The sequence below is a fragment of the Gymnoscopelus microlampas genome (assembly GCF_963454915.1).
Source record: "Gymnoscopelus microlampas genome assembly, chromosome: 12".
NCBI classification, from domain to species: Eukaryota; Metazoa; Chordata; class Actinopteri; order Myctophiformes; family Myctophidae; genus Gymnoscopelus; species Gymnoscopelus microlampas.
Window position 1 is genome coordinate 44,841,140 of NC_139949.1, and position 60,948 is coordinate 44,902,087.

Below are 60,948 nucleotides of genomic sequence, written 5' to 3' on the forward strand. Positions count from 1 at the left end.
TCCTTTTCAGGCAAACATGTCCAGAGTAAGACGAACATTTTAAAGTATGAATGAGGTTACTAGGCGTAAGTATGTAGTTGTAAGCCTGCCTTTAAATGTCCATTGCCGCATCGACAATGAATGGGGCGCTTAAAGTTAAATATCTCCAAAACTACAAATGATTTCATAAGAAAAAATCTCAAGCATGCATGTCCACAGTAAGGTGGAATTTTTGAACTGTGAATGGAGTTTCTAGGTGAACGTGTTTTTTTGAGGTCCCTATACCCTAACCCTTACCTTCCATCCGCCTCCATTCTAAATCTCTGAACTTTTAAAGGAGTACAATTCTAAAACTATGCAACATTTCAAAGATTCCTTTTCAGGCAAACATGTCCAGAGTAAGACGAACATTTTAAAGTATTAATGAGGTTACTAGGCGTAAGTATGTAGTTGTAAGCCTGCCTTTAAATGTCCATTGCCGCATCGACAATGAATGGAGCGCTTAAAGTTAAATATCTCCAAAACTACAAATGATTTCATAAGAAAAAATCTCAAGCATGCATGTCCACAGTAAGGTGGAATTTTTGAACTGTGAATGGAGTTTCTAGGTGAACGTGTTTTTTTGAGGTCCCTATACCCTAACCCTTACCTTCCATCCGCCTCCATTCTAAATCTCTGAACTTTTAAAGGAGTACAATTCTAAAACTATGCAACATTTCAAAGATTCCTTTTCAGGCAAACATGTCCAGAGTAAGATGAACATTTTAAAGTATGAATGAGGTTACTAGGCGTAAGTATGTAGTTGTAAGCCTGCCTTTAAATGTCCATTGCCGCATCAACAATGAATGGGGCGCTTAAAGTTAAATATCTCCAAAACTACAAATGATTTCAAAAGAAAAGATCTCAAGCATGCATGTCCACAGTAAGGTGGAATTTTTGAACTGTGAATGGAGTTTCTAGGTGAAAGTGTTTTTTTGAGGTCCCAAATTCGTCCATCGACCTCCATTATAAATCTCTGAACTTTTAAAGGAGTACAATTCTAAAACTATTAAACATTTCAAAGATTCCCTTTCAGGCAAACATGTCCACAGTAAGATGAACATTTTAAAGTTTTAATGGGGTTTCTATTCTATATATGACATTTTGAATCATTACAGTCAGTTCACCTTCTTTTGGGTCTTGAGTCGAACCAATTACTCCCGCGGAGACATCAAATTTCTCTTTTGGGCTTTGAGTCTTGGGAATCAAGGCCCAACAGAGAAATTTGATGTCTCCGCGGGAGTAATTGGTTCGACTCAAGTCTCTTTTGGGTCTTGAGTCTTGGGAAAGAAAAAAAAAGTGTGCCAGTTGGATTTGAACCAGGAATCTTCTGGTTGCAAGTCCTGTATCTAAACCACTGTACCACAGAGGTCCTTACATGTTCTGTAGACTTGCGTGGAATTTGTGTGAAAGATTATATAAAGGTAAAAGCCCCAGGTAAAAGTTAGAAAGATGTCCTTGCGAGATTTGAACTCAGGACCTTCAGTGTGTAAGGCCTGAATCTTAACCACTGCTCCATCATGGTACATACTTTCTATGGTGTCTTACACGCTCTTCACTGAAAGATCAGATAAAGGTGCAAGAGTCAGGTTTTTGTTGGAAACCTGTCCTGGTTGGATTTGAACCGGTAACCTTCTGGTTGCAGGTCCTGTATCTAAACCACTGCACCACAGAGGTTCTGACTTGTTCTGTTAACTTAGCCTTGTAAACTTTGTACCCTTTTCCCTTTAAATATCCATTGCCATTGACAATGCATTAGGCGCTTAAAGTTAAATATTCCAAAAACTACAAATCTTTAAAAGGTAAAACATCTCAAGGATGCATGTCGGTCAGGGGATCTTAGTATAATCGCACATTTCAGTCCAATTCACTTTTTAGAAAAATATTTTACTGATTTTCCTTTCATACCCCAAATTAGATATTGCGCCATTTTCAAATATTCACTTCCAATTTGAAGCTCAGATTATACTAAAATCCCATAAGCCAGTGAAGGAATCTTAGTATAATCTGAGATTCAATTCGAATTCACTTCTCAAGTCTATTTTACTGATTTTCGTTTCAGAACCTAGATAAAACATTGCTTCATTTTTTCAATTTTCTATCCCACCAAAAAATCAGGAAAATGCTCCATTTTTCTGATATTCTGCTTAGTATTTTGTCTTGTTTTGATTTGGGACTGACACTGAGAAAAGCTCAAAATAGTTTTTTTTTCAAATCTTTCATCCCAGAATAAAAATCAAAGAATGTCTTCATTTTTCCAATTTTCTAGCCTACCCAAAATTCAGGAAAATGCTCCATTTTTCTGATATTCTGCTTAGTATTTTGGCTTCTTTTGATTTGGGACTGACACTGAAAAAATCTCTTAAAAACGGCTTTTGCCATTTTTTCATCCCAGAACAAAAATCAAAGAATGGCTTCAATTTTCCAAATTTCTAGCCTACCCAAAAATCAGGAAAATGCTCCATTTTTCTGATATTCTGATTAGTCTTTTGGCATCTTTTGATTTGGGACTGACACTGAAAAAAGCTCTTAAAAACGGGTTTTGACATTTTTTTTATCCCAGAACAAAAATCAAAGAATGGCTTCATTTTTCCAAATTTGTCGCCTACCCAAAAATCAGGAAAATGCTCCATTTTTCTAATATTCTGATTAGTATTTTGGCGTATTTTGATTTGGGACTGACAAAGGAAAACATGCTTTTTTGTCTTTGTTTTTCAAAATGTCAGTCATCTTTAAATCTACATTTTTCATCAAAACAAAGAAGTCACGTGACTATGTGTTAAATCACATGGTCTTTGTCCTTCAAAGTAAAAGTTGTAGTCTAACATGTAAGCAATAGGATCTACAGACAGTCATTAACACCACATGTAATGACTGTACGATGTTGTTTTTAATGCCTTTTCTTTTTATTTTATTTTTAGATCAAAGCTACGGCTCACAAAAGTATGTTGCAAGACTATCAAACCTTTGTGGGACATAAAACCGTAAACCCCTTAGAATTATATACTTGTGGTGAGGAAGCTCCACCAGCAGGGGTCATTCATTTTCCCCTTGTGCCTCCCAACTTCACAGCACCTTCATAGTTTTACTGAGGTGCTGTCAACCAAACAATCTTTTTGTTCTTCTATACTAATATTTTTCTTTCACATCAGGATTGACGAGTTCACCAATTTTCAACCTGTCTTCATCTTACTATATATACTATATAATTGACAAAAGCTCCGAAAGTTTGTGCGGGGTAAGCAAGCACAGGATCACTCCATTTGCCCCGAGATTTGCCACAGACTGTTGATCAGAGCTATGGCTATGTTTTAGGCAACTTACCCTACCTCGATCTATGATTGGACTCTCGGTTTGATTGATTATCTGATTTGCCTATCAGACCCTCAGCCTGATCTGGCAGGTTGCCATAGCAACCAGATACAGGAAGTCTGACCTCTTTATAACATGACCGAGGTTGGGAGGTTGGGAGGATGTGACTAGAGGCTATGGCCGCAAAGCAAATCGGGGAGGGAGGAGAGGGGAGGAGAGGAGCCGGGAGGAGAGGGGAGGCCAGAGAAGCCGGACTTCGCATGACGTGTGTGCAGACCTGGCCTATATATTAGGCCTATGATGATTGTATCAGACTGTTAGCCACACCATTGAAGGTTGAGGAGGAAATTGACTATTTAGAAGGGATGACAGAGGAAATGTTTGGAGAGTTTGAAGCGGCCCTGACATCTGATGAGTTTTGGACCTCGGATCTAGGGGGTCATAGGCCATATAGGCCAGGTCTGACGTGTGTGCAGACATGGCTAGAGGTTAGGGCCGCAAAGCAAAGCAAAGCGGGGAGACGGACTTCGCATGACGTGTGTGCAGAGCTATAATTAGCCGTCAATTTCCACATGTCAAGCTAACATTGGTCAAGCCTCACGTGACACGTGACAATACGGTGAAATAGTGTGATCTGATTGGCTAGTGACGTATAGCGGCCTATAAATACATGTGTCACTTTGAAAGAGTCTTAGCCTCTTTCAAAGTGAGGTAAGACAGGAATAATCACGAAATGGCGGATACTGTAACAATTGGATAGGACACTTACACAGACAGGACAGATAGGACACTTATACAGACAGGACGGATAAGACACTTATACAGACAGGACACTTACACAGACAGGACGGATAGAACACTTACATAGACAGGACGGATAGGACACTTATACAGACAGGACGGATAGGACACTTATACAGACAGGACACTTATACAGACAGGACGGATAGGACAGTTATACAGACGGATAGGACACTTGTGTCATGTTACTTTGACACAGTAACATGTTCTATTTTTTTGAAAGAATTAGAACATAAGAATTAGAACATTCCCAACATTCCCAACACAAGTCTGCTGGCGGAGACTTGTGCTCCGAGGAGCACTTTTTCTAGTTATTATTACTCTCCGCCAGGAGAGTATTGTTATCACTGCGTTTTCACTTTCTAAACATGACACACCGATTGGTCAAGCCTCACGTGACACGTGAAATACTGTGATCTGATTGGCTAGTGACGCCACCGGGCCTATATATACATGGACACTGTCAGAGTGAGGTAAGACGGGAACCATGAAATGGCTGCATGGCTGATACATAATTGGCAGATAGGACAGATAGGACATTTATATAGACAGGAGGGATATGACATAGGACACTTATACAGACAGGAGGGATAGGACACTCACACAGACAGAACGGAAGAGGACACTTACCCAGACAGGTTGGATAGGACACTTACATATACAAGAGGGATAGCGACCTATAAATACATGTGTCACTGTGATAAGCCAGATTCCAATACCGAAAATCCGGCCACTAGCTCACTCCCAGACCTTCGAACCGGAAGTAGTCAAGTAGTCGCGGTCCAATTGTTCCTATCTGTCTTATTGGACAGATAGGACAGATAGGACACTTATATAGACAGGAGGGATATGACACTTACATAGACAGGACGGATAGGACAGGAGGGATAGGACACTTACACAGAATGAACGGAAGAGGACACTTACCCAGACAGGATGGATAGGACACTTACATATAGAGGGATAGCGACCTTCGCGACCTTCGAACCAACACAAGTCTTCTGGCGGAGAGTTGTGCTCCGGGGAGCACTTTTTCTAGTTATTATTATTTTGTTTCGTAATGGTGTGTTTTTGGGGCGGTGTAACCGCCCCCTATAAGTGAGGTTTGGACACTGACCAATCCTGCACCGTGATTGGCCAATAGTCTACAATGCAGTCTACAACCCTAACCCTTCCACAGTCAATGCAAATCAATACTTTTGCAAAGTTAGCCAATCACATTACATCTTGTGTCATCACCACTAGCTGTAATGTGTTTGGCTGACTTTGCAAATTCAGGACTGTGATTGGATAGCGAAACACATGACGCATGTGCAGCCCTATGAATAGCAGTATGGACTTAAAAAAAACACTTTTATGTTTTTTTTTAAGTGAATCACTTCCATCACTGTGATGACCACTGTGACCACACCGCCCACTTCACACTGGGTGTGATTTTTTATTTGTTAAACTAGATGTGAGGGCCGCAAAGCGGCCCTGACATCTAAGTTATTTAAACAACAGACAAATTGTGCAATGAAATAATTTGTCGTGTGTCGGTGAAATTAAGAGCAGACAAGACAAGTTCAAATTAAATGTATTTATTAATCAAGCATTAAGTTAAAAGTTAGAGAAATGTACTTAACAGAGATCTCTGGGCTCACACTAGCTTTCCTTATCATCAACAAATTGCATCGAGATCACCTCACAAAGTCTGAGCCCTCCTATCTGTCACTAGAGCCCCTATATACTGAAATGTGTGATGGTCTTCAGGTTGGTAGAGACACCTCCTTCGTCTGCCCTTCGCCACCTGACTCAGCATTTCTCTTCAAACAATGTGGGGGGGGGGGGGGGGGGGGGGCATTTCTCTCCAACCTGCATCTTTCTAAGATTAGGGAAGGACATAATGAACAGAAACCACAAATGCAAACACATTTACAGACAGATGACCTCTCATCACTCCAACTGCCGGCCCATCTGACAGTTTTGATTTTTTCATTAGGACAGCAATTAAACAATAGTAATTCAAGCAATCGCATATTCTTATTATAATACAAACTAGTAATAACTAAAGCTTTAAAAGGATATCGTTTGCCATCAGATGTCAGACTTTTTGTTGTCTCCATCTATGGGTATCTCCATTTGGGAAGGCTGTGATCGAATAGGTCACTAAAGTCGGGACTGATGTCAGGATGTCATTTGTATATGTGAGGGAACTTAAATGACAACTTTGTTTTTTTACAACCAATGTTTATGTTTTAGATTGTAATTAAAGTAAATAAAAGATGAGTGTTAAAAATTTCAAATTTACTGCTTTCTATAGTTTTAGCAATTTTCACAATCTTTTTTACAGTGTTTTTACAGTGGGCGGGGGCATTCTGTCCGGTGGCTAAATATGTATTTTTTTAACACATTAACCCGGCGTTTTCTTTATTATTATTTACAGTAGCTCTTCTAGCCCCCAATAACTCACATCTGGCCATCTCAGACAGCCGGACCTTTTTTATTGTGTAAAAAAGGCATATTTAGCCACCGGACAGAATGCCCCCGCCCACTGTAAAAAATATTGCAAAAAATGCTAAAAATATAGAAAGCAGTAAATGAAAAAAAAATTACACTCATCATTTATTTACTTTAATTACAAGCTAAAATATAAACCTTGGTTGTAAAAAAACAAAGTTGTCCTTTAATTTAACAGACTAAACATCTTTTTTATTTTAAAAGAAAAACCTCTCTGTCACACTTATGCCAGTGTGCCAGCGGTGATCACCCTGGCCTCCCCTGTGCCAATGTTGGCACCCGTGCCTAAGGTTGCCTAACCCTGTGTTCAGCTAACCTCACAAAAATGTGCGTTTCATCAGAGAAAAATAAATTCTCCACAGCAGGATTCGAATCCGGAGGGCTAAATAGAAAGTGCTAGGTGTTTGAAATGTTGAATAAACATTCGATTTCCAACCATAACTGACACTCTGTTGTATCTTCTTAAATGTTCTGAGCTGTAGAAAATGTGACCTGAAGAGACTTAATGTGAAGTTTGCCCTGTTCACTTAGGGCAAAGTATGGTCTGGTCTAGTCAAGTCTGTAATCATCCAGGGGGAGTGGAGGGAACGGTGGAGCATCTTTGTGATGCAGTACTGTATGTGCAGTGCTTTCACTGGGGGCTTTTGGTAGGACAGAACACTTCCAGCCTGGACAGGTCCAAAGCGGGAGTCAACCAAGGGTTTATGCAGACATTCCCATGGTGCAGACTAATGGCCTGGACAGGGGGGTCAAAGTTCTTGTATGCCTCTTCAACCTTGAGCACCGAAAGGTCATGGAGAGGTCCAGCAAGAGCCTTGTACTGTAGAGTGTCATTCTGTAACACAGATGAGTGACACTAGTTGGTATACTCCACATGTTTTATACTTAATAACTCAACATGTAATAACATTGGGACATTATAATTTCAATATCACAATAATAATATTTGTTAGTGTTTATCATTTTAGAGTACAGTAGTACTAAAACAGTAGTACATATTTACATACCTAATTCATCCTTCTAAAGTTCTTGTCTTCGATGACTTGGTGATGGTCATTTGCCCGACTGGACCAGGTTTCAGCCCCTATGACTCTCAGGTCATGGACCTGGTGAGATGAAGGAGGAGCCCGGCCAGGAGGCCACCCACAGAGCCTAGTCCCTCCACGTGCCAGAGCCTCCCCGTGTTCAGGCAGAGTAGTTCCGGAGAAGCGGACTGAGTGGCCCTGTCTTTACCTATAGGACTGACCGTGGGTAGCTACCTGGGATGTAAGTTGGGGCTTGATCAACCCCGGCTGGGTCACCTGGGCGAGGGTGTATGTTGCGAGACCCGAAACACCCTATGACCCCAGGCTACAACACTGATGATACATCCCAGGTGCATCCATGTGATGTATTCTTAATTGTATGCACTTAATTTATGAGAGAATATCTCAACTGTTCTTGGCTAATATGACCCCTGGGAACAACTTAGGAACTGTGACTAATTCTCTATCCGGGATGAAATACCCGAAAATGACCTCGCCCTCTTTTTAAATGACCATAACCGGTGCACTATACGTTTGAACCACATTTTGAGCTATGAATGCAAACTTGGTGTCTAAATCCTGTTTTTTGACAATTAGAAACATGTTTGAATGCTTATTTTTATGATTTAATCTATCTAGAGGACACTAATTTGATTATCACAAATATGGCTACTATGTTATGAAACAACCAATGTATCTTACGATGTAATTTTATTGAAACAAGAATGATTTAACAGTAGAACTAATTCCTATGATGATAGGCATACAGCTACAGCTAATACAGTATGTTCAACAATGCTCAGCATAAAGTGTAATACTATATAGTATACTATTCTATACACCATTGACTAGTATGATATCATACAGTACTAGTCACTAGCCACTGTCAGGATTCATCTACTCTGCTGTGGAAACCACGGCTCTTGCCGGCGTACAATATATGATGATGATAACCATATACAGTACTCCAATCTTTGGAAAATCCATCTTTTCAGGCTCCAAAGTAAGGGTGACCAGAGTTTCTTTGAGATACCTGCACTCCTTTTCCCATAGTCAGGGAAGGCTGATGTTGGTCAAATAGTACCAGGTCCCTTGAGAACCTTCCTCCCACCCAAGCTGCACTGATTGAGCATATCAGAACCTGGGAACCTTACTGGACCCATCTTGCAGATGCCAGTAAATCTTGCGCCATCCTCCTCCACTGTGGCTGCAAAAGTCATGTAGTGGACACAGCAAATGCTGCAAAACTGGAGTCTGCTGCATCTCTATATGTAGATGTTGTGTGATTAGGACATTAAAAACAGTCATCACCCGAGGATTCAAAAGGATCAAACACATGCAACTGTGTGTGCGTGCGTGCGTGTGTGTGTGATAAAGTATGTACAGTATCAGTTATCGCAGAACGGTTCTGTTGTTGTAGTAACACCACGACACATTCCTAGCAACGATTTGTTGTTTAGCAATTCACTTTTCTGATTATAATTTGAACATATTGTTCAAGTTTCATACACCTTCTTTGACTATTATGTTAGTATTCACTTTATGCTGAGCATTGATGTGCATACTGTACTGGTTGTTTCTGTACCCTTTGGATTCTATAGTCATATTATGTTGTTTTGATAAAATTACATTGTTTTCTCCGGTTTGATCTTAACTCATTCCTTCAACGACTGTATACACTCAGTCTGGATGAAACTTTATGTTACAAAACATGTTTGGTCATATTTGGCCATATTTGTAATAAGCAAGTTAGTGTGCTCTACATGGATTCAATCATAAATATGAGCATTCCGATGTGTTTCTAAAGCTCAAAAAGTATAAAGTAGACACGAAGTTTGCCAAAAATGTCACTAAGGTAAGTGAAACACATTTGCAAAACTAATATTTCTTTGAAATATGCAAAATAGAGGTCCATCCACACCCAGTCATAAAAATAAGCATTCCAACATGTTTCTAATTGTCAAAAGAAACATGATTTAGACACCAAGTTTTCTCATTTATAGCTCATCTGGTTACAAAGCTTTAGCCAAAACCTTTTTCAGGTGGTGGCCATTTTCGATTTGGCCACAATGACGACCCAGAGCATTGCTGGCTCAGGTACCCTTGCTCAATCATTGGAGCATGCCCTGGGTAACATCAATTTAGGTGCTTCTAGACTGATTCACACAAAATTATTCCTATAGCCCTGGACTGTAATATGTTGGCAGTTTCTTTTGCATTTTTTAGCTGTTCTGTCATAAAATATCAACTTAGAAATATTACACTTTACTATGTTTCCCTAAACATAAGTATTGTGAACATTTTGAGCTTCTCAGTAAATCTGTAGCTCCAACAGTTTAGCGGATAGAGCCATGTTGGAAGTAGTGCACCGGTTATGGTCATTTTAAAAAGGGCATCTTCATTTTCGGGTATTTCATCCCGGATAAAGAATTAGTCACAGTTCATAAGTTGTTCCCTGGGGTCATATTAGCCAAGAACAGTTGAGATATTCTCTCCTAAATTAAGTGCATACATATCTAAGCCAGGTCCTAGAAAGTGAATGACCCCTGCTGGTGGAGCTTCCACACCACAAGTATATAGTTGTAAGGAGTTTACTGTTTTATGTCCCAGAAAGGTTTTAGTAGTCTTGCAACATACTTTTGTGAGACGTAGCTTTGATCTAAAAAAAAAAGACAGAAAATGCATTAAAAAACACATCATACATTCATTACATGTGGTGTTAATGACTGTAATGACTGTAGATCCTATTGCTTGCATGTTAGACTACAACTTTTACTTTGAAGGACAAAGACCATGTGCTTTGACACATGGTCACATGGCTTCGTTGTTTTGATGAAAAAAGATGATTGACATTTTGAATAATAACCTTTTCAGGCTTTTAGAGTCCAGATGAATTAAGAAAAACAAAGACAAATAAAGAGCGTTTTCCTTTGTCAGTCCCAAATCAAAAAAATGCCAAAATACTAATCAGAATATCAGAAAAATGGAGCATTTTCCTGATTTTTTGATGGGCTAGAAAATTGGAAAAATGAAGCCATTATTTGATTTTTTTCTGGGATGAAAAAATTGGGAAAAAAAACATTTTCAGCTTTTCTCAGTGTCAGTCCCAAATCAAAATACGCCAAAATACTAAGCCGAATATCAGAAAAATGGAGCATTTTCCTGATTTGTTGGTAGGCTCGAAAATGTAAAAAATTAAGCCATTATTAGATTTTTGGTCTGCGATGAAAAAAATGGCAAAAAACTTTTTTAAGAGTTTTTTTCAGTGTCAGTCCCAAATCAAATCATGCCAAAATACTAATCAGAATATCAAAAATTAGAGCATTTTCCTGATTTTTTGGTGGTCTAGAAAATTGGAAAAATAAAGCCATTATTTGATTTTTGGTCTGGGATGAAAAAATACAAAAAAACTTTTTTAAGAGCTTTTTTACAGTGTCAGTTCCAAATCGAAAAAAGCAAAAATACTAATGAGAATATCAGAAAAATGGGCCATTTTCAAGATTTTAGGGTGGACAAGAAATTTAAAAAAATTAAGCAATGTTTTATTTAGGTTCTGAAACGAATATTAGTAAAATATACTTTTCAGACGCTTATTCCAATCGAAGAACAAATAATACATAAGATGCCCTGACTCCAAAAAGCCCGGGGGATCTTAGTATAATCTGAGCTTCAAATTGGAAGTGAATATTAGAAAAATTGAGCAATATCTAATTTGGGGTCTGAAAGGAAAATCAGTAAAATATTTTTTTAAAAAGTGAATTGGACTGAAATGTGAGATTATACTAAGATCCCCTGACCCATGTCCACAGTAAGGGGGAATTTTTGAACTGTGAATGGAGTTTCTAGGTGAAAGTGTTTTTTTGAGGTCCCAAAACCTTCCACCCGCCTCCATTCTAAATCTCTGAACTTTTAAAGGAGTACAATTCTAAAACTATGCAACATTTCAAAGATTCCTTTTCAGGCAAACATGTCCAGAGTAAGATGAACATTTTAAAGTATGAATGAGGTTACTAGGCGTAAGTATGTAGTTATAAGCCTGCCTTTAAATGTCCATTGCCGCATCGACAATGAATGGGGCGCTTAAAGTTAAATATCTCCAAAACTACAAATGATTTCAAAAGAAAAAATCTCAAGCATGCATGTCCACAGTAAGGTGGATTTTTTGAACTGTGAATGGAGTTTCTAGGTGAAAGTGTTTTTTTGAGGTCCCAAATTCGTCCATCGACCTCCATTCTAAATCTCTGAACTTTTAAAGGAGTACAATTCTAAAACTATTAAACATTTCAAAGATTCCTTTTCAGGCAAACATGTCCAGAGTAAGACGAACATTTTAAAGTATGAATGAGGTTACTAGGCGTAAGTATGTAGTTGTAAGCCTGCCTTTAAATGTCCATTGCCGCATCGACAATGAATGGGGCGCTTAAAGTTAAATATCTCCAAAACTACAAATGATTTCAAAAGAAAAAATCTCAAGCATGCATGTCCACAGTAAGGTGGAATTTTTGAACTGTGAATGGAGTTTCTAGGTGAACGTGTTTTTTTTAGGTCCCTATACCCTAACCCTTACCTTCCATCCGCCTCCATTCTAAATCTCTGAACTTTTAAAGGAGTACAATTCTAAAACTATGCAACATTTCAAAGATTCCTTTTCAGGCAAACATGTCCAGAGTAAGACGAACATTTTAAAGTATGAATGAGGTTACTAGGCGTAAGTATGTAGTTGTAAGCCTGCCTTTAAATGTCCATTGCCGCATCGACAATGAATGGGGCGCTTAAAGTTAAATATCTCCAAAACTACAAATGATTTCATAAGAAAAAATCTCAAGCATGCATGTCCACAGTAAGGTGGAATTTTTGAACTGTGAATGGAGTTTCTAGGTGAACGTGTTTTTTTGAGGTCCCTATACCCTAACCCTTACCTTCCATCCGCCTCCATTCTAAATCTCTGAACTTTTAAAGGAGTACAATTCTAAAACTATGCAACATTTCAAAGATTCCTTTTCAGGCAAACATGTCCAGAGTAAGACGAACATTTTAAAGTATGAATGAGGTTACTAGGTGTAAGTATGTAGTTGTAAGCCTGCCTTTAAATGTCCATTGCCGCATCGACAATGAATGGGGCGCTTAAAGTTAAATATCTCCAAAACTACAAATGATTTCAAAAGAAAAAATCTCAAGCATGCATGTCCACAGTAAGGTGGATTTTTTGAACTGTGAATGGAGTTTCTAGGTGAAAGTGTTTTTTTGAGGTCCCAAATTCGTCCATCGACCTCCATTCTAAATCTCTGAACTTTTAAAGGAGTACAATTCTAAAACTATTAAACATTTCAAAGATTCCTTTTCAGGCAAACATGTCCAGAGTAAGACGAACATTTTAAAGTATGAATGAGGTTACTAGGCGTAAGTATGTAGTTGTAAGCCTGCCTTTAAATGTCCATTGCCGCATCGACAATGAATGGGGCGCTTAAAGTTAAATATCTCCAAAACTACAAATGATTTCATAAGAAAAAATCTCAAGCATGCATGTCCACAGTAAGGTGGAATTTTTGAACTGTGAATGGAGTTTCTAGGTGAACGTGTTTTTTTGAGGTCCCTATACCCTAACCCTTACCTTCCATCCGCCTCCATTCTAAATCTCTGAACTTTTAAAGGAGTACAATTCTAAAACTATGCAACATTTCAAAGATTCCTTTTCAGGCAAACATGTCCAGAGTAAGACGAACATTTTAAAGTATTAATGAGGTTACTAGGCGTAAGTATGTAGTTGTAAGCCTGCCTTTAAATGTCCATTGCCGCATCGACAATGAATGGGGCGCTTAAAGTTAAATATCTCCAAAACTACAAATGATTTCATAAGAAAAAATCTTAAGCATGCATGTCCACAGTAAGGTGGAATTTTTGAACTGTGAATGGAGTTTCTAGGTGAACGTGTTTTTTTGAGGTCCCTATACCCTAACCCTTACCTTCCATCCGCCTCCATTCTAAATCTCTGAACTTTTAAAGGAGTACAATTCTAAAACTATGCAACATTTCAAAGATTCCTTTTCAGGCAAACATGTCCAGAGTAAGACGAACATTTTAAAGTATGAATGAGGTTACTAGGCGTAAGTATGTAGTTGTAAGCCTGCCTTTAAATGTCCATTGCCGCATCAACAATGAATGGGGCGCTTAAAGTTAAATATCTCCAAAACTACAAATGATTTCAAAAGAAAAAATCTCAAGCATGCATGTCCACAGTAAGGTGGATTTTTTGAACTGTGAATGGAGTTTCTAGGTGAAAGTGTTTTTTTGAGGTCCCAAATTCGTCCATCGACCTCCATTCTAAATCTCTGAACTTTTAAAGGAGTACAATTCTAAAACTATTAAACATTTCAAAGATTCCTTTTCAGGCAAACATGTCCAGAGTAAGACGAACATTTTAAAGTATGAATGAGGTTACTAGGCGTAAGTATGTAGTTGTAAGCCTGCCTTTAAATGTCCATTGCCGCATCGACAATGAATGGGGCGCTTAAAGTTAAATATCTCCAAAACTACAAATGATTTCATAAGAAAAAATCTCAAGCATGCATGTCCACAGTAAGGTGGAATTTTTGAACTGTGAATGGAGTTTCTAGGTGAACGTGTTTTTTTGAGGTCCCTATACCCTAACCCTTACCTTCCATCCGCCTCCATTCTAAATCTCTGAACTTTTAAAGGAGTACAATTCTAAAACTATGCAACATTTCAAAGATTCCTTTTCAGGCAAACATGTCCAGAGTAAGACGAACATTTTAAAGTATTAATGAGGTTACTAGGCGTAAGTATGTAGTTGTAAGCCTGCCTTTAAATGTCCATTGCCGCATCGACAATGAATGGGGCGCTTAAAGTTAAATATCTCCAAAACTACAAATGATTTCATAAGAAAAAATCTCAAGCATGCATGTCCACAGTAAGGTGGAATTTTTGAACTGTGAATGGAGTTTCTAGGTGAACGTGTTTTTTTGAGGTCCCTATACCCTAACCCTTACCTTCCATCCGCCTCCATTCTAAATCTCTGAACTTTTAAAGGAGTACAATTCTAAAACTATGCAACATTTCAAAGATTCCTTTTCAGGCAAACATGTCCAGAGTAAGACGAACATTTTAAAGTATGAATGAGGTTACTAGGCGTAAGTATGTAGTTGTAAGCCTGCCTTTAAATGTCCATTGCCGCATCAACAATGAATGGGGCGCTTAAAGTTAAATATCTCCAAAACTACAAATGATTTCAAAAGAAAAAATCTCAAGCATGCATGTCCACAGTAAGGTGGATTTTTTGAACTGTGAATGGAGTTTCTAGGTGAAAGTGTTTTTTTGAGGTCCCAAATTCGTCCATCGACCTCCATTCTAAATCTCTGAACTTTTAAAGGAGTACAATTCTAAAACTATTAAACATTTCAAAGATTCCTTTTCAGGCAAACATGTCCAGAGTAAGACGAACATTTTAAAGTATGAATGAGGTTACTAGGCGTAAGTATGTAGTTGTAAGCCTGCCTTTAAATGTCCATTGCCGCATCGACAATGAATGGGGCGCTTAAAGTTAAATATCTCCAAAACTACAAATGATTTCATAAGAAAAAATCTCAAGCATGCATGTCCACAGTAAGGTGGAATTTTTGAACTGTGAGTGGAGTTTCTAGGTGAACGTGTTTTTTTGAGGTCCCTATACCCTAACCCTTACCTTCCATCCGCCTCCATTCTAAATCTCTGAACTTTTAAAGGAGTACAATTCTAAAACTATGCAACATTTCAAAGATTCCTTTTCAGGCAAACATGTCCAGAGTAAGACGAACATTTTAAAGTATTAATGAGGTTACTAGGCGTAAGTATGTAGTTGTAAGCCTGCCTTTAAATGTCCATTGCCGCATCGACAATGAATGGAGCGCTTAAAGTTAAATATCTCCAAAACTACAAATGATTTCATAAGAAAAAATCTCAAGCATGCATGTCCACAGTAAGGTGGAATTTTTGAACTGTGAATGGAGTTTCTAGGTGAACGTGTTTTTTTGAGGTCCCTATACCCTAACCCTTACCTTCCATCCGCCTCCATTCTAAATCTCTGAACTTTTAAAGGAGTACAATTCTAAAACTATGCAACATTTCAAAGATTCCTTTTCAGGCAAACATGTCCAGAGTAAGATGAACATTTTAAAGTATGAATGAGGTTACTAGGCGTAAGTATGTAGTTGTAAGCCTGCCTTTAAATGTCCATTGCCGCATCAACAATGAATGGGGCGCTTAAAGTTAAATATCTCCAAAACTACAAATGATTTCAAAAGAAAAGATCTCAAGCATGCATGTCCACAGTAAGGTGGAATTTTTGAACTGTGAATGGAGTTTCTAGGTGAAAGTGTTTTTTTGAGGTCCCAAATTCGTCCATCGACCTCCATTATAAATCTCTGAACTTTTAAAGGAGTACAATTCTAAAACTATTAAACATTTCAAAGATTCCCTTTCAGGCAAACATGTCCACAGTAAGATGAACATTTTAAAGTTTTAATGGGGTTTCTATTCTATATATGACATTTTGAATCATTACAGTCAGTTCACCTTCTTTTGGGTCTTGAGTCGAACCAATTACTCCCGCGGAGACATCAAATTTCTCTTTTGGGCTTTGAGTCTTGGGAATCAAGGCCCAACAGAGAAATTTGATGTCTCCGCGGGAGTAATTGGTTCGACTCAAGTCTCTTTTGGGTCTTGAGTCTTGGGAAAGAAAAAAAAAGTGTGCCAGTTGGATTTGAACCAGGAATCTGCTGGTTGCAAGTCCTGTATCTAAACCACTGTACCACAGAGGTCCTTACATGTTCTGTAGACTTGCGTGGAATTTGTGTGAAAGATTATATAAAGGTAAAAGCCCCAGGTAAAAGTTAGAAAGATGTCCTTGCGAGATTTGAACTCAGGACCTTCAGTGTGTAAGGCCTGAATCTTAACCACTGCTCCATCATGGTACATACTTTCTATGGTGTCTTACACGCTCTTCACTGAAAGATCAGATAAAGGTGCAAGAGTCAGGTTTTTGTTGGAAACCTGTCCTGGTTGGATTTGAACCGGTAACCTTCTGGTTGCAGGTCCTGTATCTAAACCACTGCACCACAGAGGTTCTGACTTGTTCTGTTAACTTAGCCTTGTAAACTTTGTACCCTTTTCCCTTTAAATATCCATTGCCATTGACAATGCATTAGGCGCTTAAAGTTAAATATTCCAAAAACTACAAATCTTTAAAAGGTAAAACATCTCAAGGATGCATGTCCACAGTAAGGGGGAATTTTTGAACTGTGAATGGAGTTTCTAGGTGAAAGTGTTTTTTTGAGGTCCCAAAACCTTCCACCCGCCTCCATTCTAAATCTCTGAACTTTTAAAGGAGTACAATTCTAAAACTATGCAACATTTCAAAGATTCCTTTTCAGGCAAACATGTCCAGAGTAAGATGAACATTTTAAAGTATGAATGAGGTTACTAGGCGTAAGTATGTAGTTATAAGCCTGCCTTTAAATGTCCATTGCCGCATCGACAATGAATGGGGCGCTTAAAGTTAAATATCTCCAAAACTACAAATGATTTCAAAAGAAAAAATCTCAAGCATGCATGTCCACAGTAAGGTGGATTTTTTGAACTGTGAATGGAGTTTCTAGGTGAAAGTGTTTTTTTGAGGTCCCAAATTCGTCCATCGACCTCCATTCTAAATCTCTGAACTTTTAAAGGAGTACAATTCTAAAACTATTAAACATTTCAAAGATTCCTTTTCAGGCAAACATGTCCAGAGTAAGACGAACATTTTAAAGTATGAATGAGGTTACTAGGCGTAAGTATGTAGTTGTAAGCCTGCCTTTAAATGTCCATTGCCGCATCGACAATGAATGGGGCGCTTAAAGTTAAATATCTCCAAAACTACAAATGATTTCATAAGAAAAAATCTCAAGCATGCATGTCCACAGTAAGGTGGAATTTTTGAACTGTGAATGGAGTTTCTAGGTGAACGTGTTTTTTTGAGGTCCCTATACCCTAACCCTTACCTTCCATCCGCCTCCATTCTAAATCTCTGAACTTTTAAAGGAGTACAATTCTAAAACTATGCAACATTTCAAAGATTCCTTTTCAGGCAAACATGTCCAGAGTAAGACGAACATTTTAAAGTATTAATGAGGTTACTAGGCGTAAGTATGTAGTTGTAAGCCTGCCTTTAAATGTCCATTGCCGCATCGACAATGAATGGGGCGCTTAAAGTTAAATATCTCCAAAACTACAAATGATTTCATAAGAAAAAATCTCAAGCATGCATGTCCACAGTAAGGTGGAATTTTTGAACTGTGAATGGAGTTTCTAGGTGAACGTGTTTTTTTGAGGTCCCTATACCCTAACCCTTACCTTCCATCCGCCTCCATTCTAAATCTCTGAACTTTTAAAGGAGTACAATTCTAAAACTATGCAACATTTCAAAGATTCCTTTTCAGGCAAACATGTCCAGAGTAAGACGAACATTTTAAAGTATGAATGAGGTTACTAGGCGTAAGTATGTAGTTGTAAGCCTGCCTTTAAATGTCCATTGCCGCATCAACAATGAATGGGGCGCTTAAAGTTAAATATCTCCAAAACTACAAATGATTTCAAAAGAAAAAATCTCAAGCATGCATGTCCACAGTAAGGTGGATTTTTTGAACTGTGAATGGAGTTTCTAGGTGAAAGTGTTTTTTTGAGGTCCCAAATTCGTCCATCGACCTCCATTCTAAATCTCTGAACTTTTAAAGGAGTACAATTCTAAAACTATTAAACATTTCAAAGATTCCTTTTCAGGCAAACATGTCCAGAGTAAGACGAACATTTTAAAGTATGAATGAGGTTACTAGGCGTAAGTATGTAGTTGTAAGCCTGCCTTTAAATGTCCATTGCCGCATCGACAATGAATGGGGCGCTTAAAGTTAAATATCTCCAAAACTACAAATGATTTCATAAGAAAAAATCTCAAGCATGCATGTCCACAGTAAGGTGGAATTTTTGAACTGTGAGTGGAGTTTCTAGGTGAACGTGTTTTTTTGAGGTCCCTATACCCTAACCCTTACCTTCCATCCGCCTCCATTCTAAATCTCTGAACTTTTAAAGGAGTACAATTCTAAAACTATGCAACATTTCAAAGATTCCTTTTCAGGCAAACATGTCCAGAGTAAGACGAACATTTTAAAGTATTAATGAGGTTACTAGGCGTAAGTATGTAGTTGTAAGCCTGCCTTTAAATGTCCATTGCCGCATCGACAATGAATGGAGCGCTTAAAGTTAAATATCTCCAAAACTACAAATGATTTCATAAGAAAAAATCTCAAGCATGCATGTCCACAGTAAGGTGGAATTTTTGAACTGTGAATGGAGTTTCTAGGTGAACGTGTTTTTTTGAGGTCCCTATACCCTAACCCTTACCTTCCATCCGCCTCCATTCTAAATCTCTGAACTTTTAAAGGAGTACAATTCTAAAACTATGCAACATTTCAAAGATTCCTTTTCAGGCAAACATGTCCAGAGTAAGATGAACATTTTAAAGTATGAATGAGGTTACTAGGCGTAAGTATGTAGTTGTAAGCCTGCCTTTAAATGTCCATTGCCGCATCAACAATGAATGGGGCGCTTAAAGTTAAATATCTCCAAAACTACAAATGATTTCAAAAGAAAAGATCTCAAGCATGCATGTCCACAGTAAGGTGGAATTTTTGAACTGTGAATGGAGTTTCTAGGTGAAAGTGTTTTTTTGAGGTCCCAAATTCGTCCATCGACCTCCATTATAAATCTCTGAACTTTTAAAGGAGTACAATTCTAAAACTATTAAACATTTCAAAGATTCCCTTTCAGGCAAACATGTCCACAGTAAGATGAACATTTTAAAGTTTTAATGGGGTTTCTATTCTATATATGACATTTTGAATCATTACAGTCAGTTCACCTTCTTTTGGGTCTTGAGTCGAACCAATTACTCCCGCGGAGACATCAAATTTCTCTTTTGGGCTTTGAGTCTTGGGAATCAAGGCCCAACAGAGAAATTTGATGTCTCCGCGGGAGTAATTGGTTCGACTCAAGTCTCTTTTGGGTCTTGAGTCTTGGGAAAGAAAAAAAAAGTGTGCCAGTTGGATTTGAACCAGGAATCTGCTGGTTGCAAGTCCTGTATCTAAACCACTGTACCACAGAGGTCCTTACATGTTCTGTAGACTTGCGTGGAATTTGTGTGAAAGATTATATAAAGGTAAAAGCCCCAGGTAAAAGTTAGAAAGATGTCCTTGCGAGATTTGAACTCAGGACCTTCAGTGTGTAAGGCCTGAATCTTAACCACTGCTCCATCATGGTACATACTTTCTATGGTGTCTTACACGCTCTTCACTGAAAGATCAGATAAAGGTGCAAGAGTCAGGTTTTTGTTGGAAACCTGTCCTGGTTGGATTTGAACCGGTAACCTTCTGGTTGCAGGTCCTGTATCTAAACCACTGCACCACAGAGGTTCTGACTTGTTCTGTTAACTTAGCCTTGTAAACTTTGTACCCTTTTCCCTTTAAATATCCATTGCCATTGACAATGCATTAGGCGCTTAAAGTTAAATATTCCAAAAACTACAAATCTTTAAAAGGTAAAACATCTCAAGGATGCATGTCCACAGTAAGGGGGAATTTTTGAACTGTGAATGGAGTTTCTAGGTGAAAGTGTTTTTTTGAGGTCCCAAAACCTTCCACCCGCCTCCATTCTAAATCTCTGAACTTTTAAAGGAGTACAATTCTAAAACTATGCAACATTTCAAAGATTCCTTTTCAGGCAAACATGTCCAGAGTAAGATGAACATTTTAAAGTATGAATGAGGTTACTAGGCGTAAGTATGTAGTTATAAGCCTGCCTTTAAATGTCCATTGCCGCATCGACAATGAATGGGGCGCTTAAAGTTAAATATCTCCAAAACTACAAATGATTTCAAAAGAAAAAATCTCAAGCATGCATGTCCACAGTAAGGTGGATTTTTTGAACTGTGAATGGAGTTTCTAGGTGAAAGTGTTTTTTTGAGGTCCCAAATTCGTCCATCGACCTCCATTCTAAATCTCTGAACTTTTAAAGGAGTACAATTCTAAAACTATTAAACATTTCAAAGATTCCTTTTCAGGCAAACATGTCCAGAGTAAGACGAACATTTTAAAGTATGAATGAGGTTACTAGGCGTAAGTATGTAGTTGTAAGCCTGCCTTTAAATGTCCATTGCCGCATCGACAATGAATGGGGCGCTTAAAGTTAAATATCTCCAAAACTACAAATGATTTCATAAGAAAAAATCTCAAGCATGCATGTCCACAGTAAGGTGGAATTTTTGAACTGTGAATGGAGTTTCTAGGTGAACGTGTTTTTTTGAGGTCCCTATACCCTAACCCTTACCTTCCATCCGCCTCCATTCTAAATCTCTGAACTTTTAAAGGAGTACAATTCTAAAACTATGCAACATTTCAAAGATTCCTTTTCAGGCAAACATGTCCAGAGTAAGACGAACATTTTAAAGTATTAATGAGGTTACTAGGCGTAAGTATGTAGTTGTAAGCCTGCCTTTAAATGTCCATTGCCGCATCGACAATGAATGGGGCGCTTAAAGTTAAATATCTCCAAAACTACAAATGATTTCATAAGAAAAAATCTCAAGCATGCATGTCCACAGTAAGGTGGAATTTTTGAACTGTGAATGGAGTTTCTAGGTGAACGTGTTTTTTTGAGGTCCCTATACCCTAACCCTTACCTTCCATCCGCCTCCATTCTAAATCTCTGAACTTTTAAAGGAGTACAATTCTAAAACTATGCAACATTTCAAAGATTCCTTTTCAGGCAAACATGTCCAGAGTAAGACGAACATTTTAAAGTATGAATGAGGTTACTAGGCGTAAGTATGTAGTTGTAAGCCTGCCTTTAAATGTCCATTGCCGCATCAACAATGAATGGGGCGCTTAAAGTTAAATATCTCCAAAACTACAAATGATTTCAAAAGAAAAAATCTCAAGCATGCATGTCCACAGTAAGGTGGATTTTTTGAACTGTGAATGGAGTTTCTAGGTGAAAGTGTTTTTTTGAGGTCCCAAATTCGTCCATCGACCTCCATTCTAAATCTCTGAACTTTTAAAGGAGTACAATTCTAAAACTATTAAACATTTCAAAGATTCCTTTTCAGGCAAACATGTCCAGAGTAAGACGAACATTTTAAAGTATGAATGAGGTTACTAGGCGTAAGTATGTAGTTGTAAGCCTGCCTTTAAATGTCCATTGCCGCATCGACAATGAATGGGGCGCTTAAAGTTAAATATCTCCAAAACTACAAATGATTTCATAAGAAAAAATCTCAAGCATGCATGTCCACAGTAAGGTGGAATTTTTGAACTGTGAGTGGAGTTTCTAGGTGAACGTGTTTTTTTGAGGTCCCTATACCCTAACCCTTACCTTCCATCCGCCTCCATTCTAAATCTCTGAACTTTTAAAGGAGTACAATTCTAAAACTATGCAACATTTCAAAGATTCCTTTTCAGGCAAACATGTCCAGAGTAAGACGAACATTTTAAAGTATTAATGAGGTTACTAGGCGTAAGTATGTAGTTGTAAGCCTGCCTTTAAATGTCCATTGCCGCATCGACAATGAATGGAGCGCTTAAAGTTAAATATCTCCAAAACTACAAATGATTTCATAAGAAAAAATCTCAAGCATGCATGTCCACAGTAAGGTGGAATTTTTGAACTGTGAATGGAGTTTCTAGGTGAACGTGTTTTTTTGAGGTCCCTATACCCTAACCCTTACCTTCCATCCGCCTCCATTCTAAATCTCTGAACTTTTAAAGGAGTACAATTCTAAAACTATGCAACATTTCAAAGATTCCTTTTCAGGCAAACATGTCCAGAGTAAGATGAACATTTTAAAGTATGAATGAGGTTACTAGGCGTAAGTATGTAGTTGTAAGCCTGCCTTTAAATGTCCATTGCCGCATCAACAATGAATGGGGCGCTTAAAGTTAAATATCTCCAAAACTACAAATGATTTCAAAAGAAAAGATCTCAAGCATGCATGTCCACAGTAAGGTGGAATTTTTGAACTGTGAATGGAGTTTCTAGGTGAAAGTGTTTTTTTGAGGTCCCAAATTCGTCCATCGACCTCCATTATAAATCTCTGAACTTTTAAAGGAGTACAATTCTAAAACTATTAAACATTTCAAAGATTCCCTTTCAGGCAAACATGTCCACAGTAAGATGAACATTTTAAAGTTTTAATGGGGTTTCTATTCTATATATGACATTTTGAATCATTACAGTCAGTTCACCTTCTTTTGGGTCTTGAGTCGAACCAATTACTCCCGCGGAGACATCAAATTTCTCTTTTGGGCTTTGAGTCTTGGGAATCAAGGCCCAACAGAGAAATTTGATGTCTCCGCGGGAGTAATTGGTTCGACTCAAGTCTCTTTTGGGTCTTGAGTCTTGGGAAAGAAAAAAAAAGTGTGCCAGTTGGATTTGAACCAGGAATCTTCTGGTTGCAAGTCCTGTATCTAAACCACTGTACCACAGAGGTCCTTACATGTTCTGTAGACTTGCGTGGAATTTGTGTGAAAGATTATATAAAGGTAAAAGCCCCAGGTAAAAGTTAGAAAGATGTCCTTGCGAGATTTGAACTCAGGACCTTCAGTGTGTAAGGCCTGAATCTTAACCACTGCTCCATCATGGTACATACTTTCTATGGTGTCTTACACGCTCTTCACTGAAAGATCAGATAAAGGTGCAAGAGTCAGGTTTTTGTTGGAAACCTGTCCTGGTTGGATTTGAACCGGTAACCTTCTGGTTGCAGGTCCTGTATCTAAACCACTGCACCACAGAGGTTCTGACTTGTTCTGTTAACTTAGCCTTGTAAACTTTGTACCCTTTTCCCTTTAAATATCCATTGCCATTGACAATGCATTAGGCGCTTAAAGTTAAATATTCCAAAAACTACAAATCTTTAAAAGGTAAAACATCTCAAGGATGCATGTCCACAGTAAGGGGGAATTTTTGAACTGTGAATGGAGTTTCTAGGTGAAAGTGTTTTTTTGAGGTCCCAAAACCTTCCACCCGCCTCCATTCTAAATCTCTGAACTTTTAAAGGAGTACAATTCTAAAACTATGCAACATTTCAAAGATTCCTTTTCAGGCAAACATGTCCAGAGTAAGATGAACATTTTAAAGTATGAATGAGGTTACTAGGCGTAAGTATGTAGTTATAAGCCTGCCTTTAAATGTCCATTGCCGCATCGACAATGAATGGGGCGCTTAAAGTTAAATATCTCCAAAACTACAAATGATTTCAAAAGAAAAAATCTCAAGCATGCATGTCCACAGTAAGGTGGATTTTTTGAACTGTGAATGGAGTTTCTAGGTGAAAGTGTTTTTTTGAGGTCCCAAATTCGTCCATCGACCTCCATTCTAAATCTCTGAACTTTTAAAGGAGTACAATTCTAAAACTATTAAACATTTCAAAGATTCCTTTTCAGGCAAACATGTCCAGAGTAAGACGAACATTTTAAAGTATGAATGAGGTTACTAGGCGTAAGTATGTAGTTGTAAGCCTGCCTTTAAATGTCCATTGCCGCATCGACAATGAATGGGGCGCTTAAAGTTAAATATCTCCAAAACTACAAATGATTTCAAAAGAAAAAATCTCAAGCATGCATGTCCACAGTAAGGTGGAATTTTTGAACTGTGAATGGAGTTTCTAGGTGAACGTGTTTTTTTGAGGTCCCTATACCCTAACCCTTACCTTCCATCCGCCTCCATTCTAAATCTCTGAACTTTTAAAGGAGTACAATTCTAAAACTATGCAACATTTCAAAGATTCCTTTTCAGGCAAACATGTCCAGAGTAAGACGAACATTTTAAAGTATGAATGAGGTTACTAGGCGTAAGTATGTAGTTGTAAGCCTGCCTTTAAATGTCCATTGCCGCATCGACAATGAATGGGGCGCTTAAAGTTAAATATCTCCAAAACTACAAATGATTTCAAAAGAAAAAATCTCAAGCATGCATGTCCACAGTAAGGTGGAATTTTTGAACTGTGAATGGAGTTTCTAGGTGAAAGTGTTTTTTTGAGGTCCCAAATTCGTCCATCGACCTCCATTCTAAATCTCTGAACTTTTAAAGGAGTACAATTCTAAAACTATTAAACATTTCAAAGATTCCTTTTCAGGCAAACATGTCCAGAGTAAGACGAACATTTTAAAGTATGAATGAGGTTACTAGGCGTAAGTATGTAGTTGTAAGCCTGCCTTTAAATGTCCATTGCCGCATCGACAATGAATGGGGCGCTTAAAGTTAAATATCTCCAAAACTACAAATGATTTCATAAGAAAAAATCTCAAGCATGCATGTCCACAGTAAGGTGGAATTTTTGAACTGTGAATGGAGTTTCTAGGTGAACGTGTTTTTTTGAGGTCCCTATACCCTAACCCTTACCTTCCATCCGCCTCCATTCTAAATCTCTGAACTTTTAAAGGAGTACAATTCTAAAACTATGCAACATTTCAAAGATTCCTTTTCAGGCAAACATGTCCAGAGTAAGACGAACATTTTAAAGTATGAATGAGGTTACTAGGCGTAAGTATGTAGTTGTAAGCCTGCCTTTAAATGTCCATTGCCGCATCAACAATGAATGGGGCGCTTAAAGTTAAATATCTCCAAAACTACAAATGATTTCAAAAGAAAAAATCTCAAGCATGCATGTCCACAGTAAGGTGGATTTTTTGAACTGTGAATGGAGTTTCTAGGTGAAAGTGTTTTTTTGAGGTCCCAAATTCGTCCATCGACCTCCATTCTAAATCTCTGAACTTTTAAAGGAGTACAATTCTAAAACTATTAAACATTTCAAAGATTCCTTTTCAGGCAAACATGTCCAGAGTAAGACGAACATTTTAAAGTATGAATGAGGTTACTAGGCGTAAGTATGTAGTTGTAAGCCTGCCTTTAAATGTCCATTGCCGCATCGACAATGAATGGGGCGCTTAAAGTTAAATATCTCCAAAACTACAAATGATTTCATAAGAAAAAATCTCAAGCATGCATGTCCACAGTAAGGTGGAATTTTTGAACTGTGAGTGGAGTTTCTAGGTGAACGTGTTTTTTTGAGGTCCCTATACCCTAACCCTTACCTTCCATCCGCCTCCATTCTAAATCTCTGAACTTTTAAAGGAGTACAATTCTAAAACTATGCAACATTTCAAAGATTCCTTTTCAGGCAAACATGTCCAGAGTAAGACGAACATTTTAAAGTATTAATGAGGTTACTAGGCGTAAGTATGTAGTTGTAAGCCTGCCTTTAAATGTCCATTGCCGCATCGACAATGAATGGAGCGCTTAAAGTTAAATATCTCCAAAACTACAAATGATTTCATAAGAAAAAATCTCAAGCATGCATGTCCACAGTAAGGTGGAATTTTTGAACTGTGAATGGAGTTTCTAGGTGAACGTGTTTTTTTGAGGTCCCTATACCCTAACCCTTACCTTCCATCCGCCTCCATTCTAAATCTCTGAACTTTTAAAGGAGTACAATTCTAAAACTATGCAACATTTCAAAGATTCCTTTTCAGGCAAACATGTCCAGAGTAAGATGAACATTTTAAAGTATGAATGAGGTTACTAGGCGTAAGTATGTAGTTGTAAGCCTGCCTTTAAATGTCCATTGCCGCATCAACAATGAATGGGGCGCTTAAAGTTAAATATCTCCAAAACTACAAATGATTTCAAAAGAAAAGATCTCAAGCATGCATGTCCACAGTAAGGTGGAATTTTTGAACTGTGAATGGAGTTTCTAGGTGAAAGTGTTTTTTTGAGGTCCCAAATTCGTCCATCGACCTCCATTATAAATCTCTGAACTTTTAAAGGAGTACAATTCTAAAACTATTAAACATTTCAAAGATTCCCTTTCAGGCAAACATGTCCACAGTAAGATGAACATTTTAAAGTTTTAATGGGGTTTCTATTCTATATATGACATTTTGAATCATTACAGTCAGTTCACCTTCTTTTGGGTCTTGAGTCGAACCAATTACTCCCGCGGAGACATCAAATTTCTCTTTTGGGCTTTGAGTCTTGGGAATCAAGGCCCAACAGAGAAATTTGATGTCTCCGCGGGAGTAATTGGTTCGACTCAAGTCTCTTTTGGGTCTTGAGTCTTGGGAAAGAAAAAAAAAGTGTGCCAGTTGGATTTGAACCAGGAATCTGCTGGTTGCAAGTCCTGTATCTAAACCACTGTACCACAGAGGTCCTTACATGTTCTGTAGACTTGCGTGGAATTTGTGTGAAAGATTATATAAAGGTAAAAGCCCCAGGTAAAAGTTAGAAAGATGTCCTTGCGAGATTTGAACTCAGGACCTTCAGTGTGTAAGGCCTGAATCTTAACCACTGCTCCATCATGGTACATACTTTCTATGGTGTCTTACACGCTCTTCACTGAAAGATCAGATAAAGGTGCAAGAGTCAGGTTTTTGTTGGAAACCTGTCCTGGTTGGATTTGAACCGGTAACCTTCTGGTTGCAGGTCCTGTATCTAAACCACTGCACCACAGAGGTTCTGACTTGTTCTGTTAACTTAGCCTTGTAAACTTTGTACCCTTTTCCCTTTAAATATCCATTGCCATTGACAATGCATTAGGCGCTTAAAGTTAAATATTCCAAAAACTACAAATCTTTAAAAGGTAAAACATCTCAAGGATGCATGTCCACAGTAAGGGGGAATTTTTGAACTGTGAATGGAGTTTCTAGGTGAAAGTGTTTTTTTGAGGTCCCAAAACCTTCCACCCGCCTCCATTCTAAATCTCTGAACTTTTAAAGGAGTACAATTCTAAAACTATGCAACATTTCAAAGATTCCTTTTCAGGCAAACATGTCCAGAGTAAGATGAACATTTTAAAGTATGAATGAGGTTACTAGGCGTAAGTATGTAGTTATAAGCCTGCCTTTAAATGTCCATTGCCGCATCGACAATGAATGGGGCGCTTAAAGTTAAATATCTCCAAAACTACAAATGATTTCAAAAGAAAAAATCTCAAGCATGCATGTCCACAGTAAGGTGGATTTTTTGAACTGTGAATGGAGTTTCTAGGTGAAAGTGTTTTTTTGAGGTCCCAAATTCGTCCATCGACCTCCATTCTAAATCTCTGAACTTTTAAAGGAGTACAATTCTAAAACTATTAAACATTTCAAAGATTCCTTTTCAGGCAAACATGTCCAGAGTAAGACGAACATTTTAAAGTATGAATGAGGTTACTAGGCGTAAGTATGTAGTTGTAAGCCTGCCTTTAAATGTCCATTGCCGCATCGACAATGAATGGGGCGCTTAAAGTTAAATATCTCCAAAACTACAAATGATTTCAAAAGAAAAAATCTCAAGCATGCATGTCCACAGTAAGGTGGAATTTTTGAACTGTGAATGGAGTTTCTAGGTGAACGTGTTTTTTTGAGGTCCCTATACCCTAACCCTTACCTTCCATCCGCCTCCATTCTAAATCTCTGAACTTTTAAAGGAGTACAATTCTAAAACTATGCAACATTTCAAAGATTCCTTTTCAGGCAAACATGTCCAGAGTAAGACGAACATTTTAAAGTATGAATGAGGTTACTAGGCGTAAGTATGTAGTTGTAAGCCTGCCTTTAAATGTCCATTGCCGCATCGACAATGAATGGGGCGCTTAAAGTTAAATATCTCCAAAACTACAAATGATTTCAAAAGAAAAAATCTCAAGCATGCATGTCCACAGTAAGGTGGAATTTTTGAACTGTGAATGGAGTTTCTAGGTGAAAGTGTTTTTTTGAGGTCCCAAATTCGTCCATCGACCTCCATTCTAAATCTCTGAACTTTTAAAGGAGTACAATTCTAAAACTATTAAACATTTCAAAGATTCCTTTTCAGGCAAACATGTCCAGAGTAAGACGAACATTTTAAAGTATGAATGAGGTTACTAGGCGTAAGTATGTAGTTGTAAGCCTGCCTTTAAATGTCCATTGCCGCATCGACAATGAATGGGGCGCTTAAAGTTAAATATCTCCAAAACTACAAATGATTTCATAAGAAAAAATCTCAAGCATGCATGTCCACAGTAAGGTGGAATTTTTGAACTGTGAATGGAGTTTCTAGGTGAACGTGTTTTTTTGAGGTCCCTATACCCTAACCCTAACCTTCCATCCGCCTCCATTCTAAATCTCTGAACTTTTAAAGGAGTACAATTCTAAAACTATGCAACATTTCAAAGATTCCTTTTCAGGCAAACATGTCCAGAGTAAGACGAACATTTTAAAGTATTAATGAGGTTACTAGGCGTAAGTATGTAGTTGTAAGCCTGCCTTTAAATGTCCATTGCCGCATCGACAATGAATGGGGCGCTTAAAGTTAAATATCTCCAAAACTACAAATGATTTCATAAGAAAAAATCTCAAGCATGCATGTCCACAGTAAGGTGGAATTTTTGAACTGTGAATGGAGTTTCCAGGTGAACGTGTTTTTTTGAGGTCCCTATACCCTAACCCTTACCTTCCATCCGCCTCCATTCTAAATCTCTGAACTTTTAAAGGAGTACAATTCTAAAACTATGCAACATTTCAAAGATTCCTTTTCAGGCAAACATGTCCAGAGTAAGACGAACATTTTAAAGTATGAATGAGGTTACTAGGCGTAAGTATGTAGTTGTAAGCCTGCCTTTAAATGTCCATTGCCGCATCGACAATGAATGGGGCGCTTAAAGTTAAATATCTCCAAAACTACAAATGATTTCAAAAGAAAAAATCTCAAGCATGCATGTCCACAGTAAGGTGGAATTTTTGAACTGTGAATGGAGTTTCTAGGTGAAAGTGTTTTTTTGAGGTCCCAAATTCGTCCATCGACCTCCATTCTAAATCTCTGAACTTTTAAAGGAGTACAATTCTAAAACTATTAAACATTTCAAAGATTCCTTTTCAGGCAAACATGTCCAGAGTAAGACGAACATTTTAAAGTATGAATGAGGTTACTAGGCGTAAGTATGTAGTTGTAAGCCTGCCTTTAAATGTCCATTGCCGCATCGACAATGAATGGGGCGCTTAAAGTTAAATATCTCCAAAACTACAAATGATTTCATAAGAAAAAATCTCAAGCATGCATGTCCACAGTAAGGTGGAATTTTTGAACTGTGAATGGAGTTTCTAGGTGAACGTGTTTTTTTGAGGTCCCTATACCCTAACCCTTACCTTCCATCCGCCTCCATTCTAAATCTCTGAACTTTTAAAGGAGTACAATTCTAAAACTATGCAACATTTCAAAGATTCCTTTTCAGGCAAACATGTCCAGAGTAAGACGAACATTTTAAAGTATGAATGAGGTTACTAGGCGTAAGTATGTAGTTGTAAGCCTGCCTTTAAATGTCCATTGCCGCATCAACAATGAATGGGGCGCTTAAAGTTAAATATCTCCAAAACTACAAATGATTTCAAAAGAAAAAATCTCAAGCATGCATGTCCACAGTAAGGTGGATTTTTTGAACTGTGAATGGAGTTTCTAGGTGAAAGTGTTTTTTTGAGGTCCCAAATTCGTCCATCGACCTCCATTCTAAATCTCTGAACTTTTAAAGGAGTACAATTCTAAAACTATTAAACATTTCAAAGATTCCTTTTCAGGCAAACATGTCCAGAGTAAGACGAACATTTTAAAGTATGAATGAGGTTACTAGGCGTAAGTATGTAGTTGTAAGCCTGCCTTTAAATGTCCATTGCCGCATCGACAATGAATGGGGCGCTTAAAGTTAAATATCTCCAAAACTACAAATGATTTCATAAGAAAAAATCTCAAGCATGCATGTCCACAGTAAGGTGGAATTTTTGAACTGTGAGTGGAGTTTCTAGGTGAACGTGTTTTTTTGAGGTCCCTATACCCTAACCCTTACCTTCCATCCGCCTCCATTCTAAATCTCTGAACTTTTAAAGGAGTACAATTCTAAAACTATGCAACATTTCAAAGATTCCTTTTCAGGCAAACATGTCCAGAGTAAGACGAACATTTTAAAGTATTAATGAGGTTACTAGGCGTAAGTATGTAGTTGTAAGCCTGCCTTTAAATGTCCATTGCCGCATCGACAATGAATGGAGCGCTTAAAGTTAAATATCTCCAAAACTACAAATGATTTCATAAGAAAAAATCTCAAGCATGCATGTCCACAGTAAGGTGGAATTTTTGAACTGTGAATGGAGTTTCTAGGTGAACGTGTTTTTTTGAGGTCCCTATACCCTAACCCTTACCTTCCATCCGCCTCCATTCTAAATCTCTGAACTTTTAAAGGAGTACAATTCTAAAACTATGCAACATTTCAAAGATTCCTTTTCAGGCAAACATGTCCAGAGTAAGATGAACATTTTAAAGTATGAATGAGGTTACTAGGCGTAAGTATGTAGTTGTAAGCCTGCCTTTAAATGTCCATTGCCGCATCAACAATGAATGGGGCGCTTAAAGTTAAATATCTCCAAAACTACAAATGATTTCAAAAGAAAAGATCTCAAGCATGCATGTCCACAGTAAGGTGGAATTTTTGAACTGTGAATGGAGTTTCTAGGTGAAAGTGTTTTTTTGAGGTCCCAAATTCGTCCATCGACCTCCATTATAAATCTCTGAACTTTTAAAGGAGTACAATTCTAAAACTATTAAACATTTCAAAGATTCCCTTTCAGGCAAACATGTCCACAGTAAGATGAACATTTTAAAGTTTTAATGGGGTTTCTATTCTATATATGACATTTTGAATCATTACAGTCAGTTCACCTTCTTTTGGGTCTTGAGTCGAACCAATTACTCCCGCGGAGACATCAAATTTCTCTTTTGGGCTTTGAGTCTTGGGAATCAAGGCCCAACAGAGAAATTTGATGTCTCCGCGGGAGTAATTGGTTCGACTCAAGTCTCTTTTGGGTCTTGAGTCTTGGGAAAGAAAAAAAAAGTGTGCCAGTTGGATTTGAACCAGGAATCTGCTGGTTGCAAGTCCTGTATCTAAACCACTGTACCACAGAGGTCCTTACATGTTCTGTAGACTTGCGTGGAATTTGTGTGAAAGATTATATAAAGGTAAAAGCCCCAGGTAAAAGTTAGAAAGATGTCCTTGCGAGATTTGAACTCAGGACCTTCAGTGTGTAAGGCCTGAATCTTAACCACTGCTCCATCATGGTACATACTTTCTATGGTGTCTTACACGCTCTTCACTGAAAGATCAGATAAAGGTGCAAGAGTCAGGTTTTTGTTGGAAACCTGTCCTGGTTGGATTTGAACCGGTAACCTTCTGGTTGCAGGTCCTGTATCTAAACCACTGCACCACAGAGGTTCTGACTTGTTCTGTTAACTTAGCCTTGTAAACTTTGTACCCTTTTCCCTTTAAATATCCATTGCCATTGACAATGCATTAGGCGCTTAAAGTTAAATATTCCAAAAACTACAAATCTTTAAAAGGTAAAACATCTCAAGGATGCATGTCCACAGTAAGGGGGAATTTTTGAACTGTGAATGGAGTTTCTAGGTGAAAGTGTTTTTTTGAGGTCCCAAAACCTTCCACCCGCCTCCATTCTAAATCTCTGAACTTTTAAAGGAGTACAATTCTAAAACTATGCAACATTTCAAAGATTCCTTTTCAGGCAAACATGTCCAGAGTAAGATGAACATTTTAAAGTATGAATGAGGTTACTAGGCGTAAGTATGTAGTTATAAGCCTGCCTTTAAATGTCCATTGCCGCATCGACAATGAATGGGGCGCTTAAAGTTAAATATCTCCAAAACTACAAATGATTTCAAAAGAAAAAATCTCAAGCATGCATGTCCACAGTAAGGTGGATTTTTTGAACTGTGAATGGAGTTTCTAGGTGAAAGTGTTTTTTTGAGGTCCCAAATTCGTCCATCGACCTCCATTCTAAATCTCTGAACTTTTAAAGGAGTACAATTCTAAAACTATTAAACATTTCAAAGATTCCTTTTCAGGCAAACATGTCCAGAGTAAGACGAACATTTTAAAGTATGAATGAGGTTACTAGGCGTAAGTATGTAGTTGTAAGCCTGCCTTTAAATGTCCATTGCCGCATCGACAATGAATGGGGCGCTTAAAGTTAAATATCTCCAAAACTACAAATGATTTCAAAAGAAAAAATCTCAAGCATGCATGTCCACAGTAAGGTGGAATTTTTGAACTGTGAATGGAGTTTCTAGGTGAACGTGTTTTTTTGAGGTCCCTATACCCTAACCCTTACCTTCCATCCGCCTCCATTCTAAATCTCTGAACTTTTAAAGGAGTACAATTCTAAAACTATGCAACATTTCAAAGATTCCTTTTCAGGCAAACATGTCCAGAGTAAGACGAACATTTTAAAGTATGAATGAGGTTACTAGGCGTAAGTATGTAGTTGTAAGCCTGCCTTTAAATGTCCATTGCCGCATCGACAATGAATGGGGCGCTTAAAGTTAAATATCTCCAAAACTACAAATGATTTCAAAAGAAAAAATCTCAAGCATGCATGTCCACAGTAAGGTGGAATTTTTGAACTGTGAATGGAGTTTCTAGGTGAAAGTGTTTTTTTGAGGTCCCAAATTCGTCCATCGACCTCCATTCTAAATCTCTGAACTTTTAAAGGAGTACAATTCTAAAACTATTAAACATTTCAAAGATTCCTTTTCAGGCAAACATGTCCAGAGTAAGACGAACATTTTAAAGTATGAATGAGGTTACTAGGCGTAAGTATGTAGTTGTAAGCCTGCCTTTAAATGTCCATTGCCGCATCGACAATGAATGGGGCGCTTAAAGTTAAATATCTCCAAAACTACAAATGATTTCATAAGAAAAAATCTCAAGCATGCATGTCCACAGTAAGGTGGAATTTTTGAACTGTGAATGGAGTTTCTAGGTGAACGTGTTTTTTTGAGGTCCCTATACCCTAACCCTAACCTTCCATCCGCCTCCATTCTAAATCTCTGAACTTTTAAAGGAGTACAATTCTAAAACTATGCAACATTTCAAAGATTCCTTTTCAGGCAAACATGTCCAGAGTAAGACGAACATTTTAAAGTATTAATGAGGTTACTAGGCGTAAGTATGTAGTTGTAAGCCTGCCTTTAAATGTCCATTGCCGCATCGACAATGAATGGGGCGCTTAAAGTTAAATATCTCCAAAACTACAAATGATTTCATAAGAAAAAATCTCAAGCATGCATGTCCACAGTAAGGTGGAATTTTTGAACTGTGAATGGAGTTTCCAGGTGAACGTGTTTTTTTGAGGTCCCTATACCCTAACCCTTACCTTCCATCCGCCTCCATTCTAAATCTCTGAACTTTTAAAGGAGTACAATTCTAAAACTATGCAACATTTCAAAGATTCCTTTTCAGGCAAACATGTCCAGAGTAAGATGAACATTTTAAAGTATGAATGAGGTTACTAGGCGTAAGTATGTAGTTGTAAGCCTGCCTTTAAATGTCCATTGCCGCATCGACAATGAATGGGGCGCTTAAAGTTAAATATCTCCAAAACTACAAATGATTTCAAAAGAAAAAATCTCAAGCATGCATGTCCACAGTAAGGTGGAATTTTTGAACTGTGAATGGAGTTTCTAGGTGAAAGTGTTTTTTTGAGGTCCCAAATTCGTCCATCGACCTCCATTCTAAATCTCTGAACTTTTAAAGGAGTACAATTCTAAAACTATGCAACATTTCAAAGATTCCTTTTCAGGCAAACATGTCCAGAGTAAGATGAACATTTTAAAGTATGAATGAGGTTACTAGGCGTAAGTATGTAGTTGTAAGCCTGCCTTTAAATGTCCATTGCCGCATCGACAATGAATGGGGCGCTTAAAGTTAAATATCTCCAAAACTACAAATGATTTCAAAAGAAAAAATCTCAAGCATGCATGTCCACAGTAAGGTGGATTTTTTGAACTGTGAATGGAGTTTCTGGGTGAAAGTGTTTTTTTGAGGTCCCAAAATCGTCCATCCACCTCCATTATAAATCTCTGAACTTTTAAAGGAGTACAATTCTAAAACTATTAAACATTTCAAAGATTCCTTTTCAGGCAAACATGTCCACAGTAAGATGAACATTTTAAAGTATGATTGAGGTTACTAGGCGTAAGTATGTAGTTGTAAGCCTGCCTTTAAATGTCCATTGGCCACATTGACAATGCATGGGACGCTTAAAGTTAAATATCTCCAAAACTACAAATGATTTCAAAGAAAAAAATCTCAAGCATGCATGTCCACAGTAAGGTGGAATTGTTGAACTGTGAATGGAGTTTCTAGGTGAAAGTGTTTTTTTTAGGTCCCAAAATCGTCCATCGACCTCCATTATAAATCTCTGAACTTTTAAAGGAGTACAATTCTAAAACTATTAAACATTTCAAAGATTCCTTTTCAGGCAAACATGTCCATATTAGGATGAACATTTTAAAGTTTGAATGTTTTTTTTAATTCTATATATGACATTTTGAATCATTACAGTCAGTTCACCTTCTTTTGGGTCTTGAGTCGAACCTCCCGCGGAAACATCAAATTTCTCTTTTGGGCCTTGAGTCTTGGGACTCAAGGCCCAAAAGAGAAATTTGATGTCTCCGCGAAATTTGATGTCTCCTTTTGGGTCTTGAGTCTTGAGACTCAAGACTCAAATCCTGGAAATCAAATCCTGGAAATGGCAAATCAGCATGTGTGGGATTTGAAGGTGCAAGAGTCAGTTAAAAGTTGGAAAAATGTCCAAGTTGGATTTGAACTGGGAAGCTTCCGATTGTAATCCCTGTATCTTAACCACTGCACCAAAGTGATTCTTACTGACTTTGTTCACTTGCGTGGTGTTTCTAAAAGATTAGATAAAGGTGCAGGAGTCAGGTAAAAGTTCAAAAAATGTCCTTGTTGGATTTGAACCAGCAACCTTCTGGTTGTAAGCCCTGTATCTCAATCACTGCACCACTGTAATTCATCCTTATTCTGTTCACTTGCATGTTCTTCATTGAAAGGTTAGATAAAGTTGAAACAGCCACGTACAAGTTGGAAAATATTGCTTGTTGGTTTTGAACTCAGAACCTTCTGTGTGCAAGGCCTGTATCCTATCCACTGCTCCACCATGGTTCATAGTTCATCTAGTCTCTTGCAGGCTCTTCACTGAAAGATTAGATACAGACCACAAGAGTCAGATAAAAGTTGGGAAAATGTCCTGGTGGAATTTGTACCAGGAACCTTCTGGTTGCAAGCCCATCTAAACCACTGCACCACAGAGGTTCTTATTATTCTGTTAACTTGTGTGGTATTCACTAAAAGATTAGATAAAGGTAAAAGCCCCAGGTAAAAGTTGGAAAGATGTCCTTGCTGCTTTTGAACTCAGGACCATCTGTGTGCAAGGCCTGTATCTTAACCACTGCTCCACCATGATTAATACTTGTTTAGGTCTCTTGCACATTCTTCAGTGAAAGATTAGATAAAGGTGCAAGAGTCAGGTAAAAGTTGAAAATATGTCCTAGTTGGTTTTGAACTGTGAACCTTCTGGTTACAAGCCCTGTATCTAAACCACTGCACCACAGTGGTTCTTACTCAATCTGTTCACTTGCGTGGTCTTCAATGAAAGATTAGATAAAGGTAAAAGCCAACGTTTGTACTTTTCCCCCTTTAAATGTCCATTGCCATTGACAATGCATTGGGCGCTTAAAGTTAAATATTTCAAAAACTACAAATCATTTCAAAGTAAAACATCTCAAGGATGCATGCCCAGTAAGGTGGAATTTTTGAACTGTGAATGGAGTTTCTAGGTGAAGGTATTTTTTTGAGGTCCCAAAATCTTCCATAGACCTCCATTATAAATCTCTGAACTTTTAAGAGAGGAAAATTGTGTTAAATGTATAGAGGGCCTCAGATCCAAGGCCAGTGCAAAACTCCAAACCAGATGTTTAAACTCCAACAGTGCTTTAAAATATTTGTATTTTCCCCCAATTGCAGAGATGCAATAAACGTTTATAGTTATCTATGGTAACTATATAGCACAAAAATGTTAAACGCATGCCATTAAAGGAGTAATTATGTCAAGATCAATTAAGACAAGGTAGTAATAGGTAGTACAAAACTTAAGTTTGTCTCTAGGAGATCCTAGTATAACTTTAAAACTGGCATCCCTGTTTGACATTTCTCAACAAGTTAAAATAGCTCATCTACAAGCTCACAACGCATTGCCATTTGCGGATGCGTTGTGACCTTAACAAGGCGGGTCAGTGAGTCATAGTAGAATGAGAGTAGTGAGTCATAATATAGTTATACTAGAACCAACTGCTTGCATCCCTTGGTTCATACTGAGGAAGTCAAAGCGGAAGATCTACACACAGGCTTTCAATTTGTAATAAGCATGAATCATTTAATTAAAAAAAGACATTGAAAATACAGCTCATTTTACACAACAGCCATATTTACAAGATATAAAACTCAAAAGAGACAAAAATATATTGTTTGCGTTAATGAGACAGCATAGTGAGAGAGTTGCGAGATGAGTTGACTTGTTTAAAAAGGCACAAGGGGCGGGATGTTGGTCACATCTCATTCCCTTCCAAATACTCGTTATAGATTAATACAGTCTGGATAAACAATGGAACACGTACAGCATAACCTGGCAGAACTCCCATAGGCTACCTGTGTAGGACTATGCCTAATCCATGCCCATGAAAGCAGTATTAGTAATGATTTTAAACACGTCTTGACCCATATCCTCTGTTTCACCAGCCCCAGAGACGCCGTTTTCTTTTTTGTCTTTTGAGATGTTGTATGATTGACATCTTTTACAAATACTGGCTGGATCTAAACCTACCCGGCCAGTACCTCCCATTTCCAACATTCAAGTTGCCTACTACAGTACATATTTCACTTTGAAAGATAGGCGAGAGAAAGACAAAAGTTTAGCTACTGCAAAATGCAAGAAGACTGTGTAATCTACAAGAACGGGGAAAGATTCCCTTGAAGATATTAGATTCCAGAGATTTGTGTTACTGCATGAAAAGGCAAAAAATAATGACAAAAAGAAGAAACTCCCTTCAGTGATACTTTGAATTCATCTGTATAATTTACAGAATTATACAATGATAGTTATACAGAAATAATGTACAAACTACAGTAAAGTACTGCACTAGTATCAATAAAAAAGCAGAAAACCTCCATTGATGGAAAGTGGTAAAAATGTACATAATTTAAAGACCATCTTTTAGCGGTCATTCCATGTTATGGAAAACGTCATTTTCCAAAACACATTGATTTGTTTGAGCAAAGATCAATATAACCCAACAGGGTCAAACATTTGGTGATAAAAAAAGAAGACTTGAAATAAGAAAACAATATACATAGATATAGGGCCAGAATCATTAGCTACTTAAAAACTGTACATGTAACACTTAAAAACACAAAGAAAGTACATCTAAAAAGCGTATTAATAGAGAATTATACGAAAAGGCAGAGAGATTTGTTTTTTTTCTTCAAAAAACACATTTAAATATAATAGGTTCTAATTAACAAAATAATTAAGTCCATAAAATAATGAAACAAAACATGACGAAAACTCAACAACAGACCAAGTTTCAATGGAAACTAAACATAAACACCTTTGAGAAAAAACCCGGAGGGTTTTTCCACAAGGAACAAAATAAAATATATGTAATTATGTATATAGTTCTAAGATATATACTAGTGGTGATGAATTGACAGGCCCGTGTAAAGAAAGCGACTCCAGAGATCCCAGGCCAAAGCCACGAGTGGAAATCTGAACCTGATAGTTGCCAGTTAGAAATAACTGACCCCCACTGAAACCGTATGCCGTTTCTTACAGCTTCCTGACCATAACTCAGTACAACATTCTCTAAAAGAAGAACAGGCCAGACATGGAGAGACTTTAACTTTAGCCGGTTTGTACAGAACCCGAGACGTTCACGTGAGCCGTCAGGCTGTTACAGGTGACGCGGTCGGACAGTTTTCTTTTTCAAACTACGCCTCCATCACGTTTCCGTCGAGTCTGCACAGAGATCTTGGCGCCTCCAGGTAAAAAGCTTTCGCAGCAGACAGACTCAAGTATGCACAGATAAATCAAACTGGTAGCCATGCTGACCACATTGGATGATTTTGTAACATCCATACTGACCTCAGTGTATTCATTGGATAAAACCGGCATCCAAACCAGAGCTGGGTCAAATAGTATTGGCCAATTTTTTGTTTCAAACGACTTGAAGTGCCAGATGATTCAGGGCAATCACAATTGTGTTATCCTGACATTCATGATTCACTCATTACATTATATATACTGTACACTAGTCTGGTACTCCATGAAGGTTCAAACAAATGCTGGCACTTGAAAATATTATTTCACTCAGCTGTAACTCCTCCCTGTCCACAAGAAAGGTAACAGTACGTTGTTTAAAAAAACATAGATATCATTGATGTAACTGACAACAGGTAGTCATTTCTGGTCTTATTTCATTGTGGACCCAAGTAAAAGTGGACCCAAGTAAAAGACGTTGGTTGCCCTTGGTAACAAGGGTCCAAATAAACAATAGACGATGCTACAGTATCCATTTCATTTCTGCAGCTCAGCTGTAAATATACTATATGATATGAGGTTGTGTTACGGGGCGCTGGGCATTAAGAAAAAAAACACACCTACAAAGCTTCTACTTGAGGCTTGGACACACACACACACACACACACACACACACACACACACACACACACACACACACACACACACACACACACACACACACACACACACACACACACACACACACACACACACACACACACACACAGTGTATTGTTAGTATACATACTTCAATACATGCCTACCATGTGCTGTTGACCTAAGCGCACTGGGGCTCTGACCAGCGATTGTAAACCTCACAGCCACAATGCTACCCTGTATACACACACAGCAGACAGACAGACAAGACAGACAGACAGGTCATACAGTGTGACCCAGGATCAATGAGCTAGCCCAGGTGACATGGGAACACATTTCATGAGTACATCCATATCCAACGTTTGTACGGCATCGGTGGTGCCTTGTGGGACATTTGGATAGTTGGAAGGCTAGCTCGTTGATGCAGTCTGCTGGCTCAAGCTAACAGGTTTAGTAAACACTAGTCGACTGCTAGTGGCCACAAAAGTCGCGCACGCAAACACAAGCGCGCACACACACTGAGCCACATTGCACTACGAAATCAGGAGGCGAAGACGATAAATAACTCTTTTTCTGTTAATGCCGGTGGGGAAATTCTTCACAAGTATATCACAGTACTCGTTGTTAGTCAGTTCTGGGCAAAAGGGTTCATTACAGGCAGTTTATCTATCTCCGGACTCTAAGTGCCTGGTTTATACTTGGTGTGCGACACCCGAGGAGAGGATGGGTTTAAGGCTGAACACAGACAGAGACCCATGAGGCACGCTGGTTTTTAATCAACCAAATCTACCGCAATGAGTCTGTGTGTCGACGTCAGCCAGCCTCCAGGTCAGAGGTAAGATGTGTGGTGGTGTGGTCTTTTTTTCTTTTTCTAGCCTCTTCTCCCTTTTCAATTTAGGCGGTTAAGGGGCGTTGGGTCCGGCGGCGGGTGGTCTATCAGTGGCTGCTGTCGCCTTCCATGTCGCTGTCGGGGGCTCCCCGGTAGATGGGGCTCTTGCTCTGGAGAGCGGGCTCGTACTTGCGGCCGGACGAGCTGGCCGCCGCCTCGCTGCTGTTTTTGATACCGTAGAAGAAGTAGATGGCAAAGCCTGGAGGGGCAGACACGAGGAGGAGATGAAGCAAACGAGGAGTTACATTAAAAACGCCCTTCTTGTTCTCAGCAGCCAGAGAACATAGTCTATTGTCATCCAGTATTTAACCAACAGCCACTGGAAATCGTTAAAAATGAGGAGTCAGTGGCTGGCTGCTGAGAGGCAGTCAGAAAAGATATTTGTACAAACTGTACATGTACTGTAGATACTGTATATGTACTGTACGTACTGTATATATACGGTACTGTAAAGTACATACAGTATGTACTGTGAATGTACATACTGTATATGTAATGCTATGCATTTTCCTTCCTACATTCAAGTATATAAATATTCCTTTTGTGCGTTTGTTTGTTGTGTAAGGGTTAACAATCTGCCAAATGAAATCTATAATTTGATAGACTCCATAGGTTACATTAAGCATTATGGTTGCTCCACTGGGTATGAGGGTGAGGACGTACCGATGGCCATCCAGACGGCGAAGCGGCACCACGTGCCCATGTCCAGCTGCATCATGAGGTAGATGTTGACGAACACGCTGAACAGAGGCAGCCAGGGCAGCAGCGGAACCTGCAGAGAGGAGAAGGTCAGTACCAGAGTATTATGATGACCACCATTTATTCAATGCTTTGTCATGCAGTAAGTGATCCACATTGGAGCCACACTGTTCCCATGGTTTAATGTTTATCTATTACCTTGAATATATGCGATAGACTACAGGAAACATATCGTCGCTGTCGGGTAGAAATCTCCATATTTTCACTTTTTAAGGTTTTTTTCCCAATGTAAATTAAAGCCCTACTTTGTCATACTTCAATGTCACACAAAAGTAGCAGAAATAGCAGATCTACATGCTCAGCTTGAGCTCTTGCTCTTGCTCTTTAACATCAATTTCGACCTCCAATTTCAGCCATGACCAACACCAGCTGCACTTTTTCCCTGCATCCGAAGCATCATTTTCTCCTAAATTATCCATTCTGAAAGTAAATCATTTTGTTGACGTTCATTCAGACGTGCATCACTCTAAACGTGCATCACTCTTTCGCTTTGAGCAGGCACAGGAAGAGAATCTATGATGCCATAATGTCACACTGTCCTTTATTCATGCGTCATACACTCACTTTCTTGTATAGGCTTACATCGCTCAGCTTTCACTTTCAGTACGCACTCACATTTTCCTTTTTTCATTGGATCTGCGCGAATCACATACGTAGGTGATCTATTTCTTATTCAAAACAGAGAATTCTGCCAAAAGGTGACGAGTTTGCATTGCTCAATGTGCGATGAGTCATGAGTGCTTTACTGATCTGCTGATCCTCCCCCGAGGTACCCTTCTCTTATCCACTTTAATCCTTTATAGTTCATTGACCGGGGTTCACCAGGAGTCTACACTTGGTCCCCATCTTTCTTCCCTCTAGTCTACACCAAATCTTTTGCCAAAAATGGCCAATCTATAAGCTCAAACCTTGAGCTTGTATCCTGTAGATTTTCGCCGAATGTTCACCTATCATTACAAGCCTATAATAGGGATCGATGCTCAGGTTCATTTAAAAAGGAGATACCTTGAAGGTGAGAGCCTCTTTGCTCTGGGGCTGTCTCCAGATGATGATGACGCAGACGGCACACATCAGAGCCAGGATCACGCACGTCGTCAACACGGCCGGTTCAGCCGCCAGCAGCTCCGGGAGTTTATGGGCCAGCACCACGCACAGGATGGTGATCAGCACCGCTGGGGTGAAGAGAAGAAACCACGGTAGATTAGTTACCTTTGTAGAGCAATGTGGCGGGCATGCAAACATGTAAGTGTGCGTCTTCTTCGTGATGAAGTGATTCGTTCAGAATCCAGAGGACAGACCTCTATCTATGGTAGAGAACGCTAGGGCTGTTGTACTTACAGATAATGGCCGTGGTGGCGTAGACGATGTTGCCGGAGGTCTTTGTGGGTGTGTCCCCGCTGGGGCAGAACAGCAGCTTGAGGGTGAAGCTCTCACGGAGCGGCCGGTCCTCTGGCTCCACGCCGTACTCGTCGCCACTATCCCCTCCGCCCCCCGCTACCTTCTCCCCTCCGACCATCTCCATCAGTTTCTCCGACTGGCTGGCTGATGAGTTAATGCTTCCTGGCTGGTACCTGGGGGCAAGGTAAAGAAAAAGTGAGATGAGCCCGATAGAAATGTTGGCAGGAAGTGCTACGTGTGTTTCGGCTAAGGCTAAAAGCAATGCCCCCCAAATATCTTTAAAAAAAAAAAGAAATTGTCACTGCTAGTGTGATAATGTTGAATTACATGTAATTCAGTCTAACCCTAACCCATGTTTTCAAGGTTTGTTCATATTGCTTAACTCTAGATGTATACGGTAACTGCCCTGTCGTGTTATTAAAGTAGCATTCCCTGTATCTGTAACTTTTACTGCGGGATCAATAAAAGTATCTATCTATTCCCAACACGTGGTGACAACATTAGAAGCCAATTACATCGTAAGCCTGTCAGTGTTACTACTGCAGGATAGACAGCCTACCTGAGAATGAGCACACAGATAGCCACCAGGGAGTAGGCCAACAGAGTCCCAATGGACATGAGGTCCACCAGAGCAGCCAGGTCGAAAAGGAAGGCCATCAGGGCTGAAAAGGGGAAACCAGAACAGTGTTAATTTTGACGGCAAATTCCACATAGTTTTAGTCATATTTAAGTCATCTGAAATGTTTAAGTCTAGTTTTAGTTGACTAAATATCATAAGATTTGAGTCGACTAAATCTACAGTTGATTTAGTCGACTAAAATGTGTTGACTAAATCAGCTCACAACGTGTGAGCTTGTAGATCGGCTACTTTCGGAGCGTGATACCCATGCACAGCCAAGCATAAAATCACTTTTCCACTAGTCCCTCCTAACATTTTTGTTTAGTTTTTATTTGTTGATGAAATTGTCAATACATTTCTTAGTCATCATAGCTTAGTTTTCATTTAGTTTTCGTCAGTGAAAAATTGAGTCAACAAACATTTTTCGTCAGTTTTAGTTGACGAAATTAACGCTGGACCTGAGACACACAATAAAATTAAAAGCTGTATTATTGTTCTCCTTTCTTAGTACGTTATCCTATGGCATGTAATGCTGAATGAAACTTCCTGCCATTAGTGCTTGGACTGAAAAAGTAGGCCAGCAATATCCCCAAGTAAACTTTCTTTTTAAATGCTAGGAGAGTGGGGTGTTATTGATCAAACAGACGCTGCCTGTCAGCCAGCCAGCAAGATAAATGGCTGAGCAGTAGTCTGGGTTGAGACCTTGACGAGCTAGAAAAACAAAAAAAGAACCGACGTGAAGACAAATTATGGACTGACAGACAGCCTTAGAAATGAGAGCTGTCTGACAAAAGAAAAAGAAAGAAAAAACAAGCATGAAATCTGTGATGAGCAATGACAAGACCAGCTCTGAGTTTGAACTGAAAAACCCACAGTCATACACAAAAAAAAACATTTAAAAAAAAAAGGACAATCAGTGTGAACCTACCAGCCACGATACCAGAGGCAATAGTAGCGATGAGAGGCGTCTTGGTGCGTTCGTTCATTCTGGACAGAACCCGGAACAGCAGCCCGTCCTCTGCCATGGCGTAGATCACCCTGGGCATGGGGAACATGGAGCCCAGCAGGCTGGAGCACGGCAGACACGTCAATATTAATAACAATAGACTTAATATTTTTGTAGGACTTTTAAAGTGGACACTTCACACAACTATCTATATATGTATATATATTCATTCACAGAATCTCTGTCTGTCTGTGTGCATCTGACGACAGCAGTGATCCCCTATCGCCATATTTAGTGGGTACTGCACTGGGTACTCTGAGAACGGGTAGAACAGGAATTCTGACAAGCACAACGGGTACTGCATAAACGGGTGGGGCATGCATTCCTGACTTCACTTGTGTGTCAGTTAGCATCTCAACAAGTTTGGTTTTATCAGCAAAAGAAACTGATGGACTAATTTGCGGACCGAGTGCCATACATACATGCATATACATATGGATACATAACGGATAGCCTCACAATTAATTACAATAATTCTGCATCACCCCATGGCTTGATTAATTATTTCCGTCCGTAAACCTGAAAGGCCATTACATTCTTGGAGCTTCCCAGATTGCCCATCTATGTTCATTCACTCTGTAAGGAATGCTGTTCATCTCGTCTTCCCTTCCATGACCGCAAGCAATGGGTTAAAAAAATAACTTACTAATCCCACAATGACTACAAATGATTATGGCTACGGCTATGCTTCTGAAACCCAACCCAAGTCATAAGGACTGAAAGCCAACAGCAGTGAATCTACCAACACCTCCGCACATTCACAAGTTAATCTGATCAGTGAATATGTGTTACTAAATGGATTTGTTTCAGGTAAATGCGTAAATATAATGGTTATATAATGATATAACATTGTCTTTAGGGCTGCATCTATGGATCATCTTCTTAAAGAATATTCTATTGATTACCGTTTCGATTAATCAAATAATCGAGAAGCGATTTTGTTTTCATACCAACGAATCAATGCATCGTACTAGATTTTTTAATCCATTTTTTTAACATCGATTATGTTTTACAATCGATTAAATCGACTTGTTGGATTAACTGTTGCACCCCTAATGGTCTTACCTGGTAGAGAGGGCACAGAGGGAGCCCACGGCCACTATGTATCTAGCCGGGGACCAGCCCACGTAGTTGAAGGCCTCTGGCAGGGGGCTCTGGGTGTTCAGTTGGTAGTAAGGCATCATGAGCGTGAGGGCCGCCGACACGCCAAAGTAGGCAAAGAAGCAGATGAGCAGTGACGCCACGATGCCTATGGGGATGTCGCGCATGGGGTTCTTGGCTTCTTCACCTGAGGGGAGGAAACCAGGTCAGCATGATTGTAGAGGAGCTAAAGGCCCCCAAAAGGTTGAGATAACCCCCTACCCGAGGTAGAACCAAGCACAGTCATGGTTTTTCATAACTTTCATATGTCCAGTTTTTCAAGTGGATGATGATCAGAATGTCACATTTAGACTGTTTGTTTAGACAGTTATGCACTGAGAGAACATACTGTATGTTGTCTATAAATGTAAATGCACAGTGAGTATATGAATTAATTAGGGCTGGGACTCGATTAAAAAAATTAATCTAATTAATTAGAGGCTTTGTAATTAATTAATCTAAATTAATCGCATTTTAATCGCACATCAATATTTGACCTGAGATCAGTGAGAAAAATTGTTTTCAAATGGATTTTGGTAAACGTCTTTAAGTACATGTACTCAAGAACTGTACTTAAGTACAATTTTGAGGACTCTCGAATACGCCTATTTCCAATTTTTTAATACTTTTACTTCTACTCCAGTAACTCCAATATATCTCAGAGGCAAATATTTAACTTTTAAACTTATTTCAAAACTTTAGTTACAAGTTACTTTGTAGATTTCGATTAATATTATAAAACATACAGTAACCATGTGAAAATAGCAGATCTACAAGCACAAGGCATTGTGAGCTTGTAGATCTGCTAATTTGCCACCATTGGAGGCTGGTAGAGTGTGTTGTTGTTAGTTGTTTTATAGTCGTTTAATTAATTATTAAAAAATCGCGCGCATGTGACCCGCACCGCATCGTGCACCCCCCCCCCCAAACGGGACAAACGCGCGCGTGGGGGGCGGCATCCATTACAGATTCTGATTTGCCCAGCCAACATTATCAAGCAGGCTATGCGGCACGTCTTCATTCAGTGGCTGCTCTGTTGTTGTGAGAACGACGTCGTTCTCACTTCTCAGACAGCTTCTCAGGCGGACCGATAATACCAGCGCAACAACCTGGTGCGCTGGATAATAGGTCCGTCTGAAACTCGTCCAGTGAGAAACGTTCCGCGGTGAAAAAAATAGGCGCGATTAAAATGCGTTAATTTTTTTAACGCGATAATTCTTTTGTAATTAATTGATCGAAATTAACGCGATAAAGTCCCGGCCCTAGAATTAATATACATCTATCGGGACATCTCTTGGACATCTCTTGCCCCATGCACAATATATCAACAATGGGTATAGTTTTTAGGGGGGATATATATGCAAACACTTGAGCATCACTATTCTGGCCATGTCATAATCTGTGAACGTTCTGCAAAATGGCAGATCTACAAGTTCTACATGGATCCCTGGGGGATTAATAAAGTAAGATATAAGTGGTTAACATTATACGTTTAATGTATATAGTGTTTTATTGTGATGGCTGTGGCAGCAAACAGAAGTTCAGCACATGCTGCCTAAACCAACCAACCTTCAGTTGGGCCATGCCTGAGGTGTTGCATACCTCAACTCATCCAAGTTAGTACACTCAATGCCTTTCTCATTCTTGTGGATACAAGCAATGACTCCTCAAGATTTGTTGTCAAACCAAAAGTGACTTAGGCCTTTCAGTTTCTCCAAGTGCTTCTGAAGGTTTGTGAAGGCATTTGTCTATTCTATTTTCGCAGGTTGTATTTATTGGCACAAACCTCTTGTTGACTTTACAATATTACCTTTGCGAATTAGGACGTAAGCGCAGCCTTGCCTAATAGAAAAGAGCAACACAATGACGTCAGTGTCGTCACACTTGATAACTTGTGTGTGTCTCTTGGCGAGGTGGATGGCATGTGGCACTATCCTGGTGATCACCTCTAATGGATCACTTATCAAATCGGCCAGTCATTTTGGATTGTTTTGGTTTCTTCCGCATCTTCAAAATCACCCGGATCTGGTTATGAAATTGCAAACAAAAGCCAAAAGAGCAGCTTTGTTGCCACTTCTTATCAAGTACTTCCTGTAACGTGTCACTTTTGTGTGCCCTGACTTTCTGCAACGTGCACCATACAAAAGAGCAACACAATGACGTCGGTGTCATCACACTTGATGACAGACTTGTGTGTGTCTCTTGGCAAGGTGGATGGCATGTAGCACTTATCCTCGTGTCCTTTAATGACTTTAATAATAAGTTGTTGCCGAGATCTTTACTTTATTGTAAGAAAAAACATCCCATTTGGTGGCATTATGATCATTAATTACAGAGATGTGATAAGGCAGACACTGTCCCTTTTAGTGAGGCCTAAATTTGTACCATTTTCGGTTTTGGGAGGACCCAAACATCAGTCAAATAAATACTTTTTTGCTGGAAAATATTTTTACCCAACCATCCAACTAGACATATTAATGTTATGAAAATACAAGTTTGTGCTTAGTTCGACCTTGGGTTGGGATATCAAACAAAAGCCTTTCATGGACTTGTTTCTCTGCTAAAGCCACTCACTTGTTGTGGCGATGCAGTCGAAGCCCACGAAGGCATAGAAGCAGGTGGCGGCGCCAGACAGAATGCCTTTCAGGCCAAATGGAGCGAATCCACCTTCGCCAAAGTTGTCTTGAACCCTGGGGAGGAAGCGAGATTGAGAGCGTTACAACCAGACGAGTTTGTGTGTCAATCGATAACGGAACAGGAATGTTTAAAGCTATATCAGTGACAGGTGTCAGGTACTGACGTCATGACGGTGTTGTTGGTTGAGTTGATGAAGTCAGTAAAGTTCGCCTCTGTGAGGTTCCAGTTGGCCGTGTCTCCCTTGACGAAGCCAGAGATGATGACGAACCCCAGAACCACCAGGTTGATGCCCGTGAAGACTTTGTTGACCAGCGCCGACTCACTCACGCCAAACGCCAGCAGGCCTGGGAGGAGAAGAACAACGAGCCCTTATTATAACAAACATACTATAAAGTTATAATGACAGTATCTAGGCTAGAGGATCTTTTCCCTTCTGAGAATAATGCTTTTCGTAAAATATGCAAATTTATTAAGTGATTCATTTAGTCTTTAACCCATTTAGACCTGAGGCTAAAAAAAAAACGCCTTCTAAATCCTAACCTACGTTTTTTTTTATTCAAAACATTTACGAAAATTCCTGTTGCTATATACACAGCATCATCTAAAACGACACAGATGCTTTCCCGGTTTTAAAGGTATAACAACGTATAGGCTTAATGGGTTAAAAAGACTTACTTAATTACAAAATGATGCTCGTCACAAGTTATCTGAATCAAACGGACATTTTCAAATAGCGAAATCCGTTTCCTTTAGCTGTAAATAGCACACTAGAAATGTTAACATGATACATCTACTAAACTGATTCAGTCAGATAATTCACGAATAGATTGAGACCAATAATAGATTGAGAACATGTATTTATAAAATGTGTGAAAGTTATATTTGATCTTGGTTTTCAGGCTCTGCAATACATTACTCCCTGCTCAGCACATTCGCAGAAGACCATTTAAGAGCAGGGAGATATACTGTACATCTATAACTAACCCCAGGGCAGAGCCTACTGGTGGTGCTGGGGTGGTGGTGGGAGCAAAGAAAGCACATACGACATCAGTGGCAGCCTGACAGACAGCAAGAGGAAGTGCAATGAATCAAGTGAGCTTAAGTAGACTGCCAATTTGGTCAGCTGCTTGACACGTCACATACTGTACATCGCCCACACAGTGCTGCGTATAAACCTCGCGAGTGTACCTGCCTGAACCAGCTTGCAAGCTACGCATCATTTATTTGATTAAATGCCATTTGTTTAGTTTTTCTGTCAATTGATTAATCGATTATTCCATTATAAAGGTTTCCACCAAGGTGGGGAAAAAAGTTGGTTTCCAGCTATGCCAACTCACCAGTGAGCAGCAGCACCAGTAAGAGGGCGAAGAGGTCGGGGTACTCTGCGAGGACGTTCCCAGGAACCTTCATGGCCATGGCGGCTCGGAAGAAGCCCGAGATCTTTTGCTCCACCAGGTTGTCGAAGGTGGAGCTCCACGCCCTCGCCACGCTGGCCGTGCCTTAAGCAGGAGAGAGAGAAATACATGTTTAAAACAAGGTGCACACAAAGGGGGAAAAACTAAGCATGATGTATGCTTCCAAAACAATTATACACGAACAGAGCTCACATGTGAAGCACGCTCAATCCAACTCACCGATCACATACGACAGGATGAGATTCCAGCCTGTGATGAACGCCCAGATCTCTCCGACCGTCACGTAGCTGTAGAGGTACGCCGAGCCCGTCTTTGGCACGCGGGCGCCAAATTCGGCGTAGCACAGCCCTGCCAGCATGGAGGACAGAGCGGCAATGAGGAAGCAGAGGACGATGGCGGGCCCTGCCTTCTCACGTGCCACCTCTCCGGCCAGCACGTATACGCCGGCACCCAGCGTGGAGCCCACGCCCAGGGCGATGAGGTCCAGGGTGGTCAGGCAGCGGGCGAACCGTGTCTCTTCGCAGGAGCAGTCGAGCGCCCGCCGACGCAGCAGCACCTTGCCCAGGACGGCCAGCTTGGCAGCCATGTTACCGTTTGTGTGTGTTGGAGAGAATGAGGGTATTTGGCGTTCGGGCGTGTCCCTTTCGTCGAGCGTTTAATCAACGCTGCTCAAAATCCCCCTGACATGTGAGGTTTGTGTTTCAAATATAATTTGAACAGGTAGACGACTGACACTAGTCAATAGTGGATTGCAGTCTTCTGGGGATGTTGTGTGTGTTTTTTTTTTGCAGCAGCAGCAGGCACTGGAGACAAGAGAGCAGACACAGGGAGCAGAGGAGGACCTGGGAGGACAAAACAAAACAAAACAGGAGAAGCTCCGTTAGTTTGAAACATGGAGCTATCCAGTCAGTTTAACCACATTAACAAAATCAGAGAGAGACCCTCACTACTCGAAATCAAGTTAGACGCTTTTGCACCCTCGAGTCTAAACACACATAGAGCACTATAATAGCACTGCCATCTTTAATTCCTGGGCTTGCCACAGGCTGTGTTTAAGTGCATGTTTCTCACATCTGTTTCCAATGAGGGCAGGTTAACACCGGAGAACCCATTCTTGGAATGTATTCTACCCCCGAGCAACCTAGCAGGTGCTCGGCTCGCCAGCCAACCTAGCAGCAGGAAAGAGGGATAAAATGAAGACACGTGCTCACTCACGCACCCCTGCTTATACAACTTCGTGGAACTCTCCCATCTCTTTGTAAACCCAATAAAAAACCCTGTGATCAGAGATGCGGAGGCCTTCGGGAAACAAAAGAGCTACCTGACAGCGTTGCCCCTACTGGGTTTCAAGATCAAACATTAAAATCTATAAGCGGACACGACAAAGCGCCTCTAGAGAAACACGAGGGGCAACACCTAGCATAGTTCTCCGACACACCCGCACGGTGAGCTGGGCGTTCCACTGCATGTGCTCTATTATTTCAGCAAGCAGACACCGATAGGGAGAAGCATGGGAAAGTCGTGAGGTGAGAGAGGGCAGTCAATTCAGTCAAGTCAACAAAGACAGAATGGCGATAACCGGTGTATTGATAAGACGGACAGAAGAACCTGAAAAAAGGCTAGTTATCAAGTGACCGGAAAATAGGGCACACGAAAAAACAACATTGTAGCGAGCTTCGGGCACCATCATTGAAAGCTGTTCAGTGTACTGAGCATGCTGGGTACATATAACCGCTTGTGTGCACCATTATCCCGATTATTGGGAATAATCAGGTTACGGCAATAATTTGACAGAAACTTTTGCATGCATGCACAGCATTAGTGCAATTGCAGCAATAACCCAGGTTCAAATTTTACTCTAAGGCTTGTACTTACAGCTACGTATTCACACTGTCACACATACACGTTATGAAACCTGAAAGATATCTTACAAAGCAGTGATATATGACATATCCACATAAATCAAAAGGATTTCATATCAGATAACTGGGGGAAAATTGGCATATTAGTGTGCATGTAAACATACTCAGTGCAACCACACCACACTGACCACAGTGCAGGAAATTAGATTTTTTTTTAAAACAACGTACAGCTACATTCCTACTGCTATCTACCGTTTATTTATTTATTCAATTTTATGTTATGTTAGCTGATCCTTTTTTTGTTCTTTCATTGTGAAGCACTTTGTAACTTTATTTTGAAAAATGCCACTCAATGTCATGAATATGTTTTCTTGTCCATTATTTCAGAATGTATTTTATTTTATTTGCAAGGTCAAAGGTCACACCACGGTTTGCTAAAGCAGAATTAAAATTCATCCATCCGCAATTAGCAAGTTGTTCACATATGTCTTTGTCTTGCACCCATATTATGCCTTTAACATTAACAGTTTATTAAGTTCAATGTGTATCGTAATTTGTGACCACCTCACTGTAACAGGTAGAAGGGTTACGTTGGGTCCATAATCTTATCTAACCAGTAATTTAGTTAGCAAACTGATGTGCAGTTTGCACACACCAATTGCATTTTCACCACAGAACTCGCTGAAAGGACATGCTGGTCTGACATCAAGGACGTCGGCAGCCAATCAGCGTTGTTATGCTCAGTAACTCTGGGACGAGCAGAACAATAATATTGATTACAATGCACTAAGTCTCACAGACACGACGCACACACACACACACACACACACACACACACGCACACACACACACACACACACACACACACACACACGTTGGGCCAAGGCCACTCAGAGGGAGGACAGCGAGACAAGGAGACATGTGGTGTTATTGTTAATCTGTGCAGGTGGTTATACTCCAGGACGGTCACTCAAATACACCTGACGTCAATCTCCAACACACAACCAACAATAACACAGGGTTAACTACGTATGACCCCTTTCTGCTTTGTTTTGCTCAAATCCCTGGCCTGTACATTACCGCACGTTCACGTTACTTAACACGCCACGCACTGCCTCAAAAACTAAAACTAAAAACAGAGGGCAAAGGTTTATGGACATGCAAAGATTCAACATTACTGCAGCGTAATGCTGGCACACTGACACAAGCTTATCTTATCAGTGAATACTACACTAGGTTTGTACATTAAACACAATAGTCAAATGCTTGACCTGCTTGTCCACATGGTCCATCACATTACTGTAAGGTAAAATGCAGTGGCATTGGATGTGCTGGGAAATGCATACAGTTTAGTCAGCAATGGACCTCGGAGTTGCGAGGACACAGTTACGATTATGCAAAAATGTGTTGTGGGCGCAGCAGTCAGTGGTGCCGTTCATTCAAAGATATAATATAAACCATTCACTTGTTTGCTGTATCACCCCATAATACACATTCTTGTGTTGGAGCACGTGATGCACCGGGGCAAGGGCCTTTTGAACAGCTGATCCCACGGTCAGTCCCCGAGGGAAATGTCACGTCCGCCTAATGACACCTGAGCTTTCGGCATGGCTTGCTGAGGAGGCAGATGGACATTTCAGGCCTATTGGTCACTCTAAGCTGGACAGGCCGCACAAGACAATTCAAGTTTATTCACAAAGTCACAGAAAATACAGATCATTTCATCATTTGGAACATGTTTTGTCCAGGAATTCTACATACATTTATATTGAAAATATTCAATATACCAAATTTCTCTTTTAAACCTATTATGCTATTTTGTGAGTTTTTTTTTTTGCTGCTACTGCTGTCGATTCTCTTTCTTAACCCACAGAGCACAATGACACAAATTCTCACCAAAGACTTTGTGTAAGTGAATTGTACTATTAATACTATTAAAACAACATAACCCGCGTTATCAAAGGGGCTTCGACCTCATACAACATCAGAAGGAGAATATCCTGCCTTGTACGGGTATGTGTTAGGTAGAAAAACAAACCGCATCAAACAATCAGGAAAAAGTGACGACGGCAACAAAAGAAAGAAAACCCGACAACCGCAACAATAAACGTCGGGAGCCTTGTGAATAAGGCGGGTGGGAAACTGGTACGGCAACGACATTCCGACGGCGTTTACCACTCCCATTACCAGGAACTGCGATCTGAGGGTGTAAATGTTATATCAATAAACATTCCCTACCACACTGCCGTGCCCGGCCAACTCTGATCTGCCCAGGGGGTTGGCCCTGCATTGGATATTCCGACAGAAAGTGGGACAAGAGTGCTTAATTCAAACCTGGGGTTGAGGGGTTATGGGGCAAGAGTGCTTAATTCAAACCTGGGGATATGGGGTTATGGGGCACCTATAGCAAATGTAATTTCTTAGGAAAAGAAAAAGCTGTTCTTTGGGCGGACGGTTATAGTTCACATTTTTATGTGAAACCACAAACTCCCCATTCAAAGTTCAAAAGATGTGATGCACCACTTCCTTCCATGTAACGTATAATCTCACAAATGACCTACCGGTAGGTTTCGTTTTTGATTGGATCAGGCACAGAAAAGACTCACTTTAGGGTGGTCTCATTAGAACGATGCCAGATCCACTGCAAGCGTAACTGAAAGGCCATTCTAGTACATGCTTCCAACACCTCAGCCTGTTACTAGGCTAATCCTTTCCTTGTGGTCTTCACGAGGGTGCCTAGCTGGCTGTGTATATACATGTGTGAACCAGGGCAGATTTTGCAGAATTTGCACCATGGCTGTAAATGAAGTCTATACTCTGGCACGGAAATGTACCGTCTGCAAACTCAGCCACACACCCACGTACAAACCTGCACACACACTCAGCCACACACCTACATGCAAACCTACACACACACACACCTACGTACAAACACACACACACACACCTACGTACACACACACACACACACACACACACACACACACACACACACACACACACACACACACACACACACACACACACACACACACACACACACACACACACACACACACACACACACACACACACACACACACACACACACACACACACAGATTTGGAAGCAAGACTGCATCCGCGCCGACAGTACAATCTACAATTTGCCAAAATGTAATCTTTAGAGTCTAGACCAAGTGTCTCCAACTTTTTTGTTTTCCTGCATTTTTTTATTATTGTTATTTCAAAGGATTCTTTTAAATGTCCAAAATAATTCCCAAGTTTTCATAAAATTACAACATATGCAAAGATTTTGCGAAATAATTTCAAAAATAAACAAAGGAAAATCTAATAAATGTCATAAATTAGAAAGATAAGTAGTGACTGAAAACAGCAAATCCACAAGCTCAAAATTCGCCCCAACACGTTGTGAGCTTGTAGATTGGCTATTTTCACTAGTTTGGGTCACCGGAGAGTCTTCAAATGTATCTTTTGAGTTCACGTGCTAAAAGGTTTGGGAACCACTGCTCTAAACAGTGACAACTTTCAATGGGATATCTCCTTCAGCTACACCACAATATTGTAGAGCAGCACTGAAGAAACTCACATAATTGTATTGACTTAAGCAAGGCAATGAGGGCATTCAAACACATCTTCTGTGGACTTAAGCAAGGAAATGAAGGCATTCAAATATTTCAAACACATCTTCTGTGGACTTGAGCAAGGAAATGAGGGCATTCAAACACATCGTCTGTGGGGCTCCCAGGCAGCAAACAGCCACACCTAGCTACCTCCGCTCACGGCTGTGACTGTGGCACAAACGTACTCTGACCAAAGTACTTGGTACAATAGACCTATAGGCATGCTAATGTTGCTTTTGTAACATTTTTGTTCCAAAGGGGTCCTTGTTACTTGGTGGCGGGCTGCTGCCACAGCCTCTAAGAGGATTATAGCAGGACTAGCAAACCTGCTAAACTCATTACAGCCGGTTACAGCAGCCACTTGCCCCATCTGTCTTAACAACACGCAGCTTTGTTTGGGTTCTTTCTGTCAAAAACAACATCATGGTTTGTACTGCTTATCTCTGCTTATCACTGTCTCATGTCTACACAGACAGTGTCTTGTCATCAACCATCCGCTACGCAAAGCCTGCTGTAAAAAGACACGCTAAAAAGAGACAAGACAACTTTAGTCGCCACCAATTAGTCCAAGCATTAACCCACTAAAGACAATGGCCCTTATATAAGAGAGTCTCACCTATTCACTTACATAACCTCACCTTACAGAGTTGGTCCACAGACTGTAAAGCAGGTTCCCACAGTGTCAAACGTATTATACTGCCCTTTGGAGGATTTAAAAATCCATGGAGAATGCAGACATTTCCCCATGCTCGCCGTTTCTGACGGGTTCAGGGTCACCCACGGACAACTCTGCATAACGTTCTGAATGATGATACTATGGTAGGTCCAGTATGGGGGGCATCGGCTGAGTTAACCCATTAAGACCTGAGGCTGATTCTACAAATGCCTCCTAAACCAGTAGTTTTCAAACTATTTCGTAATCCAAAATTATTCAACATTTCATTTCAAATACTTTCAAGGTTTTTCAAAAATGTTAAAAAATATCATATTGATGATGGCATAGTACTGCAACGCCGGCTGCTGTTGCAGCATCAAATATGATGTCATTTTTCAGTTTCATTTTGAATGGCTCAAAATAAATGAAAAGCTTTGCTTTGGAACCATTAGCTGATAAAGAGACTTCTAGGAAACCACCTACAAGGCAGTAGTGTCTACTGACGTCAGGTGTGCGATAAGATACAGTCGCTGTGTCCTAAGGCTTGTGAAGTGTACTGCAGTGCATTAAAAAAAAGCACAAAATAAATATGTTAAAAGTGCCATAATACAACAATTATTAAGCCACGCATTTATTTCCCTTCTAAAGTATGTGCTATCATGGCTGTGGGGCCACGGGTGAAAGGGAAAAACCCAGCAGAGATCTTTGTGATCAGCAAACTCACATGCTAAGAAACACTAGTGAAGGGGGTGAACTCACCTAACCCCGATGTGTGTAGTGTTCGACACACTTAACAGCATTTCATGTGTCAAAGAGACAATGGCTGTTTGAAGTTATGGAACACTGTTTTTTTTTCTCCGCCTAACTTAAAAAAGGACAGACTCTATATCCGTGTGTGTACACGCACACGTATGGTGGTTGTGTATTTTGTGGAACTGAGCAGAGCGTTGTGCATGCATGCGTGTTGAGTGCGTGTGGACAGACTGACCGCTGTGACTGAACTGGGCGACCTTCTAAGTAAACCGACCGGGACGGGCGCCATCACCGCCAACAACCTCTGTCGCTGGGAAATGGAATGTGGCGGGCGCCGGGCAGCACAGCACACTGTGAACTTTCTTTTGTCTGCCATGGCCGCCCGATACCATCACTTAAGACTACATAGTCTTATCATCACCCAGTGAGCCACGAACGGAGAAGCGCCTCTCTCGACTCCTCTACAGCCAGAACAGGGATACTGTGGCAGAGGCCACACCAGGTCCAGGAGTGATACCAAATATCCAGTCTAGTAAATGAACCACATGAACCCTGGCCATGCACGAACAGTGGGCAAAATGTGCAGATCTACAAGCTTGTTGTGCGTTGCGAGCTTGTAGATATTCTATTTCTGACTACGAAATTTGGTCAAGACGGTAAAAAAGGAGGGGGCCTAGTATAGACCCCTGGGGGACTCCGGACAAATAAGTATATTTGGTTTAAGTGGATAATGAGATTGCGTTTTTTCATAAATGCTTTTTGCCAAAACACAAATTTGTCTCCTTCACCGGGTCAGGTTTCTTCTTGCTTAATAACAAATAGTGATCCTCACCCTCCCTGTTATGAGTGCGTTATAAAGCACATTAATCCCGCCGACCTTCAATCCTCCACGTCCATTTCACAGGGCCAGCATTTCTGCTCACTCACTCCTCGTTCCGAGCACAAGATGCTGTGTGTGCAGGCACTGCACTATAGGAGACTGGCTGGGAGGATTGTGGCTAAAAAGGAGCCCCCCCCCCCCCCCCTCAGGAACCCCTAATGCTTAAATCAGCTCAAATAGGCACAAGAAATAATGTGTCACACAGTCCTCGAAAGATGTTGTACTTAGACCTGCATTTGATCAAATGTCCTTTCTGTTGTGGCAGAAATACACTGAAATGTCAACCAGCAGCAGCACGGGGTGAAAAGTAAATGTCAAAAGTCAGTCGTCTGCTGTGTTTCAAATACATCAATGATGCAGTCTTCTCTAAACGTGCTTCACCATCATTTATCTCACCCATGCACACGACCTCCATGTGATATATATATATATACACACACCGGAACTAATTACATACATATACTTTTGACATTTACTCTCACCCAGTGCTACTGGTTGACATTTCAGTGTATTACTGCCACAACATAAAAGGACGTTAGATCAAATGCAGGTCTAAAGTACAATACAGGGTACGAGAGTGTGATACATCATCGTATTCGTTAATTAAAACACAGGCATCACACACACTGACTGTACAAGCAGTTTGTGTCCAGCAGCCTATTATAAATTGTTGAGGAAGTCACTCAGTCAGAATGAATGCCATTAAAGCAACCGGATCAGGGCAGTAACCTGGGACTGGAGGGAGGCAGTAGGGCGTCTCACGTTTAATGTCACCCAAACAAGGACACGCACACGCGACACGAGCGGGGAGGAGGATCAAGTGACACACAAGTCATCAACGACCTTTAATCCATCAAGACCGGGAAAGCATCTGTGTCATTTTGTATTTTAGCAAAAGAGTATTATTCTAATACTTTGGCTATTAAAATAATGCAGATATACAAGCTCACAGTGCGTCACTTCGTGCTGCACTGCGACTCGCGAGCTTGTACATCTGCTATTTTCGAAAAATCTCGAAAGTGTTTGAAATATGTTGAATAATTTAGATTTTTTTTAACACAAATCTTCAAATATTGAGATGTCTGTGTCCAAAAACATATTATTTTTGGGGTCCTTGACATGAAAAAGTTTCAGCACCACTGCCATAGAAACATAAGTTTTTCAGATTTTCCATTAAGCCTCAGGTCTTAATGGGTTAACACAGGTGGTTGGTCATGGTCACTCATCACATCTCTGACTCTATAATCATCATGTTACTGTCTGTCTGCACACACTCTGAAGATGATGCAACTACACACACACACACACACACACACACACACACACACACACACACACACACACACACACACACACACACACACACACACACACACACACACACACAATCGCCATTGTCACTTGCCAAAAATAGCAGTTCTACAAGCTCACAATGCGTTGCGACCCGTGCAGATCTGCAATTTTTCGGCGAGCGACATCCTAGTTTTAGTATAATATCTGATTCTGAGTGGATACCCCGTGTCTGTGTGTGTGTGGATACGTGGCCCCGGTCGGTGTAATCTCGCGTGATTCGGCCGCTAAACACACGGGTTGTGCTGAGTGCGATCTCGCGTGGCTTGGCTGTAACAACATATACAGTATAACATGGTAGCATGGGGTTGGTTGTTGCTACCAGTGTTGCCAGATTATGTGAGAGAAACAAGAAACCAGGTCTAGGAAAACCAGCCCAAAAGAAGTGACTATGGGCCACGTGAGCACTTTTAACATATACATCAGCTATTTGAAAATAGCAGATCTACAAGCTCACAACGCGTGGCGTTGTGACCTTGTAGATCGGCTATTTTCAAATCAAATATTGCGGGGAAATTATAACAATCAGATCTGGCAACCGTGGTTGCTACTAGCTGCTGCCGGGGTGGACGTGGTTGGGATAGAACCATAACAATGAATGGAGCCAACGGTCGCCCCTGTTCACACAACACTACAAACTGCTCGGCCTTTTTAACCAAAAAATAACCCGATCCCGGTTCTAAACGACGGGGTTTTAAATCAGGGTTTAATTGGCGCTATGTATAATCTTTTCGACGAATTGAATACAAAGACAGACAGGACCGCAGTGGAAACAACGAGCCATAGTGCTTTCTTGGTTTTTAGACATTTTAGCATCCTTTTTGTATGAATATGTAACTCTTATGCTTTTTTTGTGCAAATTGTTAATAAAGTATAGTAATCAATCAACCTCTTCCGCGAAGTAAAGTATCATCTCTGTTTGGTTGTTGCCCGCTAAAAAGAGAAGAGACTCACTCTAATGTATGATTTATATGTATTGTTAATGGTGAGTCTCACCATTAACAACACATATAAACGCTATATATTTAGACTTAAAGAGACACTACCATGTTGTACAGTAAAACAGTGAGTACAGTATAGTATATGACAGCACGAGGCGGTATTGCGTCAGTCTGTTACTATACAAGGTGAGAGTCTCCTGGAACCGGAAGGAAGGAAGGAAGCGCGACATCTTCTTACATTTACAAATAAAACTATCTCTTCTTAACACGATGTCATTATGTAATAAAAACCTATGTTATAAATACAATAGTTACCTGTGGTTGTGTTGTGTTGGAATGTGGGCAGCAGCAGACAGGGCAGCTCTTCAATAACCGTTTAGGACTGAGACTGGTTCTTGTCTCTCCTTTCCGCGTCGTTCTGATGAAATAATCTCTTCTCCCGCCCGGTGTGTGTATATATTGTAACGTCCCCAACCCGTGTGTACTTCTGCTACTAGAGGGGCGGGGTGTGCGCGTTGCCAGGTTTTGAGAGAGAGAGAAACAAGCAACCAGGTCTAGGAAAACAAGCCCAAAAGAAGCTACTTTAAACCAGGGGTCTTCAACGTTTTCAGGCCAAGGACCTTTTTTTTGGCTGAGAGAGAGAGAGAAAGCAGGGACCCCCATAATATATTGTATAAAGTATTTTTTATTTTCATAGATTTCATATAGGCAGCTTCATAGACTTGTTTCACAGCACTATCATGTTGGATTCATGTTAATGTGTATTTCCCTTATTATACCTTATGGTATTTCCAGACATTTAACCATGCTCTAAAAACAATACTTAGTAAACCTGACCTTTCACTCTGTACTTTCTGTACTTTCACTCTTTGGCTAAAGTTCTCCTCAGAATAGGGATGCTTGGTTGAAGTGGTTAATATAAAAATCCCAAAGATTTGGCAGACCCCCTGTAGTAACTCTGAGGACCCCCTAGGGGTCCCGGACCCCCTGTTGAAGACCCCTGACCAAAGTTGCGTCGACTAAAGAAATCTTGGAGGAAAAAAAGTGGACATTATATATTTTTGAAAACAAAGTGGGTGTATGGGGGTCCCTGGCACAAAGTATTTTCAGATAAGGGTCCTTGTATATATTAAAATAATATATATATTAATATATATATAAACACAATATTTTAGAACCATTAGTTTAATCAACATTAGGAAACAAGTCCAAAACAAGCAAATATCCTTAGTTTAAAACAAGCCCAACAAAAACGCAACTACCTATATTTACAAGCAACTTTACAGAAAAAGAAGCCCACATTGGCTTATAATAAGCGGACATGGCAACGCTGGGCGGGGTGTGTGTGTATGTGTGCTTGAGGGGCGGGGGATCATACGTGACGTCACCGCGTGTGTATAAACAAACCAAACAAACCAGCGCGACCACAGGGAGTGCTGGGAAGGGGGCGGGGCCTATCATTCATGAATGGAAATTGGTGTTACGATTTTACTTTTAACTGAGCACTTTCACTCTGACTGTCTTCTTCCGTATCGTCATTGTTGAACTTGTGGGCGAAAAAACATGGATTGAAAAGACAAAAGTATAACATTGGGTTTAAGTTTCAAGAGAGAGAGAGCTATGTGTGTGTGTGAGAGAGAGAGAGAGAGAGAGAGAGAGAGAGAGAGAGAGAGAGAGAGAGAGA

At 39.8% G+C, this 60,948-nt stretch overlaps 1 protein-coding gene across 1 annotated transcript; it reads right to left on the reverse strand.

Moving 5' to 3' along the window:
• Positions 1-37,012: 37,012 nt before the first annotated feature.
• Positions 37,013-59,701, reverse strand: LOC311057931 (cationic amino acid transporter 3-like). Its single transcript, XM_084075135.1, has 12 exons — positions 59,580-59,701; positions 49,420-50,042; positions 49,123-49,284; positions 47,949-48,129; positions 47,723-47,838; positions 45,074-45,296; positions 43,931-44,070; positions 42,943-43,045; positions 42,324-42,556; positions 41,991-42,157; positions 40,890-40,998; positions 37,013-40,425 (listed from the first exon to the last, which is right to left on the reverse strand). Exons 2-12 carry the CDS (start codon positions 49,784-49,786, stop codon positions 40,274-40,276), a joined length of 1,953 nt encoding a protein of 650 aa, XP_083931261.1. The 5' UTR covers positions 49,787-50,042; positions 59,580-59,701; the 3' UTR covers positions 37,013-40,273.
• Between the last annotated feature and the right edge of the window lie 1,247 nt (positions 59,702-60,948).

Excerpts from the sequence above, each read along its gene's own strand:
- LOC311057931 (XM_084075135.1), bottom strand. The coding sequence starts at position 49,786 with ATGGCTGCCAAGCTGGCCGTCCTGGGCAAGGTGCTGCTGCGTCGGCGG. Across the intron at positions 48,130-49,122 it reads ACTGGTGCTGCTGCTCACTG|GCCTGCTGGCGTTTGGCGTG; the intron begins GTGAGTTGGCAT and ends TTCTCCTCCCAG. Across the intron at positions 42,158-42,323 it reads CGCCACCACGGCCATTATCT|CGGTGCTGATCACCATCCTG; the intron begins GTAAGTACAACA and ends TCTTCACCCCAG.